This window comes from Lampetra planeri, chromosome 8 (assembly GCF_965212315.1).
Source record: "Lampetra planeri chromosome 8, kcLamPlan1.2.h2, whole genome shotgun sequence".
In the NCBI taxonomy this organism is placed as follows: Eukaryota; Metazoa; Chordata; class Hyperoartia; order Petromyzontiformes; family Petromyzontidae; genus Lampetra; species Lampetra planeri.
Window position 1 is genome coordinate 3,851,831 of NC_136114.1, and position 72,089 is coordinate 3,923,919.

At 41.9% G+C, this 72,089-nt stretch overlaps 1 long non-coding RNA gene across 1 annotated transcript; it reads right to left on the reverse strand.

Annotated features, from left to right (window-relative positions):
• Positions 1-4,973: 4,973 nt before the first annotated feature.
• Positions 4,974-57,491, reverse strand: LOC144720473 (uncharacterized). The gene is made up of 4 exons (XR_013585762.1): positions 56,566-57,491; positions 36,798-37,108; positions 34,415-34,551; positions 4,974-7,266 (listed from the first exon to the last, which is right to left on the reverse strand). It is a non-coding gene; the product is annotated as an uncharacterized LOC144720473 (long non-coding RNA).
• Between the last annotated feature and the right edge of the window lie 14,598 nt (positions 57,492-72,089).

Genomic DNA, 72,089 nt, shown 5'->3' on the forward strand with positions numbered 1-72,089 from the left:
ATTAAATAATTTCCATTTCACACAAACATTTCTTAATTTTTATGTTTTCACAAATGAAAGAGTTTTAATTTCACAGCCGGCAGTGGCCCACAGCACAGACCACATTATATTAAGCATTCATGTTTTTATTACCAGGGGGCTGCCATCCCTCTCTGCTTCGTGTGGAATCACTAAAGCCAATCACAAGAGCTCTGGGAAATATAGATCAACTCAAAAGGGTTAACCTTAGAACTTTAATTGAGAGAGCAGGAGCTGTTCCTTAATCTCTTAAATCTGTAGGTAAAACATATATGAATATTGAATCTCTTTTTTATGAAATAAATTAATATGTTTATCAGATTTGTGATTTGGGCATTCACAAACGTCACGGGGTCGTTAAAGTCTGAGTAAATTGAACATTAGGCGACGCAACTCGCGCCCTTATGTAGCTGGTTATCTACAAAGTTTGTGGCTATTCTGAGACCGTCACAGAAAGAAAATGAGTTACCACAGAAATTCACAAGAGGTGAGGGGCACTCGGGAAAGCAGTGGGTATCCATGCAGGAAATGAGTTATAGAAAGCACCCTTCCTCACGTTATTGGAAATGCAGTAATCCCCTGATAATCTACAAGCATGGGGTCTAGCGTAAATCCCTGGATTAGCAAGGGCCACATATTAGCGAAATAGCCCTGGATACAATGGCGGCTCATGCAAGCTTACAGTACTACTTTAAGAACATTGTGCAAATACACCCAACTAATAAATGCCCATGTGATAACGATACAAATTACTATTAAATGTATTTTAAGTCTAATACAGAATTATCGCATCTGTATGACCATGCAAATGATGCGAAGTCACATTTTACTTAAGATTACAAAAAATATCACGGATCCACGGTTAGATCGGGGAGGACAGTAAATTTATGACAGGATTGTCTCCATAGAAACCCTTCTAAAGATATCCTATTCATCCCCCACTAATTTAAAGAAATTCCAAAGGTTGACATGCACATGTAATCCAGTGTTTTGGAAGCATGGCTTGCGGAACACCACAAAGCTCATCTACATGGGACATCCGTCTGTGATGCTATGAGGTGGGCAGTAGATGGCAGGAGAGCAAGTAGGTTGCTGATCTATTTGCGAGGAGGTTGAGTGTTATACGGGCACTGGGTTTCCACCAGCGTTGTACATACACAGGAATGAAATTGGCCAGTTAGCAAAGCACTCCTGAACAAAGTCTTGATACTTCTTTTTCTATATAAAGGAATATAGTTATTGCTGTTGGTACAACATATTGGCATTTATTGAATATTTTCACACCTCAGACATTGTTAAAAACTGAAATCCTGTTTAACTTATTGAATATTATTTGTGCATAAACATCAAAACAACACTTAATTTGTGAATGTTGTGCTATGTTACAGGGATGAATTAAAGCAGTGTACGTGGGGCAAATTATTTGTCATTATCAACAAAGTGGAAGGTACCATATTTTTAAAATACTTCTGAATCAATATAACTCATTTGAATTGTATCTTTACATATATTCTCAGGCACATGAATGTTATTTGAGAACACACACCACAGGGTGTTCAAGATGGCAAGTACAGAAGGAAACACTTTGCCCATGACTGCCATCTTTGCAGAGATGATTTGAAGAGGAACTTCTCTGGAGAAAAATATCATCCTTGATGTTAACAATTAACATATTCATCAAAGCGTTGAAAATAAATGATGAGAAACATCTGGTTGTTCTTTGACCTGCTGTTGTCAAGACACCAATCACTTAGCTTCAAAAAAAGTGTAGATGAAAAAGAGTGATAATAATAATGAAAACCTAAACACAGCCAGCTAAAAGTTTCAACAATGCTTCTTTGCTGGGACTATAATGGGTGCGACCCTTGTGTGAAACAAGAGGGCAAGTCACACAAAGTGATGCTATGCAATCTACAGCACATGGGCCATTTTTAAATCCTTTATATTAAGTTCGCATGCTTGCGTGCTTGCTTGCTTGCGTGCTTGCGTGCTTGCTTGCTTGCTTGCTTACGACCGTGCAAATCTTTCGGTCGTTTTTTAACCCACTTCCCGTGATCCAATCGAGCTGACATTTTCCACACAGACTCGTTGTGCCAGACAATTAATGTTCGTGAAAAAAAAATTCCAAAAATTTTACACTTTTTAGGCAAAACAAATTTATTTTACATATATTCAGAGCGTAACCCCTCCACAGGCCGTGGCGGAGTAGCGCAGTTGGTAGCGCCCTCGCTTCCCATGCCAAAGGTCGCGGGATCGATCCCCGTGTCCTCCACAGGCGAATATATTTTTAAATCCTTTATATTAAGTTCGCTGCCATGCATATAAAGGATTTATAGTGAAAAACTTTGTTTTTACGGGTTATACTTATTCTGGAGTTCTGAATGTTTTTTTTATGATGCCAAACGCATGTTTATAACTGGGGGAGGGTGAAGAATAGGTAAATTTAAACACAATCGGTTATCTTTCTTTAAAGCAAAACAAATTAAACAAATTTGGGTATTAAAACTCAATAAAGTAAGAGGGTTAGGGTTTCATTTGATCTCAAAAGCGCCATTTTGGTTTCACGGCAAGAATCAACAACCAGCCGGTGCTGTTTAATTTCACTTGCAATATAAATCACCAAATAAGAACTCTTTGTACTTTGTTTTCTTTCAATTCTGCAATTAAAGAACACATTGCTAACATAATTTACGATTTTTTTTACACTTGGATTTTTACTGCAAGTTTAACACTTTTGAATGTTATTATTTCAATTTTATACTGTTTTTAATTAAACTATTTAAAGTAACATATAACCCAGCACAAATACATTGTATGCCTAATAAACATCTACTCAGTCTGGAGCTAATCTGGATCAGTGATATTCAGTTCACTTCATTGTCCTTTATTTAAGGGGGTCAGAGCCAATGCGATTCAGAATCTATTTTGCAAGAGACTTGAGTTACAAGTTAAACATTTAACAATTTAGTTTCGGTTGATTACTAAATATATTTTCATGGGCTATGACATGGCCACATGGCTCATGACATTTCTATATAGCTCATGCTTGAAATGGATACCACAGAGCGTTTTCACATATTTATAGACAGCCGTGTCCTAATGGCAATATTATTGATGCAGGCATACCTGACCACAAGCCTATCTACCCACTCCAATTAATACTAACTTAGGTGAACACAAACAATGTTCACCCATAGTTAAAGAGTTACAAGTAGACATTTTTTGCCAGGTTTTCTTGGTCAACATCTATTTCTTTTATAAACAGACATATCCTAAACGACCAGGATTGATAATTTAAGCGTATTGCTTTTAATGTCTTAAACAGTTACATGGTATTACAGCAGGTACAGTAGTTCGAAAACTATACATATATCTTGATTTAAAGCTTTCGTGACTACAGGGATTCATATTCTTGGTTATTTCGGTAAAGTAACGTAGAAGGGAAATAATAAAATAATACAAATTTTAAACAATAAAAATTCTCACGACATTTCGACTGCAACACAAGCAATCATCATCAGGTGATGATGATAATTTTTATTATTTTATATTTGTATTATTTTATTATTTCCCTTATACATGACTTTACCGAAAGAACCAAGAATATACATATATCGGTAAATATTTACAGCAAGTACAATAATTAATTCCCTGCAACAGCAAAGTCATTGAGTTAATCATTTCAAAAGTGCGTTGGGTGCTCTCGAGTGAATGTGATTGCACTGTTGCATCACCTGCAAGTTATTGTTTGTCTGTGTTGTGGCCTAACACTCAAAATAATTTGCACATAACATCTACAAATTGATGAAGTATTGTGATTTAAAGAATAGCCAAGTAACAAATATGTATGAGAATCAGATATTGCGATTTATATAAAGTTTAAAACAATGGAGCTAACAAAACTGCACAATAGCGGTTATTTTTGTCAAATCGCGTGAATATAAAATGTGTCATTAAACCCACCACCAGCCGACACAGCCAATTAGTAAGGTTTGTCACGTAAACAAGACATGGCAATTCGTTACACGTACAGCACACCTGTGTGTTGGAGTGTAAACCCTCAACATTTACAATTCGAGTATGACAGTCCGCCTGCTCAAACAGTAAAAAAAACCATGAGACATACAGACAAAACAAATGAGATGGTAATAATTTGACAACAACATATCTGGCCCTTAAATTGTATCATGGCCACAAATCACAACAATTCATTAAACTGCTTTTGTATGTGGGCAGGAGGGTGAATGATTACATGTTCAATAACTAAGGTTTCTCGTATGTAAGAGATCTTGATGTTTTTGGATTATTATCTGGTCCACTATGATGAAATGTAGATTCTAAGGTATGACTTGAAATTTATTATATTTGTGTCCATCTGAGTACCAAAGTTGGTTTGTGGAATATCAACCATAAACAACACTGTTATTGGAACACCTACCATGAATTAAATTCTGTGGACTCTGGATTTTATTCTGTGATCCCCATGCTGTTCCCAATGTGGAGTAGTTCATGGCATCAAATATTTACTGTAAGTGGACTCCCCATGCTGCCTGCGGTACATTTCTCTTTATTCACCAGTGGAGAGAGTGCCAATTTACGTGCCGTGGGGTCATAGTGACAACTTATTTAAGAAATAAATGACAACACCCTGAAAGGACACTCAGAAGTAGCAACATTTCACATATTCACATCACCGTCATCATAATGATCTCCCCTATTAATAACCACGTAGCAGCCCAATAAATTATTCAGAGTATATCTGTTATAATAGAGAATGAAGGAAACTACAAAGAGCATACAAGGAACGTGGGGAAATAAATATTAAAATTAACAAAGCATATTGGACCAAATTACAGTTCCTTAAATATAAATGAACAGGACTCAAAAATACCATTGTAATCTGTCAAAGACAACATTTTTATGATACTTTATTAATATTGACATATTTGTGTTTTGACAAAACTAAACAATGTATAAAAAAACAGAGTTACATATAAACATTTCTGGCACTTATTATTTGTACCCATTGCTTTTTTATGTTATTCTGCTGCAAGCTGCTTCAGATGGTTGTGTATTTTGTTCTAAAATATTCAATTAAGGCTGTAACCCCCAGCACAGTTGAAAAGAACTAACAAGTTAAAGTGTACAATTCCCTAAAATTAACACCAAAGGGCCCAATTCAAGTGTTGGTGAATATATTATTATTTGGGTCTTTCAGTAAAGTCACGTAGACAGGTTCAAAGAAAATAACAAAATAACAAAATAACAAAAAACTACGACGTTTCGATCGCAACACAAGCGGTCGCCATCAGGACGACGTAAATAGGTTCAAAGAAAATAACAAAATAACAAAAAACTACGACGTTTCGATCGCAGATAGGTTCAAAGAAAATAACAAAAAACTACGACATTTTGATCGCAACACAAGCGGTCGCCATCAGGACGATGTAAATATGTTCAAAGAAAAGAACAAAATAACAAAAAACTACGACCGCTTGTGACTTTACCAAAAGACCCAAAGAATATGAATTCCTGCAGTCACAAAAGCTTTAAGTCAAGATTTGTTGGTGAATATATTTTGTATTGTGCGATTCGAGATGGAAATGCGATGCACTTTTCTTTAGCAACAATGGGGACATCACCAAGGCAGTGTGTTTTGGCTGTCTCATCATGACGTTATTTTTACCAAAATCTTGAATTGTCCCAATCTATGAAGTGTGTTCCAGTACAAATCAAACATTGTCTAATGGATTCGTCCTCATTCGTAAATATATTAGGTCACATTTGCAAACTACAAACGTCAGAGCGAGTAGCCATAGCCACATATCATAAATCCACTAACAAAGCAAGATGTTTTAGCCAACCTAGTGCACGTTCATTTACTCTTAAAATACCCTGTCTGACTGTGTGCCGTGTTCTTCTCCAACGGTTGTAGTTTAATGTAGATACAGACTCTGGTTCGTGTATTGGTGGAAAGGTATGTTCTTGAGATTTTTTTTGGTGGAAACCTGACGAAATGGTGGAAAGTATCGTAGGTTTTGCCACGTTTACACCAAATAAATGCAAACATTCTGCCATTGAATTTATTAAAAACATTACCTTATTACATGAACTCAGTTTTCAATTATGCCAACAGTAGAAGACGTCTCTTTTGCCTTCGTAACATGAGTCTGTATCATGTATGAAGTTAATGCTATCAGTTTATGTCCTTTGGTGGATTAGGGTGCTTTAGCTAGATTGGCTAAGCCTGAGCTATTTCCATTAGTACAAAACAAATCCTAAGAAACACACTTTGTGGTGTGGAACATTTGCAATTCCACTACAGTGACCAGGTCAGTAATTCAAATTCACCCCGGAGGTTCAGAATCCTTCCATAGATTCCTATTTCCAAGGAGTAATGGATCAAAGTGTATTTTGCAAGCAGCAGCCAAGCAAACAAATAAATCCAACAGGTGTAATGGATGACGCTGGCCATCTCGCTTCACTCATTGCCTCCGTTCACCTTTTCCTTGGTTTTATTTTCGAAGCCTCTACATCAGAAATATGTTCACGTTAGTGCTTTAAACACAGTGGGAATCCTGAGTGCACACAAATTTCAAAGCGCATGCTTTCAGGTTTATGAGCAAAAAAACTGTCCCTGAAACCAATTTTAGTGATACTTCATGGCCTCAAAATAAATCAAATATTCCAATGTGTGTTCATGAAAATGCAACTACTGTATATCGTAGGGTATTTATTATTTGATATCTATCTTCTATATACCCACACATACAACAACATCCAATGCATATTATTGAATATGTTTAATTTCCATCACTTGCTCAGCGTCGTGGACGCAGATGAGCACCACCACTCAATTATTTGAGCAAGGCGACATGCGATTACAACTTCATGGGACTTAATAGTACACATGTCGCGTTGGTCAACAGATGGTGTGATTGAAGTACACATAGACTGATAGAGAAAGTATCTTCATGGCTATGTTGTAGTTTTTTGTCACTGATATTATTAGTGAATGAGCTTTGGAAAATACAACCAGGCAGTCAAATTTGACTTTTTTGTTGGTGGTTGCTATAGCCAAATCAGACGTAATATACTCTTCCCAGGGAAGAATAATACATTAGAAGTGTTATCATTATTTTCATGTTTTTTCAACGTGTTAAATTTTGCTTGCGAGATAAAAAGGCAGTTTTATTTCCCATGGTTCCTCAGCTCCATGTCCACAATGCCAGCCACTGTTCCGATAATCTGCAAATAAGAAGGGAAAGATCATCCCTGCACATAGAGCCGTAGCCACAGAAAACTGAGGTCTCCCTTGAAGAATAATCCCCTTTCACAGCCCCTCAATCGTATGCATGCTTCACCAAGATAGGCAATGCTTACAAAATGCTACAAATCCATTCCCTAATTCACAATACGAGAATGAAAAAAACTATCACACACTTTGTGTAACATTTGGCCAGGTAGAAGTGTGGTTTGAGCGCTTGACCTCAATGTCAGAAGGTTGCAAGTTCTAATGTTAGGGAGGGTCAGCTCAGCCCATCATCCGACTGGAGTTGGTAAAATGCATATACCACTATTTGGAAGCCACCACTGGTTGTTCAATGGAGAGACTGGCCTCTAGAATAGTAATGTGGGATTGTGACGATTGGTTAACAATCGTCAAAAAAGGGGACAGCCGTAGAGCCGTCACCCGAGTTAGCTATGGAAATATACCTACTTATATACAGGTAATAGGTATCCTGATTCATTTATAGTGCTAGAATAGTAGTAGCTAAGTAACCGAAATGTCGACAATACAAAAGATGAATGTTACTCAACCCAACTGGAATCTGTGTATACTGCCCATTTGACATTTTCGGTGATGCTGATGCATTGGCAGTGGTGCACAATTAACAAATAAAACTCAACATTCACGAATCAATAAATCTGGAATTTGTGCCAATATTGCCCTCAATAGAGTAGGCATCAGTGCACATTACAGCAGAATGGGAACGGTGCACGGGCATAGAACAAAATATAAACCCGTCACGACCTCAGCGGCTAACACAGGCTGAGCAAAGTAAATTGCAAAATAAAGTGCAACCGTGCGTAGCGAATAGCAAAATAAATGTTAGTTGTAAATAATATAAATACAATAAATAATGAGTAAATAAAGTTTTGTATTCATCATTAACGCTGCCGTTAAATAAAAATATATATAACAGGCAATAAATCGGAAAATGGTCCTTCTTCTGCACATTGCTGTCATTACCGTGATATTGTTGTGCTATTGCTGTGCTATTGTTGTGCTGTTGTTATGCTGTTGTTGTGCTATTGCTGTGCTATTGCTGTGCTATTGCTGTGCTATTGTTGTGCTATGAAGAAGAAGAAGAGCCATTGCCCGAAGCTTTACCTATTTGACATTATAAGTTGGTTTGACCTTAATTTTCTAAATAATAAACGCCATAATTAATTGTTTTGGGTCAGATGGTATGAGGGCAATGCTAATGTGTCGTACACCCTCCACACCTAACAGCTGAATAATTGAAGTTGTCCATCACCTGATGATGGTGAATGTAACACAAAGCCTCCGTGTTACACATTAAAAAAATTCACGAAAACACTGGCCAAATGCTGGCATGAATAACGAACGGTTAAACAACTTCAAACCAATAGTGAATTGATTATTATTATCATTGTTCAGGAAAGGGGGAGTGTTTGGGAGTTTTGTGTAGGATTTGTGAATTTAATCCATCGTAGCAGATACGACGATGTGGGTGGGCTGCACAATAGGGGTCCCATATTATCTTGAAGTAAATGTTTTAACCTCAGGTGTATATCAAAAATGTTAAATTGCCACAGATATGAGTGTTCACTCTGTCAAACGTTTAAGCGTGGGTAAGATGCACATTCCTGTTACGTGTTTAAGATAGCTCATTACGTGAAGGATGAGAAAAACTTTGAAATGTGACCATATTTAAAAAAAAAGAATTGTATGACTGGGCTCGATAAAACCCCCAATTTCAACATTTAAATTGTATTACTATTTGCATTATTACACTTCATATTTTGCCATTTTATTATATCACGACTATAAATCGTGATTCGTAATTGATTTCACATAATTCATCATCATCACAACAACCAATATCTCCATCCCTTGAACAGATTGCTACAAAGCCTACCACAGCTTCACCAATACCAGTGCCCACTCACGTTTAGTGTTTGGACAAGAGTGACAACAATATACATTTTAAAGGTTATGCTGCACACCAGCACAAAAAGTGTGTGTATGTGCCCCCTGAATGTGAACACTTGGGTGTAAGCTCACGTGCCGTCCGTGTGCATCTGTTTCTGTGTATGTATAGTGGCATGACGCGCGCAGGGTTTGAAAACAGCAGTTGTATTCATGTACGGGGTTGAAAACAGTGAGGTCAAGTCAGGATGAGCAGGTGCGAGCTTGTGGCTTGGGAGACAGCAGACAGATAGACGCCAGCAATTAGGGAAAGAGGCAGTGATTGGCTGGCTGCAAATGCAAACGCGGGATAGACGCCAAAGAGGCGAGAGATAGAGACGATAAGGGGGAGAGCACGTGCAAGATACGCCGGAAGGACGCCAGTTTAATGAGGGCCACCTGAGGGCACTTAATGAGGAGGGGGATATAAGGGGAATGTGTGAAGCAACGGGGGAGTTGGTTGGAGATGAAGGAGTGAAGAGAATTCAAGACAAGTCCGGGACCTCGACACCTCGTCCTCCCCAGCGGTGTTGGCTGATCCCCCGCTGGGGGCATGGGCGAGGTCGGAGGTGCGGGTGTAGACAGGCTAGCGGAGGAGAGGCTAGCGGAATCCTTAGTCTGTGCGTGATAGGCTAGCGGGGTGAGAAGCTAGCGGAGTATACAGAGAGAGAGAGTCCATGACAGGTGAGGAAAGTGTGGAGTAACAGGCTAGCGGAGCGAGAGAGAGTAAGATCGAAGTAGCAGGCTAGCGGAGGAAGAGAGGAAGAGTTCGCGTCAGGAGTACGTGGTGTTGAACATGAGGAGCATCCATGTGGGATGTTGTCCACGTGAATAAACACCACACTACGTATGTATGTATGTAAACACACAATTTTATTGCAAGCCGAATCTCCTAATATAATTGTAATAAGTTAAACTGAGTCGCAGACATACTCTTGGAGGCATCACATTTATTTAACACCAACACACGGGGTAACTGCCCTTTAACAGAATAAAAACCTATGGTGGTGACCACCAGGTTAACTACACTAATTACAACGTAACTAGCTACAATAGACCAGACCACAGCTCGGGTTCAGGTTCACGTGTTGGAAATTTGGTAGAACGTAGGACGTAGACGAAGGTTTTGTCAAGATGAACAACAACGCCGGTCCCTCTGGGGGACCCGGCTTATATTCTCTCTGGCGTGGCTGGCTCCGCCCTTGGCCACGACCACCTTCTAGAAACCTCGAGCAGGATCTGTACCCCAACCACGTGACCACCCCTAGCTCCCACTTGGGGCCCCTTTGTAGACTTACCTGGTCACGTGTCCTCTCGGGTCAACCAGAGTGCCTTTAGTAACCCCTTTTCTATGGCCGGTACTTCCACACCCTATCCTGTAGGGCTGGCACTGAACGCCAAGCGTGATGCCATCCAGTGCTATGAATCAGCGCTCAACGAGCCCCTCTAAGGCCGGTACTACACCCATACAATTGTGGTGTCTGCGATGTCGTTACATTGCATGCCGTGCCTTTCTTGGGCCGGCCCAGTACAATGACATCCTGCGATGTCACAACACAATGTATGCTCATTGTATGTACTGGCTTGCTAGCTTGCATTCAATTGCATTCGTTTATGTAGATTTTTTTCAAGGGTACCACAGTTAACAATGGGCAGAAACCTGCCCTCCCCCCCTCAAATGAATGCTACAGGGAACAAAGCTGCCTCAGTGTTTTCTCTCAGCCTCTAGTGAACCACATGGAACTCCTCGCAGGCTCCTGACGTATCGTTGCCATCCTGTAGGCCGGTAAATTTAGAGCCACCAGGTTAAGTCACCACTACCTTGAGGTGGGCCTCACAAAGAAATAGATGCATTGCAACGTATAATAACACACCACCTCCCTCCGCGCCACACATGAACACATGTTCAATCCCCAAATCAAGGCTTCGTTACGACGCCCCGCTGTGCTCTATGTGGTGAAAAGCATAAACCACTCCCAAGCACAAGAGCTGTGCCAAGCTACTGGCTATTAAGGCATTCAATTACCCTCTTGTTTTGTGGACCCACTTTGCGCAGACCACCTTTTCTGCGAGCACTCAACGAAAAGAGCCTTGGCTATGATTAACTTAAAATAAAAGTTGTGCGCTCGAAATTACTATGGACATTGTATGGCTCACATGTAGAGTGTTTAGTACAAATAAAAGCCTGGTTTTACATTTAATTCATATTTTTGGTTTTACCTGCCAGTGGGAAAACAATACTGACAGTGTTGCCTGACATTTGGACACTGCCCCAGACACTGTTCAGCTGTAATCAGTATTTAACCTTATTATTACAACATCATGTTATACAATGGATGTTAAATATAGTTTGGTACCTAATCACGGTGTTATACATTATTACAGCATCACTACAATTTCAGTCATTGGGCCACCACGAAGAAAATGTGGAATATCCACCCTAACCCTAACCCCGTACACACTGTATGCTGGCAGCCTTTGTAACTTGTAACCGGAACTGGTAATTGTGATCTTCCTGTGAGAAAAGGTTTTCACTGTATATAATATGACATAACTATTTAGATGTGTTTCTAAAGGTTTTATTCTGAAGTGTTTAAAACATCAAGTGTGACAAAAGCCCATTTTTCGTGCACTTAGTACAAACTATATATCATCTTAAGTCTGCGATTGAAACAGTGATGTAAGACTAGCTGGGAGGTGAACTCCACATCGTGCGTTTAATTAGCAATTTACAAGTGGAAAAGGCAGTCATTGTAATCGCTGACATGAGCATAAGAAGCTTTAATGCAGCATTTTCTGGCATGAAATAACGGGATTTAATTAACATGTCTTGAAACGTCATTGGACTTACATGTCATGTTATTTCAAGTTAGCCAAATGCAATTATGTGTTTTCCAATGCCAGCGACACGCTGGACAGTTTTTGTTTTGTTTCTGCTGAAGTATAAAATATGGTCGTAATATTAAAGATTGGTACCAGAGTTTAATCGGTCCTTACCAGGAGAATATCCACCACTGGCTCAGTACCATCCCATCCTCATTTAAACATTGAGACTATTTCTAAAGTCCAACTTCGCATCGAGACAAAAGTATCGATTTGCATTCAGAACATGTGCATAACAAAAAAAATATATACGAAAATATTGTGCATTGTGTCCAGACCTGCCTTCGAGGACATACGTTTATAGACAAATATTCCCATAAGATAATTCACTCCCGGTTTATTAAAAAACGATACAATTATCTAGTTATGTTAAAATATTGTTAGAGTCATAAATTTACGTAATTAAATTATTTTTATGGGAGACAAATAAACAGACCTCTGTTCAATTACATTTGAATGCGACTGAGCCAGACACTGGAAGACATTGCTTTCAAGGTTGAGGCCTCTAATTTGTAAATTCTGTGCCTTTTTCTACACAGCGAATCATGCCTGGAAAGAAAAAAAATCGCATCATATTAAAGACGACACTGATTCTGAATAATTATGGACACTCATTAATTCAAAGGAGAAAAGCACCATCAAATTAATGTACTGCATATTTTGCCAATAGTGGAAAGACAATACTGTGCATTGAACATTCAAAAGGAATATGAGCCAAACATTAATATTTATTTGTAACATTTATTTAATTGAATGGGTCACACTTTGCCAATGACAGGCATTTGCCAAATCATTTAATCTCGATACCACTATTACACTCAAAACAATATCTACATGACTGAACATGGGCTTATTTGCAGTAGATTAATATGGGGTCTACCACATGATTTAAAGAGATTGACTGTATTATTATTAACCTATAGGCAATTTAATTTTCGATTTTAATTTGAAAAGTTCAATAAAGTAGCAACAAATACGCTCTTTGAAATATCCTCATTAGTCCATGGGCCAGAACATGAATTGGTGGCACCTAAGCCTTAAAAACTTCAGTTGTACCAATTAATTAAAATGGTGAAAAAGAGTGGATTATTTGATAACCCACTCATTTCATATGGTTATCGCTGTTGTTGGCCACATAGAAAAATGTAAACCTCTAAAGTGCTGCCACCTCCATAGGTATCGATAAGTTAAATCTCTGGTCTGGATTAACGGACTCTATGTGATGTATAATGAATGTTAATATTACACACTGATGTATCCATGCTTTAGGAGTCAGAATGTTTACATTTTTGCATCAATCACTATTTTGTCCCCACACACCAGTGCACATGGAGGACAAAAACAATCTCTAAAGAAATGAGTTTTCAATCTAGATGTAAAAGGGCATAGCCCCAGTGGCTTCCTAATATCAGTAGGAAAAACATTTCAGACGGCCGCAGAAGCGGATCTGAAAGTGCGCGATGCAGTGACCATCTTTGTTCGATAGTCAGCCAAAATCCGCTGCGATGATGACTGGAGTTTGGGTGATGGTTTATGCTCCTTCACGAGATCAGCAAGGTATTGTGGTTCATTTGTAGCAAGCACTTTGTGTGTTAGGACACGCTAGTGTAATGGATACCTCTCTTGTTGACCCTCAGTGGTGAACATTTCACATTCCTATTGTGAGAGCCAGTTTACACGTAAGACAATCAAATATTACTTCCCATGAATTAGTAAATAATTTTAGTAAGGGTGAAGTAATGATCAACCAAATATGTCCCCAAGCTTACACACATGTAACTTGCAATCTTCTGAATGTGTGCTGAGTACCCTACATCAATACCACCTAGCCAGAGAAACAGCATACATTCAATGATGTAAGCAAAATGGCTGGTAAAATCAGTGCTTGGACGGACTGGCCTCTGTGGAGAAGGCTCATGAATTTTGGCATTGGGCATCTTCTGGTAATTGCCATGCAACATCAATGTACAGTGGATGGGGCATACAGAGCCTCAGGCAGCAGACATGCAGAACGTAGCTGTGATAAGGGATATATGTAACCCAATTCTGACCATTCCCATATATCCACCCGAACTTACCTCTACCTGTCCCATTGCGTTATATTAGACAGCCTTGCTGCTCAACGTGGCCATAATGGGCACAAAGGTTTTGCCGATGTTGCAAATTTGATGTCACCGCCTTTCAGTGATGAATAGCAGTTTTATTATACAGTGTATTATGTACAATTGGGTTAGTTTAACACGTAGGCTTTCGCGAATTGCCCGATGATGCTGGATGCAATTACCAGCGAAACGTCGTACTCAAATTGTAAATGTTGTGGTTTCACGCTTCAACACACCGGTGGGCTAAAGCAGTGAACTATTTGTCTTTTGTCAACGTGACACTTTTTTTACTGATTGGCCGTGTCGGGTGGTGGAGGGTTACGACACATTTATAAATAACGCGATCTAAACCCAAAAATCGTACAATTGGGTTGTTAACAGAAATGATCTCAATGATCGGATATACAGTCCTGTATATTTAATATTACGGATCAACATAAAAAAAACATGTATCCACGTAAACACCAAATCACCATCTACAAATATTTGTGTAAAATGTTTACTTTTGAGGGGTAATGCAATGGTTAAACCTTTGGCAATTCCCTGAACCACACGTCTGCACCTGTCCCTTCAATTGTTTCATTGAATGGAGAGGTGGCAGATAAAGAGGTCTCCTTTTCGATAGTCAGTGGACCAGACATGACTCTTGAATGTGTGGTGGTAAAATTGGGTATTAAAAGAATTCCTGACAATTATGGAGACGATTTATGCCTGTATGATTGATTCGTTTTTGAGGGTATTTGGTTATGATGGATTGAAACGGCATATGCCAGTGGAGAAAATAATTGAATTTGAGGCATAAAAAGTGAAAGAAAATAGTATTCCACTTTCTGTATCACAAATTCAATTGTAAATTTAAGCAATTTAATTTGTGAGAATTGTTCAACATTCCGGTGAGTTGAAACGTTGATAATTGGTACGTTAAACACTTGTACACGTGATAGATTCGTATTTTGATGATATCGGGTGGAGAAGGGTCTTATGGTGTAAGTTTGACCAGATTATTGGGTCACCTAACCAAAAAACCTATTACGCCTCACCATGTAGAGTATGTAGTACTTGTATGCATTCGTAATCGCAAGGAAGAAGCAATTTCTAGAGCAATCAGAATAATCTAGTAAACTTACATTAAATAGTTAAAATGCACTTATAAGTTGGTGCAGCCCATCATCACTTGCATGTGCAGTAAAAAAAAGTAGTTGAATATTTGCCAGATGTCAACTGTGCACGTGCTTTTAAGAGACTGGTTTCTGCCATATCTATGGATAAATTTACACAATTTTTGAACAACAGAGATGTATAAAACAACTAAATGCAATCATATCTGAAGAATATGCATATAAACAGGATATATACCTCATTGAGAAGACTAATGAACAATCTTCAATGGAGATTATCAACACCTATTGTTTTTTCAATATATGAAAACCTGGACATTTTGTTGCGTAGTTTATGGTAATTATAGGATTGGATATTTTGTGATGGTAGCAAACGTTTTACTGAAGGTATTAAGGAGTTTATTGGAGAATTGTTATAAGCAAGCAAAGGAAATATGTCATTAAATTGCATTTTCAACAAACATTTCAAAAATAAGGAAGAGCCCAGGGGCCAATTCCAAGGATATTGAGGCAGATACAGCATTTGTTTACTTTAAATTATGAGCAAAATATCTACCAAATTGGATTCCCAATGAAAATTTGGTGAGGATCAAGGCTCCTTTAACTACAGTGATAACGAACGCATTTCAAGGTTATTAAAACTGCAAACGCATATTTTTGATAATTTAAAATAGAGTTTATACTCTTCAAACAAAGCGTGACACTATAATAAAATGATTATATTCTATATTGTTTGGTGATTTACGTATTTTCTTATATACAACCTTTCCTTACGTAAAACAATGTAATAAGTGAGTTAATATTTCTTTGATTCATCTTTTTTTACTATAGTTTGTATTATTGGTTTGTGGCAGTATAAAAGTAGGTAGGAATTCCCACAAAACTGCAATGAAAGTCAACCTCATTATTTGTTTCAGGAGACAATCAGCTTATTGTTTGGTGTGGGAAGAATTGGGGGAAGGGAGGGAGGAGAGGGGTGGGGGAGGATAGGAGCGGAGAGGGGGAGAGGAGATGGGTGGTGGGGGAGAGGGGTGGTGGGGGTAGAGAAGCGAGGTGGGGGAGGAGAGGGAGGAGGAGAGGAAAGGGGGTGAGGGGTGGTGGGGGAGGAGAGGGGTGGTGGGGGGAGAGGGGTGGTGGGGGGAGAGGGGTGGTGGGGGAGAGGGGTGGTGGGGGGAGAGGGATGGTGGGGGGAGACGGGGGAGGAGAAGGGGGATTAAAGTGGTTGTGGGGGGAGAGGGATTGGGGGGGGTTTAAGCCTTTTTGAATCATTGGCCGGTCCCGTCCAAACCAGGGTGTTTAATAGCTTTAATAACACGGGCACGTACCGACAACATCTGGGGGAACCGGCAGTGTTTGTTTAGCGAGCCTGACTCGACTGATAATCCCCACAAGAGTGAAAATGGTCTAGACGAGGGCCTGTGGCAAAACCATTCATGAAATTAGGAGGAATCACCTTTTGCCACAATTTCTGAAAAGCGTCAAAAGCGAATTTATATAAATCAAACCGTATAGTGTCCTGCATTCATTTTAAATTGTACCAACAAAAGGTGCAGATATATGTCGATTGATTCATTTGGAAGGTAGACTAACCCATGAGACCTGGACATGTCCTTGTACAAGTGGCATTTTTCATAGAAATCATGAAGCAAGAAAAGACTCAAATTGTGTTTCTGGACATCTAAACTGCTGAGTACCCATGGTGCACCAAGATAAGCATTTGTTTGTGAATGCGTGCATCTGCATTAAATCCTGTAAAAAGGTAAATATGCATCTCTGCAATTGATTGCTCACGCCACTCGAGAGGGTTCTCTAAAGAGGCCCTCTTGGTACTTGGCCTAGTCTCCGACACTAGCCAGACATCTTGGAAGAGGTGGGAAAACCCTGACTTTACCACACTACATGCAACCAGCCGGGGTACCCATGTATGCTGCTGGGTAAACAGAGCTGGGGGATTACATAATTTGACCGTTGTTTCAATTGTCACGCCAGGAGATTCTACTGGGGATCACTTGGTTGCAAGTTCAGTGTGTTAACCATTACACCAAGGTAGCATCCCCCTGTATCATTTAATACTTTAATTTTACATAATAGGCCTGTTGGAACTTTCACCACTGACTCAGGACTTCCGATCAGAAATGAGCACGACACCGTGTCTCAGTATTGGTGGCCCAATGCAAAGACCGAGCAAAGCTAAAAATGCAGCAATCAGCATTTTACAGTACTTAAGTCTTCAAGAACAGGCCAACTAAAAAGATCAGTTTCTTCTCTGTAATGTTTAGTCTGAAACAGGAACAGTTTTCTCTTGTGGAGATGTGAGGACAGCCTAATTAGCGTGCTAATTGCACGAGGGCAGTCTAGACATGTTTTATATGCTGGTATGCACATCGGTGCGAGAGTGTTGACCAGCTCTGGCTGTCAGTTGACGCTTTGTGCTGCTGCCAGAGCCAGGCATCTATCCGCCTTTCAACAAGACATGCTTCTGCGAATGCAGCCAGTATCCATGCTGACTTCACATCAACGGAGCTGGCTACAGCCGCGTGATTTGACAATGGTATTTGCATTAGCACATGACTACACATGTATGCAAAGTAACAGGGGAACTTCTGCTAAATGTTCTTTAAGAAAATATGGTCCTTAGTCCATCAATTATAACCATAAATAAGGTGTATAGCTTGAAACTTTTTTAAAGGAGGGCAGGAACTTATTGGTTCCAAGAAAAACCTTTGCTTTCTTTGACTGCTGTCAACATGAAAGATTAACAATACTAAAACCATTGGCTCTAAAAAGCCAAGCACATTCATTGGCTTAAAATCAGACATCTTACTATTTTGTTAAATCCCAAGCTCCCATCTTTAATACATTTCCAACATCATCTAAATAATCGTATTTATATATTCTGCACGATGTTAGCTCATTTTTAGTGCGGCTTGTGTTTTTTTCACAACCCATCACCTGTTGTCTCTTATTAAAGGGATGAGACTAACTTTTCGAAAACTCGTGGTGGTGCTAGTGTGGCAAAGGACGTGTCATGGCCGTGTTCTATGTGCAGATCATTCACTGTCAGAAATGCAGCTGTCCATGAATCCCATGAAAGACGTTTACATCTGTAAGTTACAAGGACTTTTTTTAAACGTTGCAAATCACAGCAGGAAAGCATCCATTTACTAAAGAAACACAATGGAACACGCTTTGGCAGATAACCAGTTTTTTTATTCCATCTTATTGATTTTTTTAAAAGAATGTAATAAAGAGATGCTGCATTTAAAGTGCATGCGACTACATATCTACGTCGCACATCTGCAATGGTTGGAGTTATTAAACCAACTAAACATTACGGGAAATTCCAATAAAGGCCTGCGAGTGAGTAAGTCATATAATTCGTATACGTTGTACACATCACCCAGATTTAGCCACAAGCATCACAAAGCACGGCAGTTGTATTTAATGTTGCCGTTTTGTGCAGACAGGCTCCAGCTGCAGAGCCGGCAGCGTTCATGTGGATGGCTCTTGCCAATAACATCTGGAAACAGCAGCATTTGTTTCATGGTCCAGACTATGATGAGCCTTCGAGAAGGTAAACCAGTCCAGAATTTCCATGTTTTAACAGTTTTCCTGGATAAGATTTGTCCAGAAGGCTAACGGACTGAAGGAATATTGTACGTGGAGAGACTGATGGAATTCTACTTGAATAGTAAATATATTTATATCTCTCATTATTGTTTATATATCCACATATAAAAAATAAGTGTATATAGAGTATACATATATGTTGATTTTAATATTTCGCGACTGTAGCAGTTCTACTGCTGGATTATTTTTTCCGCCCGTGGACGACCGCTTGTGTTGTTTTATTTTTCTACATACGTGACTTTACCGAAAGAACCAAAGAGTATACATATATGATTTTAATTCAGCAATCTCTCGCAGTCGAGGTTTATTGTATCGCATCAAGAAGTTATATGTGGTTCCAAAGATGGCTAATAAGGCCGATCCAGGATTGACAGATCCGTGGAAGATGGCTGTGCGTGATTTTATATTATTGTGGAGATGTCGTTGCATGCCAGCTTCCAAACGCCACGATGGCGAGATATTAACTACCTCGCCTAGTATCCAGAAAGGTTGTGGGTTCGATCCCGACTCTGACGCCTATATATTTGGAGTTTTTTATATTCTACCCGTAGAATTGTTCTCCGGGTCCTCTGGTTTTTCCCTCCACATTTAGAAACATGCGTTTAGAGTATTTGGCTGCTATACATTTCAACACGATAAGCCACTTCGTTGCGTTAAAAATGAGCTATATAGCTCAATGGTCCTTACCTGGTAACAAAAAAAATAGTTTAGTGTGTTATTTGAAACGGTGCTTGACAGCACGGGACCACGATCCAATTTCAAGGAGACAGCCATTTGGAGACCTCGTTCCCATACAGCCTACATCCGCCTTTACAGCCGTTGAGATCCTGACATCTATTTCCACCTACTTTGCCTTTGAGGACTTGTGGACCCATCGCCGAGGGCTGGGCAGGATTATTATAATGGTGGCCTGTACTCGCCATGTCCCAACACCATCACGTGATGTATGCGGCTCTTTAAGAGTAGCATAATTGTCATCTACTGTCTCCATGGCATCGTGGTGATTCTGCCACTACTTGGTCCTCAGCTGCTTATTCATCAGTCACCCCTTGCTTATTCTACCCACAACCGTCAGTGAAGGTCATTCCACTGTTTGCCAGCGGTTGATGCGCTGGGTAGCAGAACAGCTCTGCCCTCCGACATTAATACAGGGTGTTTAAAAATGTTTTTTTAACACTGCTGAGAATTTGCAACAATACCACAAGAAATGTGCTTCCGGGCTCTGGAGAACACCTGGAAAATATTCCAGGCATGCGTTGACAATAATGGCGAACAAGTGGAGACCCTTTTACTTTTTGAAGCTATCAACATACGTTTGTTATCATGTTACAGTGTATTATCCGTTCTTTTTCCATTCAAAAACGATATCTCCAGGAAATGTAAAAAAAATTGAAGCCACCTGTATATCTAATTATATTTATCAGTTCCATGTGACAGTCATGAGGTGGATGTTGGCGTATGAAGGCACAGGCAGGCTGAGCAGAGCGGCGACAAGACGTTCAGTAGGCCCTGTTTCTCTAGTGAAGTTTGATTGCTTTTTCAAATCCGCAAACGATGAGATTCAGTGGAGGCTGGAAAACGAAGTGTACGAAACAGCTCTATGGTTTGCAGAGGCAGCATCGCCATTGGCGACTGTACTGATGAGTCATAACGAGGATGAATCCAGTCTACAATTGTTTTTTCGTCTAACTGCTGCTTGATTGTTCACCACATTTGCTCCATTTACTGATGGCGATTCAAGACAAGATAACCACAATGCAGTTCTTCGTGAACTGGTGGTTTTGTAAATGCTTAAGGGCAAGAGCTGTTTGTACGCACGCGTTTGTGTTTTGTTAATAGGTTTTGATTCATCTTCTGTGTATATTCTCCTATTAAATATATATTGAGAGGCATCTGACTCGGACAACTTTTGTAAACATTGCTCTCAAATTGGTAAGCTGGCAAGAAAATGATGTTGAGACGTTGGGTCTTACTCGCACGTTGCGTCACTCGTGACGAGACTGCAGTTGGTGGGGTGAGGACAAGTTCAGAACCAGAATATTTAGTTATATTGCAGGAGGAATCCGATGAGCTATAGAGCTCTTTTCACAGATTTCCAATAGGGGTGGGTCATAACGATACAATAAATGTTACATCAAACAATATAAAATCACGATAGGAGTACAAAGTATAGTAAAGACTCAACAAAAACCTATTTTTATTTTACCAGGTAAACCCCACTGAGCTCATCTTCTTAGTTTTTTTCGGTAAAGTCACGTAGGTAAAACATCAAAATGAATGAAAATAAAATAAAATCAAAAATCACGACGTTTCGGAGGCAACACAAGTCTCCGTCATCAGGTGGGACCGTCACAGCCAGATTAGCTGCATCAAGTGAGGCAATGATTCAAGATGTAATCCCTTAAAAGCGAGTTGAGGGGGGGAGGAGAGGGAGGGGGGAGCTCATCAGACTATGGTAGCCAATGAATGGAACGTATCGGGAGGGAGGGGGGGCGAGGCCAAAAGGGTGGGCGACGGCGTGCAAGCGATTGTGCGCAAGCGGCTAATTACTGCACACGCCAACACAATGGAGCGATTATGCGCAAGCGGCCAACTGCCGCACACGCCAACACAATGGGCAGAGAGGGGGAGGGAAGCTCTAATACACATGATAGACAAAAGAACGAAAATGCCCATGTTAATACCAATGCTGGCTGAACAATGAAGAGAGTACTGTTAAAAAATAACTGGGGATGTTAACACTCGGTAAAGTAAAGTAAAATAGTGCCTGTCAGATAAGAGCTATCAGCTTATTTTTCAGAAGCAACCTGGCCACAAATGATAGCTCAGCGAAGTGGCTTATCACGTGGCTATCAAAGCAGCCAAATACTCTAAATAATGTGTACACATGTTTCTAAATGCGGAGGGAAAACCCAGAACCCAGTGAAAAATTCCACGTGACCACGGCCAGAGAAACACGCAAACTCCAAATGCACAGCAGGCGTCAGGGTCGGGATCAAACTCCTGACCTCCTGCATACCAGGCAAGGAAGATAACATCACGCCACTGTGTCAGATTGCGTCTTCCACCATGTGGCCAAAGGGGTTTCCAGAGTTGATAAGCATAATTAACAAAGAAAAGAGGAGGACATACTCTGCATGATGATCTGAAAAAAGAAAAATGGCTGAGACTAGACTTACACATTTAAGAATAGACTCAACGCAATTGTTAATAACTCTGTCGCCATTAAGGAAAAAAATATGTAATAGGTGATGTTTCAAGCAACGACTCTTCTGAAAAGCACATACTAATTAAGGATTGAGGCAGAAGAGAGTGGGAGTCTGACGAGGGAGCAGCCGTACAGGGTGATGACATCAATGGAAGTTCACCTAATTGAATCATTCAAACATTCTTGACAGTTAATGCTACTGGAATCCAATACGAACCTTCTAATATGCTGTAATTAAAATGTGTTTTCCCCCCATTATTTGAAGTGATGTATACATTTCCGTGCATTGTGATGAAGATTTATTCCTGACACTTTAAACCTTAACCAGGCGTAACAGCCATTGTGCGGATGTGGATGAGGCTGGATATATTTTCATTCTAATCAGACGCCACCCCTGGTGTACAACATATTACCAACGTCAGCAGTAACTCATATACTTTCTAAAAATGAAACTAAATACGATCTAGATTTTAATTCCTGGAACAGACGTTTTGAAAAACTTTAAAATGGAAAAAAATGTTTCAGTAACTTTGATTATCCATGAGTCATTTTCCCTAGATATTTAGTTAATGCAACATGTCGAATAAGCTTAATAACAAAGCAATGCGTATATGCACACATGTATATGATTATGTAAACAGACAAGAAAACACTACAGAAGGATCTAAATGTGTATATTAGTGGTTCTATGCACATAGGGGAAGCTGTTATGAGAGTGGTCATTTGTGCTGCCCTGAAATGCAGATGAGTAGAGGGTTCCAGATTTGAAGCTTTCGTGACTGCAAGGATTCATACACAGTTATTTTGCTGTGCCTTTTTTACATCTGATGAAGGAAGCTTGTGTTGCCTTCGAAACGTCGTGATTTAATTGATTTATTTTCATTTATTTTTATCATTATTTTTTACCTACGTGACTTTACCGACAAAACCTAAGCGTGTATAGAGGGTTCCATTTCTAACCTCCGATTAACACGGTTAGCTACGTACGGTGCGATAGAAGTTCAACATACATACACAACCATACGAACCAGCAACAAGTGGTATGTTTCAAACGACGCGATTTACAGATTTGAGAAAGTGGTATGCGAAGATATTTAAGGGACAGTTGCGGTGGTTCAGGCACCTTGTAAGTATGCCCCCCAATAGACTCCGCCTGGAACTCCACCGGGCAGCAGCACGTCCCACTGGGCGAAGACCCCGGGGCCAGCCCAGGACACGCTGCTGGCGGGACTGTATCGCTCAGCTGGCTTGGGAATGCCTGAGAATTGCCCATGAAGAGCTAGAGTCTGTGTATAGTAGTGTATAGTAGTGTATAGTGTAGTAATGTATAGTAGTGTACAGTACAATAGTGTGTAGTGTATAGTAATGCAGAGCTAGGGTCTGTGTATAGTAGTGTCGTGTAAGTAATATATAGTGTAGTAGTGTTTTAGTGCAGTCGTGCTGGAGTATGTCGCCAGGGAAAGGGAGGTCTGGACCGCCCTACTCAACATGATGCTGCAGTGACCCTCACCAGGACAAGCAGGCTGATAAAACGAACGAACTAACTAGGTTCACCTAGCTTAACAACACAGATGTACCTGGTGCAGTTGCTTGGCATATCACCCCCTTAGGAGAGCCAAAATGTGACTGGGATGCAAAGCCAACCACACCACCCTCTCGTGTGCCATGCCGGTTGTAATTCATGATCAGCAATAATCAATCCACTGCTAGATGGAGGCCTCCCCAATCACTCACCACCTATTTTAGGGCCTGCGATGTAAAAATGCACATAGCACCTGCAAATGTAATTCCTCCATATGCATAATGGACAACCCCAGTGGTCTTTTGAAGCGTGCAACCATTCACTTATCCACAGACATTGGATGAAGTACCATGATTTGGAGTCACAGTTTGATTTAAAAATGAATTAATCTCATTATGGAGCGTGTTGGGGCCTACTGAGTACAGGATTTACGTGAACCAGTCGCATGCAAATTAAACAAATGGAAAATCGAGTCTTGCTTGCACCACTTGATGAATGTATCGTGAGTGTAACGATTAATATTCATTATTACATTTTGTAAACGTTACATGTATAACATTAATGTATGTTAAACCTTGGGATAAGCAGCAAAGAAATTGAAAAAAATTGAGAAGCAATTGGTTAAGTATACGTGTGCACATATACACAAAATATTCCCCCATATAGTCATACTGATTGTGAAGGCAAGTGCTGATAGTGACCACCTCTTAAGGCTAACACAGTGTATGAGTGGGTGGTGTGACCTAAATTATAGAAGAGCCACCTTTGTCTCCCCCATGTTGATGATTACACACCACACCAAAAACTCATGAGGTTGAAGATAGGTTGAGGGCATGGCAAGGATGTGTTCAGATATCGCTTTCTCGCAGTGTTATCCATATCCAGGAGTGAAACTCAATGCTGGATTCGAATCTCAGTTTCACAAGCCACTGAAAAAAATACAAAGCTCCCCCGTGTAGCACTAACAGGCTGTTTGGGCAGTGCTGTTAGCGAGCACCTATGACGGCTGAAACGGCACACGAGGGTGGCAAGCACCACGCCCAGACGCCTTTGTCCCCGAGTAGCGATGCTTATATATCGATCCAGGTACTCATTTGAAGCTGAGTTGAGATAATCGTCACTGGTGGTGGCCATGAGCGCGAATCGAACTCGGCTCGCCGGGCTCGTAGCGCAGTGTACAAATCACTGTGCCACCGCTTCCACACACGCAAATGTCAGCATTAAAAACATCTCAATGCAACAACTGACTGGCTGCTGGCCAGTGTTACCATCAAAACCGAATCGTCCCTATTGCCACGCAAAATCCAGTCGTGTCTTAAACGAGCTTTGTTACCAGACTTTCCTAATATTTTCTCGTGAATCTACGGACAATTATTAAACTCAATTGTTGGCATCTCTCCCGACGCTTCTTTCCGAAGAGAGTGCATGCATTTTTCTTAGGTTTTTTCGGTAAAGTCACGTTGGTAAAAAATTAAAATTAATAAAAGTAAAATAAAATAAAAATCACGTTTCGGAGGCAACACAAGCTTCCGTCTTCTTGTGGAACCGTCACAGCACGATTGCTGTATCATCAAAGGTTTGTACACGAAGCCATCCAAATATACAAACACAGACATAATTTCAACCGTGATGATGGGTACAAACTTAGTAATCATTGGAAAGATGTTATTAACCATGCAAAAAAGATTTAACTACACATATTTGGACCATCTTATTTGACAGGCACTATTCTTCAGTTACCGTATAGTTTCTGATTTTTTCACACACTGATTTTTCTGCTTTAAGTTTTACCACATATTTGACAAATCTAGAAATAATCCCAGCAACGTAGCAAAGTGCTGTTTCATCTACATAACAAAGGCTCAGTCCCATTTACAGCAGCCGCACCTTTACAGCAGCCGCACCTTAACAACTCTTGGAACCTCCCAGTTCAACCAGTCTACACAACAAAGGCTCATTCCTAGCAGCGGCTTTAGCCGCGCCAACTTCACAATAATAATAATAATATCCAGGGGCCTGCCTTGGCTCCTCCCACTCTCAACCAGTATATATACAAGGACGGTCTTCTTGGAATTTCTCTTACTTGATACATCAATCGTGCTGTGACGGTTCCACCTGAAGACGGAAGCTTGTGTTGCCTCCGAAACGTCGTGGTTTTTATTTTATTTTACTTTTATTAATTTTAATTTTAATGTTTTACCTACGTGACTTTACCGAAAAAACCTAAGAATATGAATCCTTGCAGTCACGAAAGCTTCAAATCTAGAAGTGCATGCATTGTCTCAAATAGGAGAGAACCCTTTTTTAAGGGGATCGCCAACACGAGCGCTGATGCGATCCCTGCCGCTGATCCCCTTTTGAAGTTTTCCGCTGCGGCGTAAACACGAAAAAAAACTATTCCCCCCCCCCCCCATGGTTTGTACAGCTGTTTGAGCCACAGCACGTTCGCTGAAGTCTGGTTTAACACGCCCTCCCCCCAAAACCACAGCTTATATATATGTCCTCCGCACTGGTGAACCGACTTCTTTTCAAAATAAATTCAATTGACTAAGGGTTACGGATGGAGATCCCGGTGGTGTGGCTGGGATTACGCGGGAAGGAGACGGTTAAATGGATGCGTTATCGTCCGTTTCCATTTGTGGTGTGTGCGTAGGCACATGGCGACACTGTGGGCGCAAACGAACCCCCTAGGTTACCCGTCCATCACGCTGTTGGAGAATACTTGGAGACAGCATGGAACTCTGGTGAACTTCCAATTATCGTGTGCCAGTATGATATGCTCATGATGAATACTCGTGGGTGGGTGTTCTTGTCAACAAAAAAAGTACAACTTTCTTCTCACTTGTGTGGTTAGGGGCCGTCCATAAATGACGTCACGCGATTTTGGACGATTCCCCCCCCCCTCGTCACACATCGTCACAAATGTCTGAACCCCCCCCCCCCCCCCAGGTGCGTGATGTTATTTATTGTCGGCCCCTTAACATTATTCAATGCCATTGATTGCCATAGGCATGTAATGTTCCAACTACTTGCTGATTAATATAGACTTCATGCATCAAATACTCAATGTAAAAAAAAAATATTTACCGCCCATACAATGAGTATTTGTCAATTAAACATTTAGGCTGATAGAATAACTGTGTGGGGGCCGACGTCCACCCCTTGCTGGGCAGGTGGGGTGCGACATCTGCCCCTTCCACTCCCTTCTCCACTCCCTCCTCCACCACGCCGATCGGCCCGCGCCAGGCCCCCGCCACCCGGGTGATCTCCCCGCGTTAGCGCCCCCTGTGAGGGACATCGCTAGATCGCTGGCTCATCGCAGTGCGGGATTATTCCACACCCGCACACACACCAACGCGAATGCTACAGCGGCGGCGAGCATGCGCGTGTGCCCCTGCCAGCAATCAGATTGTAAAATGCGCACGCCCCACAGTTAACACTACGGCGGCGGCGGGAACATGCGCGAAAAACTCTCCAGTGTGCGATTTGTGGTCAACCAGAACGGGATCATACAATGTATAACGACGCAATGTCCGATCCACAAATACAAAGGAGACATCAGTGATAGATTTTGCTGCTCCTGGCGTGGTTATCTGGGCTTGACCACCTGGATGCAAAATTATAGTCGTTGCTCTGCATCTACATTAGCTATACGAAAGAAGAAGAGGCCATTGGTGGTGGTGATAATGAATTGAATGCCACCACTGGTGGTGGTAACGGTGGAAGAGGTGTTTTTTGTGACGTTGGTGGAGGTGGTGAAGGTGATGGTCATAATAATGATTTCAACGTATTGTTCTCAAAGAGAGATATCGACTGGGAGGCTTTGAGAAAGAAACTACAGATTATATGGCTTGCCAAAGATACATAAAGAAGATACACCCCTTCGTGTCCCATTGTCTCCACTATCAACTCCCCCACCTACAAACTGGCTCGTTTTTGTCTGAAATCCTGCGGCCTTTCACTGGAAAAACCACCTCTGCGGTACTAAACTCTACTGACCTGGTATCGACAATCAAGGGAATTTCCCTGTCCCCAGACGACCTGCTTGTCAGTTTTGATGTGGTTTCCTTATTCACCAAAGTTCCTGTACCTGACACCATCGCAATCATTGAAGACTTGGTTCATCAAGGACTGAATACTGAGGTACCCCTCCTGGTGAGACACTGCTTAACCAATACATACTTCACCTGGAATGGAACTTTCTACAAACAAACTGAGGGCACCCCAATGGGCTCCCCCTATCTCCGGTTGTAGCCAACGTTTTCATGGATAAATTTGAGACTGACGCCATCCAGACTGCCACTCTACGCCCAATCTTATGGAAGAGGTACGTAGATGGCACTTTTGTCATCTGGCCACATGGCCGGCCTGCTCTAGACCAATTCTTCGACCAAATCAATTCCATACACCCAGCCATCAGATTCACCATGGAAGTCGAAAAAGATGGCAAGCTACCCTTTTTGGATGTCCTAGTTAAAAGGAGACTTGATGGTTCAATGAGCCACTCTGTCTACAGGAAAGCCACCCATACGGATGCTTACCTAAAACCGGATTCCCACCACCATCCATCCCAGAAGAATTCCCTCATCAAGACTCTACACCATAGAGCCCAATGCATCTCCAACCAAGGAACACATTGCCAGTGAACTCAAGCACGTACGCCAAGCTCTTAAGGCTAATGGTTACTCCGACTACACAATCCGCAAAGCCATCACTCCAACCATTAAGAAGGATCCTGTTGAGGAGCCTTTCAAAACCATCACCTTACCCTACATTGCTAGGGTTACAAAAAAGATCTCCAAAATCCTGATTAAACACAAGATCCAGGTCCAATTCAACACAGTACATAAAATCCGTGATCTGGTCCCGTCTGTAAAAGATGTGGTTCCAGACATACAGTACCCTGGCGTCTACAAACTAAGTTGCCTCTGTGGTAGCAGTTACATTGGAGAAACCAAACGACATGTATCGGACCGCATCCGTGAACATAAAGCAGACCTGAAACACGGTAGGACAAACACCTCAGCCGTGACAGATCACTGTTACAATTCAGTGGGCTCACATGCAAGCCATCTGGCTATCATGAGAGATTTGTTCATGAGGCGATCCACATATACAAACACAGAGACAATTTCAACCGAGAAGATGGATTCTGGCTCAGCAATCATTGGAAGGACATAATAAACCATTTCGGATCTTAACTGATTGTGTTCACGTTTACGGTGACTTTCAGACCGCAGTCCACTCACTGGCATTGACTATATATCTTTTATTCGCCACAGGGAATGGATTCTTTGCTCCGCTGCAAGTCTCCTACTACCACTCTCCCATTGACATATTTCGTTGCTTCCTCTTAGTACCTTTCACGCGACGGTCAATGGTATAGTGTATAGCAGATTGTATAATAATAAATAGTATAAATGCGTAATGTTTAATATAATGTATAAGGTAATATATAGTATCGTAATTGTATAGTGAATATATAGCAGTGTGGTATACAGTAGGGTGGGTAGAATAATACATCGTGTAATATTACAATGTATAGCAATACAGTATATAATTTAATGTTGGGTTTGTCTATGGCAGTATATAGTACGGGGTAGACCCGTGTGATGTAAGAGAAAAAAGTTTAGCTGGAGGCATATTATATTTTTTGCGATATAGAATTGTAATGTATTACTTACTGTTAGTAGCTCAGCTTATTGGATAGTATATTTAGTATATTGATGATACTGATGTAGTTTATATTTTAGTTTTTTACGTGGTGGTTTAGCTGCTGCAGCTCCATACTATTAACATTCCTTCCCTTTATTAATGCTAACCCTACTCCCTCCCTTTGATGCTGCTAATCCTGCATAATGCACGGGCATAATGACTTTGAAACCCCCTCACCTCCTACGCATTCCACAAGTAGTGACTAATCCCATATCTGCATTTCCCATAAATATGCAAAATTCCTCTTGATATGCAAATTCCTTTGTCAAGGCGCTCTTGCCCCTCCAATCCAGCTTAAATATACGCTGCCAAGCCTGGTGGTGTTCATTCAGACGCTGTCTTTCCGACAGACCTGTTCTTCAGCTGAGGACGGCTGCTTGCGTTGTGGCCGAAACGTCGTGAGAATTATTTTATTATGTTTTATTTTTATTTTTATTATTTCCCTTCTACGTGACTTTACCGAAAGAACCAAGAAGAGAGATTAGCATGTCAATGCAAATTAACCAACGCAAAGGTTGCTATGCTAGTTTGACATCCAGCTTGTTAGATAACAAACGACACCACATCGAGGGAAGGAGAGAGATACACCGAGAGGCACACCCACGCACAGAGAGAGACACAGAGAAAGAGAGACACACACAGAGACTCAAATAGAGAAACACACACAGACAGAGAGAGAGACACACACAGAGAGAGACACACCTAGAGAGACACACAGAGAGCGAGACACACCTAGAGAGACACACAGAGAGAGACACACAGAGAGACACATACAGAAAGAGAGACACAGAGACATACAGAAACACACACACCGAGGCATGCACACAAAGTGACAGAGAGACACGCATACACACAAAGAGACACAAGAGAGAGAGAAACATATGTAATAAAGCACTTCCATGATGACTGTCGACTGGCGTCTTTTATTATTAACAACGACTGCACAGCTCTGCTATATCTCTCTCCGGATGGCTTCCCTCTCTCTCTACTGCCGTGACGCGCGCTAGCCCTCTTCCACCGTCGAGGCGTGTCTCTCTCGTGCAGGGTCGGCGTCCTCAGCAGCAGCCAAGGGTTCGGCAGCTGTGGGCAGTAAAACAGAATCCCTCGGGGGATCAATCTGCAACCGTTCTGGCACGTCGGACACATCAGACCCCGGCAGGCCAATTTTTGGGGATGACGATGCGACACGTGGAGGAAAGAACGGTTTCAACCGAGACGAGTGGACGAACCAATGACGGGAACCTGCCCGAATGCGCATGCACTGTGGATGCCGAACCTCAACCACCTCAAAAGGCCCTTGCCACGGCCTGTGCAGCTTGGGAGAGGTGCCAATAGGCACCTGAAGGCAATAAAGCCAGGCACGATCACCGACAGACCACGGCATGTCGCGGCCGGACCTGCGTGCGCAATGCTCATTGCGAGCTTGCGTTTTGGCAGTGTTAACCCTAGCTGCCTCCCACACCTCAGAAATTCGGCGCAGGGAGTCCCGAACATGGTCAGGTAGGGTCCGTTTAGCGTTCCTAACAGCCGTGCCCAATTGGGTATCAATGAGTGGTACGTTCTCTCTTCCATACATGAGGAAAAATGTAGAGAATCCTGTGGTAGCGTGCGGGGCCATGCTATATGCGGCGAGCACACTCGGAACGTGAATACCGAGGTGCAACAATTTTTCCTCATGCAACACATGAACCAAGCCGTCACAGAGGGCAACCGGGACCACAATCCGCCATCGGTCCACCATATCCTCCCTCCACATTAAAAGGCCGTCCTGAAAAGCCAATCGACCAATGTGATCCGATGCTGGAAAGTCCAGCGTGCGTTCCGCTCGACGCCGCAAAGTAGCTAAGGAATCATCCATCAGCTGCTCGTGCACCCACACGAAATGCGGAAGGTGAAGGACGCTGTCAGCCGGCATATGGGCAGCGTGCGCAGTGGGATCGTCTACCGCAGACATGACAGCTCGGGGAGGTGAAGGGACAGGCATACAATGACTCGTTCCGGAAGAACATGCGCAGCGGGAAGCATGTGGCAAACGGGACACCGTGTCCGCGTTGCAATGCCGAGAACCTTTTCGATAAACGACCTCGAAGGAAAATTCCTGTAAAGTCTCAAGCCACCAAGAAAATTGGCCGGTTGGCTGCTCGGTCTTCAAGGAGTATTGAAAAGCCGCATGGTCAGTGCGGACAATGACTTTCCTGCCGTAAAAAAAAGTAAACAATGGCCAACAGTTCTCTCCTCATTACACAGTAGCGACTTTCAGCTGGAGAAAGGACATGGCTGCCATACGCAACAACTTTTTCACACCGTTTTTGGACTGCGATAAAACGGCGCCGATCCCTGTGTCACTGGTGTCGGTGTCCAATATAAACGGCAAGGAAAAATCTGGATATTCGAGCTTGGACGTGTCAGATAAGCGAAGGGCCACGAATGCCGCCTCCTCCTCCGGTCCCCATTTAAACCTCTGATTTTTAACAATGATCGCGTGCAGGGGTTTAGCGACCATAGCGAAATTTGGCACAAACCGACGGTAATATGACGCGAACTCGACGAAGCTCCGCACATCGCCCACGCACGTCGGGGTCGGCCAATTGTGAACACAGGCCGTCATGGTCGGATCTGTGGCAATACCGTCAGAGCTTACCACGTGACCCAAGTAACGTACTGAATGATGCAATAGATATTTTTTTCGGTTTAAAATCCTCTCAAAAACGGCGCGCAGCCGTCGAAGGTGTTCATCGAACGTGCGACTAAATACAATGACATCATCCAGATAAATGAGACAAGTGTCTCACTGCAAGCCAGCCAAGGACGAGCTCCATCAAGCTTTGAAATGTGGCGGGAGCTGAATTCCAGCCCATCGGAAGGCAATTTAATTTAAACAGTCCCTGAGGTGTGCAGAACGCGGTCTTCGGTTTCGAAGAGCCATCCAGGGGCAATTTCCAAAACCCGGAAGACAAATCGAGAGTCGAAAAATACCACGCTCCGGACAACGCATCAAGGGAGTCATCCATACGCGGAAGCAGATATGCGTCGGCGACTGACACTTTATTCAGCTTGCGAAAGTCTATGCAAAATCTGAGATTCCCGTCCTTCTTCTTGACAAGTACGACCGGCGCGCCCCAAGGGCTGCTAGACAGGGAAATAACATCAGTGGCCAGCATATAATTCACAGCGCTCTGTACACATTCCTTCTCCCGGGGGCTCAACCGATGCGAATTCTGACTAATAGGGCTGGCCTCACCCATATCAATGTGGTGGGACAAAAGGGACGTACGTCCAAAATCGAAATCATCCTTACTAAAACCATCAGCAAATTCACTCAGAAGAGCACACAACTCCCCGCATTGTTCGGGGGACAATGACAGATTTTCTTGACATGGCTCCATGATCCATTGATCATCCAGAACAGAAGCGGAATGAGTCGCCCCCACCAATCGGCAGGATGCACCCTCATCGTGATCAGTAACGGCAGTAGTTGCATGAGCCAGCACTGTACCGGCGGAAACCACAACCCCATCCGGACCCCCATTCAGCACTTGCAAAAACGGGGCCTGTCCAGAACGAACAATAATCTGGGCGCCGACAAGCATGAGGCCCCTGGTCGCAGTATTAGATGGGGCCCCGTTCTGTCCAGCAACAGCAGCCTCCACCAGCTGTGCGCTACGCGGCTCCACCAAAATGGCGGACTCCAACCGCGACTCAACAGCGCCGTCCAAGATGGCGGCGTCCTGCCGCGTGGTCTCCGCAGCGTGCGTAATGGCGGACAGCTCTCCCACACCCGCAATGGCGGCTGTCGACTCCGCAGAGGGACCCCCCGAGGCTCCATCCCGAAGTTCTGCTTGTCACCCCTTGGCAACCCTTCCTGTGGGCACCCCGTCACCATAGATGACGCGACCAGCGACACCAGCTGGAGAAGCACCGTCCGGAATGAGTCCAGCTGCTTTTCAACCCGTTTCCAGCCGTCCTTTGTCAGACGTGACAAAAATGACGCAGCTTGGCGGTCCATTTCTGGTGCGGTGACTTCACCAGCCGCGGTTCCTGTAACCGGGACCACGGATCCCGGGGTCGGCAGGTCCTGGGTCTCCACCTCGTCGTCGTCGGAAGATGCCACAGGTGGGATCTTCTTCTTGAGATGCTTGGACATATCACTTTTAGTTGTTCTGTCTTGTCTCTAGAAGAACCACTTCTGACTCCAGTTGTAATAAAGCACTTCCACGACGACTGTCGACTGGCGTCTTTTATTAATAACAATGACTGCACAACTCTGCTCTCTCTCTCTCTGGATGGCTTCCCTCTCTCTCTACTGCCGTGACGCACGCTCTCCCTCTTCCACCATCGCGGCGTGTCTCTCTCTCTCTATCCACCCACGCTCGCCGCTGGCTGGCGGCGCGCTGGGAGGAGAGAAGGCTTCACTGGCAGAGCCACCCCGTGGCCGGTGGCGAGTAGAGGTAGGCGATGATGCAGTCCGGACTCCAGGCTTCCCACACTGACCCCGAGTCCTCTCCCTACCTCTCCTTATATTTCTCTCGGCGGAGCTAAGCCCCGCCTCCAGCCACGCCCCCTCGTGGAACCTTCCCGAAGGTTCCCGTACATTCCCACGAGCTCCACCTTTGGCCCAGATGGAACCCTTCCTTCCGATTGGATATTAGTTACCCAGCAATGACTATGCAATGATCCTTCCATCGTCCCATAGATGGCACTCTCTCATTACACATATAAGGAGACAAACACAGAGAGAGAGACACACAAAACCGAGAGACACACACACAAAGAGACACACACACAGAGAGAGACACACACAACAACATCACAGCCTGTTAGAGTCTACTACAAAAAACGAGATAAAGGGGCAACATTGGCTTTGTTAGTGAGACATTTAGCCTGTTAATGTAAAGACATTTAACTTGGTAATGTAAATTGGTAATGTAACTCAGTTCGTCTGAAATAACTGCTGACAATGGCAGGTAGGAATGAAACATAAACAACCAGTTAAGGATTTACCTGGTTAATAACGTCCATCCAATGATTGCTCAATTTGTACCCATCTTCTCGGTTGAAGTTATGTCTGTGTTTATATAACTGGATGGCTTCATGAACAAATCTTGATGGTAGCCCGAAGGTTTTCAGAGTACCTTTGTCTAAAAAAAAACATTGTCGTGTGAGCCCACAGCATTCAAGCAGTGATCAGCTACGGCAGATGTATTGGTTCTGCCGTGTTTCAAATGTGCCTTGTGTTCGCGGACACGGTCCGAGACATGTCGTTTCGTTTCCCCAATGTAACTGCTACCGCAGACACAACTTAGTTTGTAGACACCAGGATATTGCATGTCAGGAATCATATCTTTCACAGATAGGATCAGGTCATGGATGTTATGTACTGTGTTGAATCGAACCTGTATCTTGTGTTTGTTCAAGATTCTGGAAATATTTTTGGTAACCCCTGCTATGTATGGCAAGGTGATGGTTTTGATTGGAGCATACTCTGGATAAGTCTGGTTCTCGACATTGTGTTGTCCACAATTAATGTAATATCAAGTTATTCAGGTTTTAAAAACTCAGACTTTGTACATCGGCATAATTTGTTTTTATTGTCGATGTTAGAAATTATTAATTCGACGATTTATAAATGTAAAAACACCACTTAATACGGTGAATATGCAAACACGTGACAAACATTATAAATACATAAATACCACATCCCCACGTCCCACATTGGCCACAAGTTAAGATGGAAGATTGGAGGCTGTTTATGAAAAGTGCATTACCAATTCCATTTCCTATTGTGTAGATAATTCTACATTCAGGAATAAATTTGTTCTACCTACGTGTACTGCAAACATAAAATTATTGTGCAATGAAATGGTAACTGCAGAGTTTAATGGCTTTTCCAAATATTATTGTGCATGAATAAAAAAATACTCAAACACATTGAATATACAAAGCTTCCAAAAATACATATATCCATTGTCATACGTGTTTTAGCATAAGCATGGTTAAATGTAAATTTCTGATCTGAAATCAAAAGAATAGGACACTGAATCATGTGAATTGAAACGAAATATAAACTCAACGATTTAACGAGCCTCTAGGACATAAATTATTTTGTGACCGCCATTAAAGTAGCGAATAACCAACGGAGCCACTTCCAAATTTTTGTTCCTTTTAGAGTGCAACAAACTTGAAAAATAGAATACAGATTTGGCTTGTTGACTCTGATGGAGAGAGCCAGTGAGGCTGATTATAGAAAGGAGGTTAATGTGTGGCAATATCTCAAGAGACATAACATAAAGACACGTTTTGTCCGTGCAAAAATTAACCCACGCGTGAGGTGAACACAAATAGCAATATACCCACAGGGAGAGAAGGGGGGGGCACACTTGGCCATAATACAAACTTTACTGGAGTCCACAGTAAATACACACTGCACCTGCAGATGCTGACACATTATAAATCAAGGTTGTGGCACGTTTTATGTGGAATGCACCAATGAGTGATTCATTAAAAGCAAACACCTCATAAAGACCCCACACACCATTCGATATGTGGGAGTTAATCAATTACTATTTGGAAGTGAAACCCCCAGAAGATGCATACCTAACAGCATACCACTTGACTCCTGTCCAAATTTTTCACCGCTCAAGTGGGTGTGGGTGATGCTTATCTCCGTTTGTGGTTGTTGTTGGTGGTGAAAGTTCCACATTCTTATTGCAAAAGAAATCCAAAATGTATCCACAGGACACCACTCATGAATTACCAGAGAGTAATATATGGTGCATTAACCTTTAGAAGGATGATGGGCTGAGTTGACCCCTAACCGAGATTTGAATTTGCTACTTTCCTGTTGTGCATTAAGTGCCTTGTCCCAGCGTCCCCTGCAATGGTTACTACTGTCATCCTTGCTTCATGTGATTAATATAAATGAATGCAAATATTTTGCAGCAGTTTGCCAATCCACAGGGTCCTGTCTCGTGCCGAGATCGGGTTGCTGCTGTGGGAGTTTCTGTATCACCTACATTTTTGTGATCGGCGTATTGTACCAGGCTCGCATTGAGTTGCAAAGTCACATTTTTTTTTAATGTACATATTTTAAATTTGAAGATAGTGTGACTGACATGTCTGTTGAATTTGTTTTACTTTTGAGAGGGAATGTACAATGCTGTAACAGGGATTGAGTGCATGCGTGCATCACTTTATACTCTGGTGATACTCATCTCATTCTACATGACGAATCAAGACAGACACAACTACTTTTTTTAATCATCCGATAAGTTGTTGCAAAGCATTCGCCTGTTCAGACAGAGAACAATCTGTGGAACCATAAGGACCATATCCTATTCATCCAAAGGTGTTGCTTGACAATCAACTCAGTACTGCCCATACTCACCCCCACTATTTCTCTGAGACATTCCTGATGATCGCTCGTTATTCATCCATGGCAAGGATAGTTTGTTGAGTCAGTGCTTCAACTGCCTTTCCAGACGTCATCTTCAGTGCTTTCCCAGCCACAATTGAAATCAGCTATCTTTATTTTACTGCTGGTAAATTAGGTTTCGTATTGCTCTAAGACTCATATTTAATTAATATTGATCTCAACCTCTTCAAGTACAAATACTTTATTTCCGTGCAAATCTATTTTTTTCTCTCTCGCTCTCGAAATTTTACCAGCACAGATTGCTCCGGTCAATTCCCGGCAGTCTGCAAAGAGAGAAAAACGTATAAATTGGGTCAGATTTGGCAAGGCTACATCCATAAAACATATTAATCTTAAGTAAAAATATCTCAGACCCAATAACACTCTTTTGGGGTTTGGTCAGGCTGTCATAAAGATATATATATACAACACACACTATGTGCAAGCAATCATGAAATATGAAATTGCCAATACAGTACCTTGGACCAAGAATTAGTGATTTACTGGAATAGATTTTTGAAATGAGTGACGCAAGCAGAAAGCAATCAATCAGTCATTTAAAGTGTCGATTTTCACTTATCTCATATCAAAACCAGTTAAAACGGTTATTGAAAAGGAGCTTGAACAATGGTAATTTTAGAAGAGTATAAGCATACTCAGGAGAGGTCATTGCTGCACACCATTAGTAAGCTTCAAAACATTTCACCTCACAATCTCTGATGCTGAGTGTAACGGTTTTATGCAAGTGTCGACAAATGTTTTATTCCATATGGCTGTTGTCAAAAACATGCTGACGTCTCCTTTATCAGCATTCAGGAAAATTATTTGGGCCATTTTGCGAGGAGTGGAATCTGACCATTAATGTCTCAAAAGAGCTTTTTGCTAAACTTAAAAAAATAACCCTCAAATTATCGCATTGAAATTGTAACAATGATTTCTTAATGTTACGACCTTTGTACTATTTCCACAGAAATACATTATAGTTTAAAAAACAAAAGAAGGTAAAGTAAACATGCCTGGGGACATGTACCTGTTGCGGATCATTTCTTTCCAGTGGTGTTTTTAATAGAGCACTTTTATTTCATTTTAATTGGCAAGAGAACACATGATATACTGTATATCCAGTGAATAATCAATGTTGATTAATGTTATTATTATTTTACATAAACATAGTTATATGTTTTCTTTTTAAAACAATGTTTAGCTGCCACTTTTTCAAGTAACAAAGAGTATAAATCTTTCAAAGTGATCACCATGAGTTTGTCAAATGTATATAAATAGAACACTTTCGTTTGAAGTTGTGGATATTTTCAATACATTTCGTAGATATGTCATTGCTTGCTGATTTATGTAATACTTTCTGACCTTAATATATATTTGGTACACAAGTGATTTGTCCCAAAAAATTGCTCAGTTTATTAATATGAAAATATTTTTTTTGGAAAATGTTAATCCAATTTATGTCCAATATGCAAATCGATGCACTCAATATAATAATATAACTCCTTGTTTGCCTTTTTTAAGTTATTGTTGAATTATGAAAAGATAGGAAAGCATATACAACATACCACATCTTTAGCATAGCACCCCCCCCTCACCCCAATAAATTGTTTAACATTACAGTAAATATCATATCTGGAATGCACTCTGCATATCCCCCCTTGACTGTTTAATAATGGGACCCAGGCTGGTTATAAATTACTTTTATGGATAAAAAGTATGACTTATAACTGGGCTCACACATGAACAAAACCAAAGGATTGCCAGGCTCATAAAAATGACTACAGCATAACATTCGATTTCATAAGGAATCCACCATTGCTTGTTATACTGTTTAGCCAAAACCGAAATCCTCCTCAACGGCAAACAGTCATTTTCCATAAATAATCTCATTCCAGTGTTCCCCTGCAGAATTCGCACATAAAACTGAAAAAAAGACCTCCAAAATGTTTATTCCTAATTGTATCTCTACCTTTTTTTTCTCCCTAAATATCTCGACTCTCCGCTGACTGCTGTGTCCTGTGCATCTCCCATATCAACCACTTGCTGAGACCCTTTGCTGTTGCTACTCTAATCTACTTTTTCTGTTGCAAGTTTCTCCTCTACAAGCCCACCTAAATCCCTCCTCGCTAAACATTAGAAGATCTATAATCTTGGCACCAAACTTCTCACTTGCACCTGCAAATTAATCCAAGATCTTTCTTTCTTAACCATTAACATTCCAATGCTGGGCAAAGGCCTCCCTGAATGTCTTCTAATCTGCACAAAAACTTGCCACCTTCATAGCCAGTGCATTCCTCCAAATCGCCTAATCTCATTGCACATCTAATTTCAGATATACTACCTATCTTTCCCTTTCCATCCATTGGCCTCCATTGTTTTAAAATAGTCCTATCGAAAAACTGCATGGCAGTTGGCACCAAAATGCCCCATGATGTATGAACTTAGGACTGAGAGCACGTCTCTCACCCCCAGTGTTTTCATTCCCTGAAAGCAAGGCCTGCGCCACATTTCATTAGTAGGGAGCAGCAACCTTATGTTGCAGCAATCTTCTGTTGCAGCAATCGAGCATCCACAAGACTCGAGCCACTCATCTGAGACCTGAAACACCTCCAACCAGGGACTCAGGTCTCAGATTCCCTGTGCTCCACTGGACACAGAGAGCAGGCCTAAGCAATCTTTCTTTCTCTCCCAGCTGCAAACAGGGCCCCCGATTTAGCAAGGAGAACGAAAAGGACAATAATGATGTCCCCAGACCCCTTCACGATACATCTGCCCTGGGCAAGCCTCACCTGGTGCTGAAGAGCATGTGCCACACACTGAAAGACTTTCTCGAGGAGCTCTAAGCACTCCGAGTGGTCATCTTCCACAAGCAGGTCCTGGAGGAAGAGTTTTGCCATGATAACCTCTATGACTGGGTCTTCTGAAGAACATCTTACAGTGATGGGTGGCTACTGTGGAGCTTACAGAGAATAAGAAGCCCCAATAATTGGATAAAGAAAGGTTGGGGGATAAATTAACAGTACCATGCAAGGCCTGTCGAGTACACAGGAAGATGGGTGAAGCCCTCTCCAAGCTTTTCACCAAATCTGCTAAAAGCCCTTCTTTCCGTTGTCAAAGCTCGCGAGAAATAAATGTCACCGATGATTAGGTGATGTTTGATACTGTTCCCCAAGTGGAGTCGACGACTATGGCCCACAGGGCCCTGTACAGCCGGACAGGCTGCCCTCACAAACTGCCAGACATGCAAGAAAGAGTGAGTTAGTGGGAACTCAAGAGATACGTAACATGAGCAAAATAAAATCAAGGACGTGAAGTCTAAATGTAGCTGGAGAAACACACGTATAAAAACCTGTTAAGCTATCCTCCTTTGCCAGTACCAAAATATAATAATAGGGTGTTCCCCTCTTTTGGCGTCCTCTGGTCTAGCACCAATTGAGACGAGGCTCAAAAGAAAGCCGTCTTTAGTGTGTTGACCAATCAGTTTCAAGGATAATGCATATATTATGAGTGTGTTTTTTGTTTGCATTTTGACCACACGTATTGTGGTTAATGCACACATGATTCATTGAAAAAGGTTTCAGTTTTATTGCCAGAAAAAAGGGGGAAAACCCTATTATTCCATCCTAGTGTACTTGTACATCCCAAACGTCCTTGCAACCTAGAGGCTGGCCCCCCACGCCTCAACGGGGTTTTTTCCCTTTTATTTAATGTATAGTAGGGAACCCGAAACCCCTACGTTGGTACAATTGGGCATGGATACACCTCCACTGGGCAAGACATCCACTGTGCCCGTTCCCATGCAAGTGACACCTCAACCGGTTAAGGGGGGCTCGAGAGGCCACCATGAACAACTCGGCCCAGTGACAGGCGGCCAATGAATGGCTGCGAGGTATACAACTGCCACATGACCCATGGCGGGTAGGAGACAGGGCATGGCTTCATTGCCCTCAGGTGCCAGTGGGAATGTCAACAAAACTGCATCGCCCGTGGCAAGGTCTGGTTGAGGTTGTAGATGTTAGACGACCCCAGTGCATGCGCATTTAAGTCGGGTGACATCGTTGGTTCGTACACCCGTCACGCCTCAAAATATTTGTGCCGCCACGTCTCGATGTGTCATCTCCCATCTCTAAATGGCCTATGTTGGATGCGTCCGATGAGCTGGTCACGCCGTCCCAAGCGGATGCGCATCAGGATTATTGTCCTCTTCCGCCCACAGGATTGCGACAACTGATGCCCCAGGACAAGCTGACCAGGCCACCGCCTGAGTCCGAGCCGGGGGACCTGTCATCATTGAAGGAACATGTGCACAGGGACGGTCCGGCCACGGGAACCCGCTCCTGGAGGGTTATGTTCAACCAGAAGGTTACCCTCAGTTACGTTCCCACTTGACCAGCCATGGGTACACTGGTCGCCATGGAAGAGACATCGCTCCTCGTCCAATACTGGCCCTTCTCTTCCTCCGGCCATGCTGGATCCGGTTCGCGGGGACGGGCCGGCTGCAGCAACCCGCTCCCGGAGGATTACGTTCCATTGAGGAATGTGGGATCGACGGCGCCATGGACCGCTGCGCTGTTCTATTCTCAGCGGAACAGACTGCACTTTGTACTCCCACATTGTTATTATTGTTGTGTTCTTTCTCTTCTATTGTTGTTACCTGTGTCATGGAATTGCGCGTTACTTGGGTTGCATATAAGGTCAGCCGGGATGGCTGGGTTTTTCATCACGAGGGGGGGGGGGGGGGTGATGTAGTGGCGTTACGCGCGCAGGGTTGCAAACAGCGAATGCATTCATGTGCAGAGTTTGCAAACAGCGGGTGCATTACAGGGCGAGCAGGTGCAAGCATTAGGACATGGAACAGCCACCAGAGAGGCGCCAGCAATTAAGGGGAGAAGCGGTAATTAGGTGGGTGCATTTGGGGACAGGCAGGTGCAAGTGTGCAAACACGGAGTAGGCGCCGGAGAGACGGGAGATGGAGACGATAAGGGAAAGAAAGCACGTGCAGGAGGTGCCACCGAGGCGCCGGCTTAATAGGGGGCAACTGAGGACCCTTAATGAGGAGGGGGATATAAAGGGGTGTGTGGAGAACACGGAGTTGAGTTGGTTGGAGCTGAAGGAACGAAGAGGAAAAGAGTCGGAGACAAGAAGCCTGGGACCTCGCCCTCCACACCTCGTCCTCCCCAGCGGTGTTGGCTGATCCCCCGCTGGTGGCACGGACGAGGTTGGAGGTGTGAGAGAAGGCTGACAGGCTAGCGGAGTGTTCAGTAACAGGCTAACGGAGTATTAAATGACAGGCTAGTGGAGTGTTCAGTAACAGGCTAGCAGAGTATTAAGAGACGACTAGCGGAGTATTAAGTGACAGGCTAGCGGAGTAAGAGAGAGAGAATTCGGAGCAAGAGTGCGTTTTGGAAAGAATGAGGAGCATCCGTGCAGGATGCGAAGTAATAAAGTGACGCAGGAGAAAAGCTGACAGTGTCCTTGTGAATACACCACTACACATGGACTATGTAGCCAACTGATCAGCAAAGAGGGATGTGGGATGTGTGCCTGTGAGGCATGAAACTGTCCAGATACTAGCTCTGCTCACACTGAACAACACAATTTGTTCTATGAAACCCTATGAGCAAACTTGACCTAAAATGATTGTTCCATGCGTACTGACGCATTGCTTATAACACAATGCTCATCTTGTCCACATGGGGAGGCAGGATGATAAAATGTCTAAGAGTTGCCTTACACCATTCTTTATAGGTGTAATGAATACCGCGAGGCAACCCATTTTAGGACATAAATAAATATACACTCATCTGATTAGTTTTGTAGACCTCACAACCATACCAGTCTATTAATGAGGGGACACAGGTTGCTTGAACTGTTTGCTCGATCTGCAATGAAGTCCCAGGCCACCAGGTGAGATTTACAGGAACTTTTGGATCCACATTACTCGTGTTGATTTATCTGGGGACATTAATTGTGACGCAAATAGCTGTGTCTGAGATGTAATTATGCATCTGTTAAGTGACTATTAGCGCCCATGAAAAGCAGCAAGGGGTTATGGTCTGAATTGTCTGTCGGATTTATAAATAGTGCCAACAATTATAATCTCCGGACACAAATATGGCCTGAATGACAAAGTAATTACTTTTGGTTCATGTCAACGTGAATTCTCACACTATGTAATGCAACACTTCATTAAACATAACAACAAAGAATGAAAGTGTAAAACCATGTACTGTATAACAAAGACAAACTGTGTGCTAATAGCTTACCTCATTATAAGACATTGTGAGTATTTTGATTCGTATTTTATAACCAAAGGCATTCCCAATATATAATATATAAACATAATCACTTAAAGCAACTGTCACTGCATTAAAAACGATGACAACAAAAACACAAAGCTGTTTTGCAATTATGTTGCATTTAATTACTTTACCAAGGGTTGCAATGCTGCAGACTCAAAAGTAGTTAAGGGAATTAATCAGATTGCTTCAGGAAGCAATGGGAATTATTTGTTCAGTTGAGGATTTGTAAGTCGGTAGCACATGTTAATTACAGCACTGATACAATAAGATCAAGTGTTAAGATACGTCGATAAGAAACTAACTGCTGGAACAACAACGTCTGAAAGCAATAGCCACATTTGCAATGTGTATTGATTTAATATGAATAGACCTTTATGATCTGGCACTTTTAACCTGACTTGATTTTGATGGCATGAATCCTGGTGGACATCTGTGAAAAGGAGCTTCATAGCTCATTGGATTCCTCCAGTATAAATAAAGATTCTGATGAATCTTCACAGGTTGTTTGAAACTATTTTCACACAGCATACTCATCATCATTTACTGCAATGGTTTTCGTTAACAATAACTCTTATGGAACATTTTGGTTTCATTATGAGCAGACGTAATGTACCAATATATATATTTACCATTGATTCTAAACATATATATTTTTTAAACAAATACCTTTTATACGTGCTCTTGCAAGTTGGCATTCATGACTACCAATGACCCTTGCCAGTAAAGCAATTGCATTGCTTCAAACTGAACCGCGCATTTTATTTGTTCATTAAAATCATGCTTACTGAGCACAGGTCCAAAATGCTAAAGCAGCCAGCAACAAAAATCACTATCGAAGATTTAAATTGAAATATATGGAACGAGTTCCAAGAGTAGTTGAGCAAGGCTGTAAGAACTTGGGTAAAAAAAGAGACGATGGGATGGGATTCCAAAGTGGGGCAGTGTGAGGGAAGAAGCAGAAATAGTATTGTGCTGACCAGCAGTGTGGTGAGTGGGAGGCTGAGTTGTGGGGAACGGTAGTGTAGCTGTTAGCGCACTGCGCTATGAACCCGGCGACCCCAGTTCAATTCTCGCTCACGGACAACACCAGTGACCATTATTTAAACTGTTCTTGGGCCTCCCCTAGGTTGACTAAGCCTCAACTAAGTACCTGGTACAGTGTGTAAACATCATCGCTCGGGAGACAAAAGGCAGACGGGCGTGGTGCTGGCCACCCATCCCCTCGTGTGCCGTGCCGGCCTTCATTGGTGTTCACTAACAACAATTGACCCGACAGTCTGTTCAGGCTACATGTGGAATCATTGCCTTTGAGTTGGTGAGTGAGGAGGTTGTTGTGACCGGCAGTGTGCTGGTTGGACACAGTGTGGATGAGATGAAGCCGTCAGTCTGGTAATACCGAGTCCTTAACATCCGTGGAGAAATCAACACGTTCATTTGAATGGAAACAGTAACCATGGCAGTAGCGATAGTAGAGTGATGATGAAGTTACTGGCAACTGGTGAGTGAGTAGGATGCATTATGCTAAGGAAGTGGACAGGTTGAGGTCGTGAACTGTCATCGCACTTATGATGACAGCTATCGTAGAGAGAATCCTTCTCTTGCCCATTCCTTATGCAAAAGAATGGACGTCTCTCCCTCAATTTACAAAAGCAGACAGTGATTAATGAAATTATCTCACCAACATGATATTGTAAAAAAAAACGTGAAGATATCGCAATCTAAAAACTAGAAGCTACTCCTCAGTTTGCGTACCAATTTGCTCATGTTAGCATATATATAATCATTACAGTAAACATACGATCCAAAAGCCTAATAAGGTTCAATATTAATTTTAGAACTTTCGTGACTGCAGGAAGTATTATTTGTTTATTTCGGTTAAGTCACGTCTAAAGATAAAATAATAAATTAAATTAAATAATAGAATACGACGTTTCGATTTCAACACAAGCAATCATCATCAGGTATAATGAAATAGCGACATAAAATCTAACCAGAAAACTATAGACAGACATATTAGCAGACAGATATCACCAAGATACATAGAGAGAGCAACACAGGTAACAGAGAGAGGTGGTCGTCTCTGTGGGGTGGCCTTAAATAGACAGAGGGCGGACGCAGAGAGAGGGAGGGGGGTTAGAGAAAAAATTAGCATATCAATGAGTGGACAACAAAACGTGGTGCTGCAAGTGCGATGACACGGCAAGCAAGCCTGAACATCAGGAGAAGGACACACTAAAATTAAATAACCTAGTAAAATATCGAAATGTAATGTAATACAACACAGAGGGTCGGTCAACACACAATTAACGCATAGCCTGGTTGATTACGTATTTCAAAGATTGCTAAGTTAGAATTTAAGTGTGAACATTCCAAAGAGAGGACACAGGCAGAGAGAACAAGTAGTCAGAGAGAGAGAAAAAATAAGAAGATAAGTTTAAAACTTCCCCGTAGAAGTGGTTCAATCTTAATTTTAGAACTTTCGTGACTGCAGGAATTATTATTTGTTTCTTTCGGTTAAGTAACATCGCACTTGCAGCACCACGTTTTGTTGTCCACTCATTGATATGCTAATTTTCTCTAACCCCCCTCCCTCTCTCTGCGTCCGCCCTCCTCTGTCTATTTAAGGCCACCCCACAGAGACGACCACCTCTCTCTGTTACCTGTGTTGCTCTCTCTATGTATCTTGGTGATATCTGTCTGCTAATATGTCTGTCTATAGTTTTCTGGTTAGATTTTATGTCGCTATTTCATTATACCTGATGATGATTGCTTGTGTTGCAATCGAAACGTCGTATTCTATTATTTTATTTTATTTATTATTTTATCTTTAGACGTGACTTAACCGAAAGAAACAAATAATAATTCCTGCAGTCACGAAAGTTCTAAAATTAAGATTGAACCACTTCTACGGGGAAGTCTTAAACTTATCTTCTTCTTTTTTCTCTCTCTCTCTGACTACTTGTTCTCTCTGCCTGTGTCCTCTCTTTGGAATGTTCACACTTAAATTCTAACTTAGCAATCTTTGAAATACGTAATCAACCAGGCTATGCGTTAATTGTGTTGACCGACCCTCTGTGTTGTATTACATTACATTTCGATATTTTACTAGGTTATTTAATTTTAGTGTGTCCTTCTCCTGATGTTCAGGCTTGCATGCCGTGTCATCGCACTTGCAGCACCACGTTTTGTTGTCCACTCATTGATATGCTAATTTTTTCTCTAACCCCCCCTCCCTCTCTCTGCGTCCGCCCTCCTCTGTCTATTTAAGGCCACTCCACAGAGACGACCACCTCTCTCTGTTACCTGTGTTGCTCTCTCTATGTATCTTGGTGATATCTGTCTGCTAATATGTCTGTCTATAGTTTTCTGGTTAGATTTTATGTCGCTATTTCATTATACCTGATGATTGCTTGTGTTGCAATCGAAACGTCGTATTCTATTATTTAATTTAATTTATTATTTTATCTTTAGACGTGACTTAACCGAAAGAAACAAATAATAGCCTATGGGTTGGTATTGCTCCCCTATAAAGCTGTACATACCAATTAGTAAATGTGTGATGCTGCTATATCACCAAAATGTGGGTATAATATGAACCACATTTTTAATCACATGAATTATAACACGTAACACAAACGTATAAAAGTTTTTTTTTATTTTACCAGGTAAGGCCCACTGAGCTATATAGTTATTTTTCAGAAGTAACCTGGCCACAAATGATAGTTCAACGAAGTTGGCTTATCATGTGGACATTTATCGCAGCCAAATACTCTAAACGCATGTTTATAAATGTGGAGGGAAACCCCGAAGGACTCGGATAAAATCCACGCGACCACGGGGGGAAAGACAGGCAAACTCAAAACATGCATCTGGATTGGGATCGAGCCCACAAACTCCTGCATACCAGGCAAGGAAGTTAACATCTCGCCACCGCAGCACCCCATTAGTGGGACATTCTCATCGTGATGGTCAGCACAGTGAACTGGTATTGTGTGGGTTAGCAACTTGCACAGGGGATGTTCAGCAAATGTAGCCTCTTGGCACTGGTTCCTCCAAACCCAGGGTTTGAACAAATGCAAGGACATTTGTTATAAAGCCTCTGATCTAACCAAGGATCGTCCAAGGTGAGAGAGAGTTCTGCTTCGATGAAGCACGGTGGGTCGAGAGAAACCAACCTCGATACTAATGGGGCCGGGAAGAAGCCAATGGCATAGATGGCAGAGGAAGGTTCCAGTAATATTCATAATTTACATTTGTAAGGAGCATTTCATCCGTATATCCCTCTGTCGCAGTGGGACCCAATGGCAGATACAGCGGAAGAGCAAAGTCCTCTGCTGTCATGGGGCTACACAGCCGGGTTTGAAGGAGACAGACCCGCCAAAAGAATTCAATAATGCGCCCACAGTAGCATATACAGTAATATTAAAAGAGCGATTTCAATTTTTGGCAAATACTCTATTTGTAGAAATGAAGAGGAATGTTTTTGGTTACGATGATTATGTGTATATATTAAATTAAACTATAATTGCTGACCGTGAAATTTTACACGGAGTACACCATCAATTTGTTTGAAATTATTGATGATATAATCACAGTGATTAATGATACTGTGGTAAATAATTTTAAATTCAGTTGCTTTAAACAATACATTTAACTATACACAGATGAGTTAAATGTTCCTGTCTTACGAAGTTATGATGTCCAAAAAAGGCTGCAAGCATGTTTGCCAAAACTGCAAGTTATGACTATACCCCATTTTTATGAGACTCTTTTCAATACAGGCTCCTAACTGTCTGCTATTTCTACAGGAGTAATTAGGGTTGTTAAATCCTGGCTTCGGCACTGGTACATTTGTAATATGAGCACTTCATCTCAAACAGCTGCACTCTCAAAATATCCTAAAATATAAACACGTACCAAAAAATGTTCAGAGGAAGAAACCTACTAATATAATTTCATATTTTATACAATATTGTGAATGGACATTAATTACCTCAACACTTTGAAACATGTAACGCCACGTTGAAGCATCAAGCAAAACTGTTGGAATGTTTTGCCATTTTATGGAATGGATGGGTGTTCATACAATCCATTTCCCCCCTTTTAAAGCAACTGTTACTATCGCTGCAGGTGGTGGCCTTATAAATGTGTTGCAACGGTGTACTCAGAATTGTTAAGTAGAGGGCACATATGGGGTAAATATTTACTTTGGAGAGTGTGGAGGTTACTGGCACTGGAATTTTTTACTAAGTATTCACCTTGAACGTACGATCAATTTCGGGCCATTGCACGGGGAAGCATGGAGACATTTGGGCCACTAACCCAATCAATTTCGTACATATATACACATTTGCCTGGTTGACTCTACAGATCTCAGCTTACTGTTTACTCAATCATTATGCCTTAATTCTGCGTAAACTTGGGTTAGCTTAACATTTCTGAAGTAAATTGCAAACGAGTCAGCTCGCAGTAATACTTATCATCGAAATGTTTGTCCGCTGAACTTGGACATACAATGTTCAGTGTCAGGAAGTTCGGTGACATCATTATCTCAACTCGCATCTCAACCTTTTGTCTTACGAGGTTGAGATATACTTCAATCTGCGTCACTTCTTTTCCCCATCTGCATTTGTCACTTCTCACTTTGACTATTGTAACTTTCTCCTCTACGGCCTCCCGAAATCTCTAACCTCCAAATGATCAAAAATGCTGCTACCAGACTTCTCATCAGCACCCACACATGAGAAATCATTCCAATTTGTACATCCCTTTGATTCTCTCCAATCCAACTGAGTAGAGATTATTAATCACCATCACCCTGTTTAAGGTCATCTGTTGATTTTTTCCCACCTACCTCTCCCGCTGCATCTTCATCTACTCCCATCCCATATTCTCTTCTTGAGTAACAAAGGCGTGTGGATGACAGCCCCACCCAGTACCAGAGCTCAGAGGTTTGCACAGTTTTTTCCCCTGTTGCTCCAGTTGTGTACTATATTAAGTAGGTTACACTGCCAACTCCATCATCATGTTACTGGTTGAATGTGGGCGTTCAATTGTCTAACCGATCACACTTGGCTCAATTTGCAAGCACATTGTTGGATTTTTTGCTGTGCTGCTTAATTATGTCAGTGGCTCGCAAATGGCACACGCATTATGCTAAAAGCAGGTGCCACTGCTCGTGATGTATTTGATTTAAATTAAAGTACGTTTATATACTAAACGCAAGACATTCAAAACTATTCCTAATATAGACATGGATCAATTACAGTAGAGTGAAGCATCTCTTATTTGATCAATGTGTTCCTATTTATATATCTCATTATTATTCACAGTATACATCTCTCTACAAGCGTATTTGCATACCTTTCAGCTTTTGTTCCATATCAATTATAGACATCCTTTCAAATGTTGGGCTAAGGCAGGACATGATGGTCAATGGACAGGACTGGTGATGGAATGGCAGCCAAAGGAGATAGTGTGCCCAAGGCTAATCACCGTGGAGATGGACTGACACCAGCTTTTACACCATTGGAACCTCATTTGCCAGTAAAAATATGATAATTGTTTTTTTACCCTTCTATCTGGCAACAAACTGACACCTTTTTTACAAGGAGTCATGTTTACATAGACCACAATACCTGCAGTCATAATGCAAACAAAAAACATAACTCTGATAATGTGCACTGTCCTTGAAGTTGATTGGTCCACACCCGAGACAGCTTTCCTTAGATCCTAGTCTCACATGGGTTGGACCAGATGACGCCATCTGGTCTCGGATGTGGACCAATCAACTTCAAGGACAGTGCGCATTATCAGAGTTATGTTTTTTGTTTGCATTATGACTGCAGGTATTGTGGTCTATGTAAACATGACTTGTAAAAAAGGTGTCAGTTTTGTTGCCAGATAGAAGGGTAAAAAACCAATTATGACACCAGCTTGTTGTTTGTTTTTAAATGTTACACACTGCACCACTAAAGTCTATTATATTCTATTTAGGATTTATATAGCGCCCTTTCCAGGGCACTTTACAATGCAAGCCGATGGCGGAGCACAAAGGGGCAAAAGGGGAGCAACTATTTGGTTGGAGCGGCTGTCAGTGAGCGAGGTGACGGAAGGGATGGAGGGACAGGGCCTGGGAATGGAGCTGATGTTGCAGGGGTAGGGAAGAGGAATAAGGTGGAGTGTGATGGTGAATGAGGGTGACAGATGGGTGCAACGTGGATGAGAGGGAGCGGGGTATGGGGCACATGCGTGAAGTGGTAAGATAAATAGGTGCTATGGCTGGGCATGGATGAGGGTAGGTGAAGAGTGGTAGGGGCAGAGGTCTGGTGGACAGATAGTCAGAGGTGTGGACTCGAGTCATGTGACTTGGACTCGAGTCAGACTCGAGTCATGAATTTGATGACTTGCGACTCGACTTGGACTTGCATAACAATGACTTTGTCCCACCTATGAGATGTGGACTCGAGTCATGTGACTTGGACTCGAGTCAGACTCGAGTCATGAATTTGATGACTTGCGACTCGACTTGGACTTGCATAACAATGACTTTGTCCCACCTCTGCAGATAGTTGAGCTGATTGTGGAGCACACCAATATTCTATTTACATATTCCCCAGACCTCAAGTTTGAACAAAAATGCTTTTTAATGGTCTCAGAGCTGGTAATTTAAATAGATATCTAGTTGAAAAATATGTATTTTTTGTTCATCAAAACCAGGTTGAAGTCGTTTTAAATCATACATATGCCCATACAATGAAAATATTTAATCATAAAGGCTGTTTCCAAATTACTATACAAGCATTGCATTTTTTTTCTTCTTGGTTCTTTCGGTAAAGTCACGTAGAAGGAAAATAATAAAATAATAAAACTAAAACATAATAAAATAATTCTCACGACGTTTCGGCCACAACGCAAGCAGCCATCTTCAGGTGGGGAACAGGTCTGTCGAGAAGACAGTCTGAATGGCACGCCCCAGGCTTGGAGCGACTATTTATGCTGGGATGGAGGGGCGAAGAGCATCTTGACAAAATAATTTGCATATCAAGAGGAATTTAGCATATTTATGGGAAATGCAGATATGTGATTAGTACTACTTGTGAAATGCGTAGGAGGTTTGGCGAGGGGTTTAAAGTCATTATGCCCATGCATTATGCAGGATTAGCAGTATCAAAGGGAGGGAGTAAGGTTAGAATTAATAAAGGGAAGGAATGTTAATAATATGGCGCCGCAGCAACTAATATGCTTATAGACTATACATTGTAATATTACACGATGTATTATTCTACCCACCCAACTGTATACCACACTGCTGTATATTCACTATACAATTACGATACTATATATTACCTTGTACATTGTATTACATATTACACTTTAATACTATTTATTATTATACAATATGCTATACACTATACCATTGACCGTCGCGTAAAAGGTACTAAGAGGAAGCAACGAAATATGTCAATGGGAGAGTGGTGATAGGAAGCTTGCAGCGGAGCAAAGAATCCATTCCCTGCGGAGAATAAAATATATATAGTCAATGTCAGTGAGTGGACTGCGGTCTGAAAGTCACCGTAAACGTGAACACAATCAGTTAAGATCCGAAATGGTTTATCACGTCCTTCCAATGATTGCTGAGCCAGAATCCATCTTCTCGGTTGAAATTGTCTCTGTGTTTGTATATGTGGATCGCCTCATGGACGAATCTCTCATGGTAGCCGGATAGCTTGCAGAGAACCTCTGTCTTGGAGAAGTCAATACCATGTGAGCCCACTGAATTGTAACAGTGATCTGCCACGGCTGAGGTGTTTGTCCTACCGTGTTTCAAGTCTGCTTTATGTTCACGGATGCGGTCCGAGACATGTCGTTTGGTTTCTCCAATGTAACTGCTACCAGAGGCAACTTAGGTTGTAAACGCCAGGGTACTGTATGTCTGGAACCACGTCTTTTACAGACGGGACCAGATCACGGATTTTATGTACTGTGTTGAATCGGACCTGGATCTTGTGTTTTACCAGGATTTTGGAGATGTTTTTTGTGACCCCAGCAATGTAGGGTAAGGTGATGGTTTTGAAAGGCTCCTCAACAGGATCCTTCTTGATGGTTGGAGTGATGGCTTTGCGGATTGTGTAGTCGGAGTACCATTAGCCTTAAGAGCTTGGCGTACGTGTTTGAGTTCACTGGCAATGTGTTCCTGGTCGGAGATGCATTGGGCTCTATGGTATAGAGTCTTGATGAGGGAATTCTTCTGGGATGGATGGTGGTGGGAATCCGGTTTTAGGTAAGCATCCGTATGGGTGGCTTTCCTGTAGACAGTGGCTCATTGAACCATCAGGTCTCCTTTTAATTAGGACATCCAAAAAGGGTAGCTTGCCATCTTTTTCGACTTCCATGGTGAATCTGATGGCTGGGTGTATGGAATTGATGTGGTCGAGGAATTGGTCTAGAGCAGGCCGGCCGTGTGGCAAGATGACAAAAGGTGTCATCTACGTACCTCTTCCATAAGGTCGGGCGTAGAGTGGCAGTCTAGATGGTGTCATTAAAGTTTGTACTTTTTTTGACATGTACATCTCTTTCGTCAATCCACTGCTGGATGAGGGCCTCCCCACGCCATGGAGGTCATGGGGATTATTGAACCATATTTCACCACACGCTGGTCAGTGCGGCTTGGTGAAGGCAGAGATGAGATGTGTGGGAGGACAGTACAGTGCAATAATAGATTGTTCTGTCCACCACGTAACCCCATGAGCCTATAACACCTGTTATGCACTATGATCACCCATCTAAATGCTATCAAAAAATAACCCTATTTCATTTACGAGCTTTGAATGAGATCGATTGTATTCTGGGGGATTTGGCCATGGGCTCAGAGGGTACCATCTCTACAAGAGTTAAAACAAGGCTCGCTGGACTGGTACATCTGTGCAGGTGTCCAATTTTGAGTGTAAAGTGCTGTACAGAAATAGCGCATAGAACCAAGACTCGGCAGCTTGATATGAAACGCGTCATTGTTGGGTTCCTCCCCTTATGAAACACGTGCCCAATGCAGTCGGTATGCACATGCCTGCATAAACAAAGCCTTGGTTGCACGACGGGAAACAACTCAGTGACTGTATACAGTAGCTAAACTGTCAAAATTTTTGTCAATGTGGCTATAGGCAGTCTATTGTCTCATTATGGCAATTTGCCCAAACAATGGGCTGCTAAACTTACCATGGAGGGAGAATGGTGGCATAGTGATTAGTGTGCTGCCCTCTGAGCTCTACAATCCGATTTTTATGTCCTGCCATGGCTAATATCAGCGGCGAATGTGTGTATGATGTTGAACTTCGTTTGCACCGTACATGGCCAACTATGCTAATCAGAGCTATCGGGATTTCTAAATTGGCCCTGCCCACCTCCATTCACCAACCTGCACTAACCAATGTGTCGAGTGGTGTCGGGTTTAACGACATATTTATATATTTATGCGATCTAACTAAAACAAAACATGTATTAGGGATGATACTCTTTTGTTCTTTCGGTAAAGTCACGTAGGTATAAAATAAAATAAATCACGACGTTTCCATCGCAACACAAGCGGTCGTCCTCAGGCGGGAAAAATATAATCCAGCAGTGGAACTGCTTAACCAGCTGGTTCAGCAGTTATATATTTTTATTTTTTTCCGCCTGAGGACGACCGCTTGTGTTGCGATCGAAACGTCGTGACTTATTTAATTTTATACCTACGTGACTTTACCGAAAGAACCAAAGAGTATAGATTCCTGCAGTCACGAAAGCTTGAAATTAAGATTTATTATAGATGACATTGGTTGTGAAAGCCTACGTGTTAAATTGCTTAAGATAAATTATGACATTACCTCTAATCGTAATCCTTCGCACACAAGAATGAATAATGGCACCTGGATCACAGACATTGGCCATAATGCAGACAATGTTAATCCATGACAGAGTTTTTTTTTGGGTTAGATCGAGCAATTATCAATGTGTCGTTAAACCTAAATGTGTCATTAAAGCCTACGTGTTAAACTGACTGTTGATCCAATGGCACTCACTTTTGTCATTTCACCCCCAAAGTTAGAAGTAAGAATATCTGAGAGAGATGACAAAGGGCAATGATTGTGTTGGGGGGAAAGGGCATGTTCAACAAAAAAAATAAATGCTTTCATCCGCGATTTGGTTCAATGGTTTGGCCTAATTACTCTTTCTCTGTAAACTCGTGTTCTCTGGGAGGCTATAAATTGGTTGCCATTTAACATTTGACCCGCATTGCCCTTTGTATAATGAAAACCACAACATGTTCCTAAATCTGTTAATGCCGTACGTATTATGCAGTCATATGTAAATAAATCAATCACAAACAGTGCTGTTAACTCATAAAGTATGCTATTAACATGATTGAAAGTGTTTATTTAAATTCCCATCTTTAAAGTGAAAATTTATATCTAAACATATACATTATTCAGGAGTAGCTGACAACATTTGCATTCATGTTGTATTACCATTACATTGTTATTAAATGCACATGTTAACTAAAAAAATCATATGCAGTCACCTGTTAAATTCAAATACAGCCGTCTGTCTGGCTTTTTTTTATAGGTGTGTGTTTTTAGCTGTCACTATTTTCGCGTAAAATTATTTTGGAAGAAAAAATTCCACTTTCCTGAAGTTGTAGTGTTATTTCGATGGCAATACATTCTAACAATTACACTGCATACATAGCAAACGTGCATAGTTCAACACTAATTTATAACCATAATTGCATAACTATGCAAACAATATTACAACGTGCTATTGACAGAACGACAGTTTGTGTACAGTTTAACCATTAAACCAAACAAATATCACCGACGTCAAATCAGGGTGAGTGTCTCCATACTCCATATCGTACTGGGGTGGTGCTTATCTAAATTGCTGGTCGTGAGCCGATGGTTGAAATTCCATATTCCTATAATGAAGAGCAGTTTATAAATATTATCACCACTATCAACTTACCCTGAAGCACGTATTTATTATTAACCTCGAAGAGATGATGCACTGAGTCGACCCCCAAATGGGACTTGAACTTGCAACCTTCCGGGTAGAGTACTCTATTAAAAGCACCACATGGCCCAATTAACTCGACCTACGCTAATTAATTAAAGTGGTTCCTTCGTTGGGAAAAGGAACAGAAGCGTGAAAATAAATAAAATATCTGTGCTGCAAATACAGTCTAGAGGTTAAGCAATTTTTGTTTTAATCTGGCTTTTAATGTGCTGAACAGGCCAATAGTGTCTGTGATTTGTTCTCATTTATAATAGAAGGCATCTAAGTCTTCTTGCACGGCACAATATCAATGTGATCATTTTAACACAGTACAACTAAATATAAATCCCATGATGACCAGGCACACACATTACAACCGAGGAAATGAACCCAAAGAGGACACACACTGTGCACGAGTGTAGTCGATAATGACACTGCCACTCATTTATATAAGCTGCGCATCAATTACAGGAAAACTAACGCTTATTTGGCCGAACAAATAGGATTTTTAATGAAACATTCTTGAGATGCAATTATTCTTAAATTGAAACTACTATCACCAATAGAAATGTGTTGAAGGGGAGCATAAAGTACTGGAACGAGGTAGCTTTAGAAATACGAATACGTCATGCGAGTTTCAAAAAAGAAATCAGACCATAATTAGTTTCCCTATACTGTCGTGTAGGTGCTTTATTTCTGAATAGGAATAAAAATAACACGTTTTAAAATTACAATGACCTCTCAATGTGAATTAAAGTTGCATGGTTATAAATGTGGTGGAGCGATGGCGTAGTGGTTAGTGCACTGCGCTAGGAACCCGGCGGTGAGTGATGTCTGAACCGGCCCTGGTCACAGGCCTGCACAAACCAACGTGCTTGAGCTACGGTGAAACAACTCCCATCACCGCAAGGTGTGGGGAGGCATTCATCCAGCAGTTGATTGTTAAACAGCTGGATATATTACAACTCTGTTGTGGGGGGCACCCCCCAACAACATAGCAGCGTCCCCAAACAACCAGAGCCTGCGGCGGCCCTGAACAACCACAGCCTGCGGCACCCCCCAACAACCACAGCGTGCGGCGGCCCCCAACAGACTGGTCAAGTAAATCCTTACAATCCACTCGCACAGCGTGCGGTGGGCCTTCATCCAGCAGTGGATTTAAGCACCAAAAAAACTCGAGTACTAATGTAATGGACAGAGCACGGCTCTCCCTCAGGGCAGCCGTGGACAGAGCACGGCTCTCCCTCAGGGCAGCAGTGGAGAGAGCGCGGCTCTCCCTCAGGGCAGCAGTGGAGAGAGCGCGGCTCTCCCTCAGGGCAGCAGTGGAGAGAGTTCAGCTCTCCCTCAGGGCAGCAGTGGACGGAGCACGGCTCTCCCTCAGGGCAGCAGCGGAGCGAGCACGGCTCTACCTCAGGCAGCAGTGGAGCGAGCGCAGCTCTCCCTCAGGGCAGCAGTGGACGGAGCACGGCTCTGCCTCAGGGCAGCAGTGGAGACAACGCGGCTCTCCCTCGAGCCAGCAGTGGAGAGCACGGGGGTCCCTCAGGGCAGCAGTGGATGGAGCACGGCTCTGCCTTACTCTCACTCACCCGTCTCCTCTGAGGTGCATGCGATTGTGTGTGAGTGAGCTGTGAGTGGATCGACCGTCAGCTTTCCGTGGCTGTGTCTCCGGCGCTGTGGCCGTCATGTTGCTGCTTCTCGGGCCTCCGAGGTGCCGGATGCACCACAACAGAAAGTGGTCAGCTCGCGGTCACGTGATGCACTTCAACCAATCCGGGAGCGTACATGTTTGGGAGGGGCGCACCTCTGGTTGGCTGCTAGCTCGCGGTCACGTGACACACTTTAACCAATCCAGGGGCGTTAATCACAGTCACAGAAGGACAGATATGGGCTATTATATATGTGTATGTCACATTTATATTTTTTAGTGAATACATTTATTTGTATCACTATGTTACACGTTTGGCCGGAAACAACCAAAACAAATTGTGGAATAATGTCATTGTGAACATCAACGTTGAACGCGGTGGGAGTGGCTGAAGAAAAAGCTTGTGTTCATTATTGAGTTTAACACGTAGGCTTTCGCGACCAATATTGTTCATAATCAACGATTTTTGGGTTTAGATCGCGTTATTTATAAATGTGTCGTAACCCTCCACCACCCGACACGGCCAATCAGTAAAAAAAAAAAGTGTCACGTTGACAAAAGACAAATAGTTCACTGCTTTAGCCCACCGGTGTGTTGAAGCGTGAAACCACAACATTTACAATTTGAGTACGACGTTTCGCTGGTAATTGCATCCAGCATCATCGGGCAATTCGCCAGAATTCTGGCGAATTGCCCGATGATGCTGGATGCAATTGCTGGATGCAATTACCAGCGAAACGTCGTACTCAAATTGTAAATGTTGTGGTTTCACGCTTCAACACACCGGTGGGCTAAAGCAGTGAACTATTTGTCTTTTGTCAACGTGACACTTTTTTTTTACTGATTGGCCGTGTCGGGTGGTGGAGGGTTACGACACATTTATAAATAACGCGATCTAAACCCAAAAATCGTTCATTATTGAGGTTTGTATTTATTTCCCAATGCAATACCACTTTATAGAATGAGACGTAACATCTGCACATATTCATTTGAACAATAAAAGTGAACAATATTTGTGCTGATTCATTCACGAAATTAGTTTTACTTATTAACTGGCAAAATTCAAACTTGTACTAGCTGTTGTCGTCTCAGGTACAGCCGTGTGTTAGCCTTGACTTCAGCTTAACGCCACTACGTGAGAAAGGCCTCCCTCAAATGCTAGATGACATTCCCACCACAAAAAAAACACGTATTACAAGGTGGTCTGTATCCAGAGCCAGTCACATTCTTCGGGCTGTCTGTAATATGTGATTGCATTGCGTGTGTGCCAAAATAAAGACATATGCATTACGGTTTCACTAGTAAAATGTACTGCAGCATAAAAAAAACATTGCTACTTCCATATGTATCATAACTCTGGCGAGCGTTCAAACAGTGCTCATTTTCCTAACTCCGTTCACACACCACCCAATGCGAATTGGCTCTCAGGAATTGTATTTCATGCCATCATATCTTCATTTGCTCCTAGTTGTTGAGATTGCAATGATACATGAGCCTTTCACCATAGCGTAAGTTCTGCATGCTTGTTAAGGTATTTTATTAGCTAGCCTTTCCATTATGGAAGCTGCTTATATTAAAGATATAAGGTACACTATAATAACCTTTAAAGCTCCTTTACCTAAACTGTTAAAATAAATGTATACATTTTTTACGCAAAACAATATTTTTTTACATTACAAGCTTGCATTGAACGTCAATGTTAAAGCCCGTGGGCCTTGAAATTGGTGTTAGCACTGTGGGTGCCGACAGTAAATAAAAATCACCGTTCAGGACTATATCACATGGGATCCACACACATATACATGATCTTGATCTCTACCCTACTTTGAATAAACACTTCGTTAAGCATACAACATGTTCACCGTTCATCAGGGGTATGTGCTGGCCATAAACACTGAACGATAAGAAACTCAAAGGTACCTCAGTGTGAATCTGTGAGCCTCAGTGCAACAACACTGGACCGTAAAGGCATCGTGGTCAAATTGAGCCTCCGTGTAATAACAATGAATCGTATAAGTGCCTTTATCTGGCTCTCTGATCATCAGTAATAATGTCTGTTGAGCAGTGTGGCATCTTATCGTATACAGGTTTCCCTAGATCTTCCAAAACGAAATTTCACAAATCGAAATGACTTTTCCCATTAATGGCATACAAACTATTATTGATATGTTTCAGACATGTATTCCAACTCTACTTATAACCTAAACCTATACATTCATATCACTTTTCAGAATACAAATTTTATAATAAAGAACGTAGATGTTAAAACGATTGAATGAGAATTAATTTAAAGCAACAAATATTCGTAATTTTCAGTGAACTCACCAAAATATGTGCATGTTGGAATGACTGGGAAGGCGATGTAGAGGCATTGCTGTTGCACTGCAGGGGTACAGTCATCTCATTGTACATGCAGAGTGTGAAATTCTGTTAATCGACAAGTGTCGATATTTTATCAATTGCGTGAACACGAAATGTCATAAACTGAACGTTCTGTTTTCGGTCACTCACTCTATATTTTATTCACTCCTGTTGCCGTGCACTACAGCTCACGGTAAGAACTCTCTATCAGCATGACTCACAAACTTCCTCTCTGCACCAAGGACCAGGACCGTCGCTGGCAGGCGTCGTTTCTCCATGGAAAACCCCTCCACGTAGAAAGCCATCCCCATGGCACATTTGCAGTGTTTAATCCACACCGATTGTTGAGACATTTAATGGTGCCCACCTCAGTGCCCTGGGCTTTCGAGCGACACTGAGCTTGGCTGCGCGCTTCAAAGCCATGGTCATTTATGTCCGTGAAATATTGTGTTTATTATGAATTGTATTATTATTCAAGGATAACTATAACGCTTTCATTACCACTGCAATTTGGCATTATCTCTTCCAATGGTCGCTGGCCTCTGTTTACTACTACACAATTCAAGAAACGCACAATGAATGTAGATAGTATGCAATTTTATTCTTATGTTTCTTTCCTAAGTTCATTCAACTTTTGCAATTAATTGAAGCGTTAGGAATGAGTTGCACTGGGGTTTTGAACAATTTATAGAACCTTTACTTTAATTGTGCTTTTATTTTTCTTTGGGATACCGATTCGTAACAACGTCCTCGTTTTGTTTAGATAATAAACCAATTCCCTCCCATCGTCTCTTATTAAAAGTTGGTATAACCTTGCTTAATTTAAGAAATGCATGTAGTCTACCGCACCTTCAAACAGGGGCTGTTCGCTCCTGACCGCTGGAAATCGTGGAACAAAAAAAATATTACACACAACACTCAAACTGGAAAAGTCATCGCCTCTGCAAGGTAACACAAAATGGAGTTGTGTACAGTACTGTATTTGTAGCCAGCTGTGTCTGAAACAAATACGCACCCCAGGCACATACAAAAGTTATGTTATTCCAAGTCATTTCCTCCCCAGCATGTGCCATTGCGCAATACCTTGTTAAGGAGCATAAGCCATCAAATGAACTCCGGTCATTTACGCAGCAGCTGCTTTTGGATAACCGTCGAACAAAGACGGTCACTGCATCGCACAGTTTTCAGATGCGCTTCTGCGGCCGTCTGGAACGCTCTTCCTTGCGATATTAGAAAGCCGCCTTAACTATGCACTTTTAAATCCAGATTAAAAAAACATTCTTTAAAACTGCTTTTTGTGTGTAATTGTCCTTCCCCCGCACGCTCCGATTATCAGGGTTGGCTACGTACGGTGCGAAAGAAGTCCAACATGCCTAAGTACATACACTCTGCCAGAGCCACCCCAGCTAACCCAGTGAGCTTTCGCAGACGCTTTGTGATTTATCTAGTTAAGGTTGCCGGGTACATTGCTGGAACCATTGGCAGAGAGACGATGCTTTATGGTGAGCTCCCGATCGGGTCGGTTCCTCATGCAGCGTTTTCGGAAATGTCTAAAATCCACTTCAAGGTCATTTCCCTGGATTTGAATACATGATATAATCATACCGATGTAATCGCATTGACGCAGCGTGCGCTGACCGCAATTTGTCAACATTAAAGCATCTGCGCGGTTCAACTGTTTAACCCAGTGCAAAGCACTTGGGTTCTATTGCATAGATAAAGTGTCGTGTATTTGCCTATCGCATACCTAAATATGCATCTGGCTCGTCCATTGCAGAAATTAAATTAACCTGAAAATTGGTTTAATGAATGTTACCCTTACAAAGGCAACTGCTGTATAATTTTTGCAGTCTCAATATCAAGTGGCACAGCTTTAAGTGGTATTTGATTAAATGTGTTTGTATTTCTGTGTAGATTCCCACGGTTACGGTGTTCTATATAGCTCTCTGATGTGTTCCGGGGTTTAAATCACATCTTGTTCCGCACGGTGTCTGATGTTTCACTCCACATGCTGGGGAGCTTCTTGGGGAACTGAACCATAAAAAGTAGCTCCCCAGCACAGGAGTAAAACGTCGGGCAACATGCCAAGCAACTCTCCAGAAAACACATCGCAGAGCTCTACGTGACAATTGTGACATCAGCAACAGGGAAACATTGTGGCCATGATCATTCACGTGACATACATCTATGGAAAAGTTCCTCTAGACACTTTACAACATCTCATTGCCATTAGAACATGAAAAATGTTCATCTGTGTTGACATCATTCAACAATGATTTGTTTTGTTATTAAATCATGACTTCACAGTATTTACACAACTACAAAACTCTCTCAAATTGCAAGATTCAAGAGGGGGAAACATTGATAAACTTAAATTAAAAACAAAATACCATATTCGGCATGGAAAATAATTTTACTCAAATATTCCTATTCAGCAAAAGCAAAGGGGTTCAAAGCTAGGGTAAAATTTCAGAAATGTTAAATTATTTACTGAGTTTGTGCAGCAGTAACTATTTACGACCGTTAAGAAAAGTAGTGCCTCCCCGTCCTCCTTTCCCTCATCTTCTCTTCCCCTAAAAATACCCGGTCGTTGTCCCTATGTGAGTAGGACAGAGAGCCCATCTCGTTCCCTTCCTTCTCCTGCCCTGTAAGCACCTGGCCTCAGGCTTTCGGCGGTGGAATATCTGTAGCCTCCCCTCCCTCACCACTCGCGTTCTGTACCCGGTTCTTGTTCAATAAAATAAATATATAAGACAAGGAGTGCGCACTGGGCAAGACATCGCTAGAGTCAATGACAATCGGTGGTCGAGACTAGCGACGAAGTAGCAGCCAAAGGAGGGAACGCAGCCGAGAGGGGATGTCCACCGCAGACAAGGAGCGATGACATCAGCTCGTGTCCAGGCGCTGGACGGCGTGTTACATTGCAGGACCGAGAGAGATGGCGATGGTTAATGATGCCTTCACCCAACAGTGGATTGATCATGGCTGTTGATGACGGATTATTTGTATCGATATTGGGTAATAAGTGCCAACACTTGCTGCCAAATGTGCTCACAGAATACCACACGGTGCTCAAGTCATCATAAGACATTACGAGAAGGCAGTAAGGTTAGTTTTAAACCATTCCACCATGAACTGAATCTTGTGATAATTCTAAGACGTCCAGTAATGTTAGGGTGCAATTAAATTAAATTGTATCTGATTTTCTTTGCCACTGCGGTGAATGGCGAGCATCTGGAGGCTACGGCAGTTCGTGTAGTCAACTTCACGTTATCTGCCAATTGTTCACGATGTCTTAACGATCATGTTATCAATTATTTTGGTTAAAAAAATGTAATTATTGAGTCTCGGTGTTAGCCAGAGGACACTCAAATATAAATTCAATACAGTAACGTACAACGAACTAAATGCTGCAGTAAATTATGTCAAGCTTACAAAATGAGAAACAGTTGTAGAATTCCCATTATAACTTAATTAAAGTGTGCACTATGCATCCAAGTTACTGAATGACAGGGTATTGTTGTTTCCAATTTGATGACAGCACATTTTTTAAAGCACATGAAAACAAACGTGGTATGTTTTATATGCTTTGCTTGGCTACTGTTAACATTTTCTTTACGTTTCAAAATAAAGTGCAGGTTAATGCACAGCCTTTCCAAGATTGCTCTGTTGACTAAAAGCACACAAGCGGCCAACAGCATTTCAGCACATTGTCAATTAATCATGATTAATATATGATTACCAATTAAAGCCATACATGTTTTACATTTCGCCACTTGAAGATGATTTTGTGTTGCCTTTCCGTACACCAGATTGGAAGCTTTGTAGAGTTTGGTTTTAAAAAATAGCTGTTGATATCTGTTCAGCAACAAAAGGAATCAATTGTACCAGTTTGTTTCTCAATTAAGTTCAATATAACTGAGAAGTAATCTTTAAGCAGAATTCCAAAAGCACCAAGATGGGTTGTGAATCCAGGTTTCATCCACCTATGATCAAACTCGGTTGTCAAATGAAGTGGGCGGATGATATTAGCTCAGTTACAATTACTACACAACAATCATTACTTTCACGTTGGATTTTCAGTTATTTCAAAAATTACACCTCGATCAATGAATTGCTTGACACATTAGTCAATAACTCTGCGTTAAAAGTATATCTAATAAGTATTTTTATGGACATGTACTATGCAGGACTATTGTCCGCAACGTTGTCAATGATAGATATGTATTTAAGGCAGTGTTATTGACATATGTATTCCGGTTTTTTATTAATTGTGCTTACTGCCAATGTGGCATCACCAAATAATTTACTTTATTGCTTGGTTTGCCTTCCCTCTGATGACTGCCTCTATAGCAAGGCAGATGAGAAAAGTGCGGCACTCCCAGTGAGAATGAGAAGAACGTGTAACGGAATCTGAAAAAGCAGTTCCGTCGTAACAACACCAAGAGGCGTTCCCCAACATGCAGTGGCGGCATCGCTGTCTGCAAGTGAAAGCTTCCTCATGACATGGCATCAGCGAGCACAAATGAAGGTTATAGCAATGGGGAGGTTACAGATAGTGAACCCTATTTGGCCACTAAACCAATATTCGTGTGTATGTTGTACATTTGAGTATGTGCGGAGCGGTCGTGGAGTATATGTGTGGGGAGCGATAGTAGAGTGTACTGTATACGTGGGGAGCGGTAGTGTAGTATATGTGTGGGGAGCAGTAACGTCGTGATTAAGGCACTGCACAACAAACCTGACGACCCCAGGATGATTACCCGCTCATGGCCAACACCAGTGAAGACTATGTGAACCGGTTCTCTGGTCTTCCCCTAGGTCGACTCAGCCTCAAATGACTATCTGGTGATGTGTAAACATCGCTAATAGGGAGACAAAGGCGGCCGAGCGTGGTTTTGGCCACACCACTTCCCTCGTGTGCTGTCTTGACCTTCATTGGTTCTCGCGAACAGCACTTGCTCCAAAAGTCTGTTTAATGCTATATGGGGGAATATTTGTATTTTTGTCTTTGTGTGAGTATGTGAAGGGATGGCTGTAATATGTGTTTGCTAACACCGCTTACCCCTGTGGATTACAAGGTGAAGATAATAATAACGTCCTTGAGCTGAACATCGTCACTGAGAGTTATTACACTTTCGGGAGGGTTCCGCATTGGAATGTGTGGCTCATTTAATGAATGAGTCCATTGACAGGTGGGAGACAACTGCAGGACACAAAATAACCCGACGCACCTGAAGGGGATAACATGCAACGCTCTGCACAGTTCAAGTCAATGTTATACTGCCATATTATTGTTAAATTGCACCGGAAAATCCAAGTCTCCCACCCAAGTACTAACCAGGGTTAATCCACATTACCTTCTGAGATATCCTGAGGTCCAACGCATTTTAGGGCGATCGGTCATGTGTTAGCGGGTTGTTCAGTATGATGTACAATGTTTAATTGTATGTACTGGAAGCGAAACGTCAGGCATCATGCCGAACAACACGTGATAAAACTTCGAAACACATCAGTGAAGCTATGTAGGAGTATTGGTAAACATTTGTCTTTGTGTTTGAATACTTTATATAGCAAAACAAACCGTTCTCTGTATTTCTTATGCAACACTGACAATACTTTTCCTGTACTTTACCTGTCCTATACTTTTCACTCCTATCGTGTTTTTGGATTGTTTGTTGTTGTAACTTTCTGACCCGCCCCTGCTGGACACTTGTGAAAAAGAGCTTTTTAGCTCATCGGATTACTCCCGTTTAAAAGATGAATCCCTGCAGTCACGAAAGCTTTAAATCGAAAAATAAATATTCTGATTCTGACAATGCCATGCACTTTCCTTTCAGGCTCCGTTGACCTTGAGTGAGACCTCTCCAGGTGCAGGGTTGGAAGTCAACCCCTGGCCACATGGGTGGGAGTCAGTGGCAGCACCGACTTCACATTTGTTGAGGAGACAGAGAGACATACAGTAAATAATTGGGGAAAGGATTCATCTTAAAGAGGTCACAGCACACTGGTTACAACGCTTAACGCCGCTTCCCAAACCTCCCGTGCAAAGGGACAAGATGTTTTACAAGCAGAGCAGGTGCCCAGAAGTCCCTGGTGGCAATTAATTGCCTTAACTCTGCTGTCCTCTCTGCTGTTTGCACAGGGAGGGCCACACATGGAGAAAGAGAGAGAGCTTGGAAAATCTGAGACATTTCACTGACTTTCATGAGAAGGAAGTGTGTCTACAGAACGTATACAAATTTCTCAGATTCCAAGTAATATATCATTGTAGGTTATTATGGTTGTGGATAGTAGAGAAGGATAGAATGAAGAGGTCGTTTCCATTCGTAGGATCATCATTAGACTTGTAATGATTCATGGATGAAAATACATCGTTGTGTCCATAGGACACTGATACTTTTATTGACACAAGCATTTACAAAATAAATATTAATAACAGATGGCAGGGTGCCTGAATGGCTGGGTAAATTAAATAATGCAAAGAATTGCAACTCTCAATTAAGAATGACTTGAAAGTGAGCTGGTGGTTGAGGAATGATAGCACTGAGTCAGCACTGCCGAAACCTGGGGTCTGAATCCAGGCAGATAGCCCTGACTTAACCGTATGCTCAAGTGTATGGTCTCAGCCTGGTTACCAATGAAAAAGTATAATGATGTTTAATGTATTTCTTTTCACTTAATTTGGCAAAATTCCAGCTTTGAGACTTGAATTGTTGGTTGATTGACAGGCAACTAAGACTCTGTGTCAAGAATGAAATGGTGTGTTTTTTTGTCCGTGTGGTTAAAGATTCCTATTGAAGTGACCTCAGAGGTCTTTCTCTGACAGAGGGTTGTGCAATGCTAGCTGCAGAGTTCTGAATGGTAATTTATGTGTCCCTTGACATCATGCTGATATGACAATTGGAATATAATTTGAAATAACCGATTGATAAACCTTATACAAACGTAATGTTTCGTCTAATGCAAGGAACGACACAGTACTAATGAGAATCGTTAGTGAGAATCATTAGTACTGCCAATAATCTATTGATTCTTGAATTGTTTAATTTAATAATTGGAAGTGGCTTGAAGCAGAACGTGCCTAATCATTCGATTATATCAATCTTCATCATGATCATCATACCGTGTGCTTAAAACGCAAGTTTGATCATGAGGCTAACTCACTTGCCTGAATACCAGACTCACATTCGTATATATTCAAGTAAAAATTATTGCTGAGATCATTTCTGGGATCGCTATTTAATGCCTTCTGGGAATGAGTTAAACCAATGTCACTTGGAGAGACCACACCACCTGGTGAGAATTAAACATTGGTTGCCCCATGTTGATAATGTAGTCACCAATTCGTGTAATTTCTACCAATCGCTCACCATTGCTATTGAACAGTAGCACCGCCTAATGCAAAGCGAGTGGTAAGAAAGACCAGGTAAATGAGCTTCCCAGGCGAGAGAGGACTGCAGTAATAATACAACACTAATGCAAACTCAAAGTATAATAACAGAAATAATTAGAATTAATCAATGTAAGTAAGCGTTTTCTTGGTTCTTTCGGTAAAGTCACGTAGAAGGGAAGTAATAAAATAATAAAAATAAAACATAATAAAATAAAATAATTCTCACGACGTTTCGGCTACAACGCAAGCAGCCGTCTTCAGGTGAAGAATGAGACACTGCCAAGCTAGGAGCTTATATATAAGCTGGGTTGGAGGTGGAAGAAGAGCGCCTTAACAAAGAGAATGTGCATATCAAGAGGAATTTAGCATATTCATGGGAAATGCGTAGGAGGTGGGCGGGGGGGTTTCAAAGTCATATTATGCCCATGCATTATGCAGGATCAGCAGCACCAAAGGGAGGGTGCAGGGAGTAGCATTAACAAAGGAAAGGAATGTTAATAGTATGTAGCTGCAGTTACTAAACAACCACGTAGAAAACTAAAGTATAAACTACATAAAAAAAACTAAAGTATAAACTGCATAGCATCATCAGTATACTTACTATAATCTACAATAAGCTGAGTTACGTCGTAAAAATTATATAATATGCTTCCATCTAAACTTTATTCTCTTACATCACACGAGTATACACCATACTATATACTGCCATAGACAAACCCAACATTAAATTACATACTGTATTTCTATAAACCACCTTATACATTTTAATATAACACTATGTATTATTCTACCCACCCTAATGTGTATCACACTGCTATATGTTTACTATACAATTACGATACTATATATTATTTTGTACATTGTATTAAGCATATAAATGTTATACTATTTGTTATTATATACTGTACCATTGACCGTCGTGTCAATGGGTGAGTCGTGGGGGGAAACTTGCAGCGGAGCAAAGAATCCATTGCCTGCGGAGAATACAATGCCAGTGAGTGGAACGCGGTCTGAAAGTCACCGTAAACGTGAACACAATCAGTTAAGATCCGAAATGGTTTATTACGTCCTTCCAATGATTGCTAAGCCAGAATCCATCTTCTCGGTTGAAATTGTCTCTGTGTTTGTATATGTGGATCGCCTCATGAACGAATCTCTGATGATAGCCAGATGGCTTGCAGAGAACCTCTGTCTTGGAGAAGTCAATGTCATGTGAGCCCACTGAGTTGTAACAGTGATCTGCCACGGCTGAGGTGTTTGTCCTACCGTGTTTCAGGCCTGCTTTATGTTCACGGATGCGGTCCGAGACATGTCGTTTGGTTTCCCCAATGTAACTGCTACCTTAGAGGCAACTTAGTTTATAGACGCCAGGGTACTGTATGTCTGGAACCACATCTTTTACAGACGGGACCAGATCACGGATTTTATGTACTGTGTTGAATCGTACCTGGATCTTGTGTTTAATCAGGATTTTGGAGATCTTTTTTGTGACCCCAGCAATGTAGGGTAAGGTGATGGTCTTGAAAGGCTCCTCAACAGGATCCTTCTTGATGGTTGGAGTGATGGCTTTGCGGATTGTGTAGTCGGAGTAACCATTAGCCTTAAGAGCTTGGCGTACGTGTTTGAGTTCACTGGCAATGTGTTCCTGGTCGGAGATGCATTGGGCTCTATGGTATAGAGTCTTGATGAGGGAATTCTTCTGGGATGGATGGTGGTGGAAATCCGGTTTTAGGTAAGCATCTGTATGGGTGGCTTTCCTGTAGACAGAGTGGCTCATTGAACCATCAGGTCTCCTTTTAATTAGGATATCCAAAAAGGGTAGCTTGCCATCTTTTTCGACTTCCATGGTGAATCTGATGGCTGGGTGTATGGAATTGATGTGGTCGAGAAATTGGTCTAGAGCAGGCCGGCCGTGTGGCCAGATGACAAAAGTGTCGTCTACGTACCTCTTCCATAAGGTCGGGCATAGAGTGGCAGTCTGGATGGCGTCAGTCTCAAATTTCTCCATGAAGATGTTGGCTATAACCGGAGATAGGGGGGAGCCCATTGGGGTGCCCTCAGTTTGCTTGTAGAAAGTTCCATTCCAGATGAAGTATGTATTGGTTAAGCAGTGTCTCACCAGGGGGGGTACCCCAGCATTCAGTCCTTGATGAACCAAGTCTTCAATGATTGCAATGGTGTCAGGTACAGGATCTTTGGTGAATAAGGAAACCACATCAAAACTGACAAGCAGGTCGTCTGGGGACAGGGCAATCCCCTTGATTGTCGATACCAGGTCAGTAGAGTTTAGTACCGCAGAGGTGGTTTTTCCAGTGAAAGGCCGTAGGATTTCAGACAAAAAACGAGCCAATTTATAGGTGGGGGAGTTGATAGTAGAGACAATGGGACGAAGAGGTGTATCTTCTTTATGTATCTTTGGCAAGCCGTATAATCTTGGTGGCCTGGCTGCAGAAGGTTTCAACGAGAACTGTTTGGTCTGATCAATTAATGCGGTTGAATCAGAAATGATTTGCTTGGTTTTTGAGACGAGGCTGTTGGTGGGGTCTCTTTTTATTTTGTATAGCTGCCATCGTTGAGTAGTTCTTGGATTTTGTTGTTGTATTCTGTTTTGTCCATGATGACAGTGGCATTGCCTTTGTCGGCTGAGAGGATGACAATGTCATCCCTCTTTTTTAATTGAGCTAATTCAAAACGCTCATCTTTGCTGATGTTGCTAGCTGGCATCTTAGCGTTTTTGAGGGTTGCAGAGATTTCAGATCTTGCTACGTCTGCAGCGATGTGACTCAGGCCCTTGAAAGCTACATCTACTCTGAGTAACTCAGCTTATTGTAGATTATAGTAAGTATACTGATGATGCTATGCAGTTTATACTTTAGTTTTTTTTTTAATGTAGTTTATACTTTAGTTTTCTACGTGGTTGTTTAGTAACTGCAGCTACATACTATTAACATTCCTTTCCTTTGTTAATGCTACTCCCTGCACCCTCCCTTTGGTGCTGCTGATCCTGCATAATGCATGGGCATAATATGACTTTGAAACCCCCCCGCCCCCCTACGCATTTCCCATGAATATGCTAAATTCCTCTTGATATGCACATTCTCTTTGTTAAGGCGCTCTTCTTCCACCTCCAACCCAGCTTATATATAAGCTACTAGCTTGGCAGTGTCTCATTCTTCACCTGAAGACGGCTGCTTGCGTTGTAGCCGAAACGTCGTGAGAATTATTTTATTTTATTGTGTTTTATTTTTATTATTTTATTATTTCCATTCTACGTGACTTTACCGAAAGAACCAAGAGATGAATCCCTGCAGTCACGAAAGCTTTAAATCGAAATTTAAGTAAGCGTTATTGAAACATATAGTAATCCACATTGTATTCAACGTATTTAATAATAAAAAAAATAGATGATTAGCCTGTTCGCTTTGTTATTTAACAAGCTGGCACAATCACTGGACCGTGCTGCCTTGTATGTATGTTTAACTTTTTCGCACCGTACATAGCCAAATGTGCTAACCGGAGGTGCGGGGGAAGGACAACAAACTAGCTGAGTGAGCCGCTCAAACTGTATCTATCAGTCAAATAGGCCCTGACACCAAGATTTTGACTGAATTCCACACAATGTATTTTTTTTACTTTGACTTTTTTTGTGCAATCACACAAATCTAATTACACCCAATACATTAATAACATCCGAGCATGCTCCAAAGTGCAGGTTTTAATGTCTTACATTTAGGCTTAAGAAGTAAAAACATATATTAAATTACATTTAAAAAGTTTAAAAAAGACAAATTGGGTCTCGTTTGTCTTAATCACTAGACCGCTCTACAGCTATTAAGCAGCTTTCTAAAAATGTTTATTCTGAGTTTGTTTTTAGAAACTATAACTAGCATTTTACTTTCAGTGGCATTTAAACCTCTCCAGACTTGCCATCTTCTTGTTATGAAATTCAATTGACGGGACCTGAACAAATTAAATGCATAACCCAGAGAATAACGGAGGCATAGAGGCCAAAGCACTGCTCATTAATCCCAGCAATCCGAGGGTTTACGTATTTGTGACAGCTTCAGATATTTGCTAAATATTTAAACCTAGACGTCCTTGTGATCTTTCGCCACGCATTTAATGCCAAAGTTGGCTCAGCCTTTGAGTGAATTAAATACAGATTCAGACAGCTTCACAGTAAAATAAGAATGGAGTTGTGTTGTAGCAGTGGTGAGCACACTCTGCCATCAACACGGCGACGGAAGTTTGAGTCCCGACCAGGGATAGGACAAGGAATATCTGACCGGCTATGGTCAAACAACTAGCCATATTCAGCACGTGACAAGGCCTTCATCTAGTAGCGGATAAACAAAGGGCTACACGTAATTTATTATATACTGTGCACCTATAAAATTAGCTTCAAGCTTGGAAATTACAAAAAATGTGTTGACAAGAGTGGTCAGAAGGTTGTGTTTTTTAATCCGGGTCATGGGTCGACTCAATCCATTACATCTGTGGGGTCTATAAATGTAATACCGCTTGACGAGAAGTCAACAGTGGTCACCACATGAACGGACTGGTCCTCGTCATTTAAATGTCGAATTTTCATCACTCGATCAGGGCTGCAAATAGAGATGAAGAGTTACCCACGTTTTTGTGCAATTACGCTCGCATGGAGATACTTTCACTTATTAATACTGCAAATATGGGAACTATAAACTTTAGAAAAACATTTGAGAAATATATTATTAAGTAATGTTTAGTTCATTTTGCAAATACTTTTTTTATATCTTAATTTAAAGACAGCATACTATTGAAGGTTATAATATTGAAAAATGTATTAGCTTGGTATTTGTCTACTGTTGACATATCATTCTCAACACTTTGCAGAATGAACATCTCTACACCTTCGCAATGACGATGTTAGCAAGCACATGTTCGGCAGGAACAGCACGCAAGGGGATGACATAGCCAACACGATGTGCCTGACCACCTTTATATTTTCAGTGCTCACGTTTGGACACCACACTCTGTACGCAAACAAATTGCCACTGCTGTGATGTATCACCAGGAATCGAGCCTGTATTGATATAACCATAGCACAGTGCACTAAAAATATCCCTTCACTACCAACGGTGTACACGTGCCCACACACACAGCTTTGCACACTTGCAAACATCACTAAAAATGTATAAAATTTGCATTGGCAGTAGTAAAAGATTAAGTAAGTGTAATATTTTGAAGGTGTTTATTGTTTTTACACTCAGCCTATAATATCACGCTTTTTCAGGAAACCAAAAATAAAACATACATTTTGCAGCATGCGAATCCCCAAAAGGCCTGCCTAAATGTAGCCCACCGTGGTTGGGCTTGACGTGGCTTAACCACTTCATGGCAGCCGGTATCCTCTCTGTGCCACCTGGCAGAAACGTGAAAGGCAACGTGAACTCACATTGCACGGCAGTCGCACGGATAACATGCATCATCCACCCAGACGCTCTCTCTCCCGACTGCTGGGCCATTGGACGGCGTGGTTTGTATCACTTTGA